This window comes from Aedes albopictus, chromosome 1 (assembly GCF_035046485.1).
Source record: "Aedes albopictus strain Foshan chromosome 1, AalbF5, whole genome shotgun sequence".
NCBI lineage: Eukaryota > Metazoa > Arthropoda > Insecta > Diptera > Culicidae > Aedes > Aedes albopictus.
Window position 1 is genome coordinate 140,169,938 of NC_085136.1, and position 60,828 is coordinate 140,230,765.

Consider the following 60,828-nt stretch of genomic DNA (forward strand, 5'->3'; position numbering starts at 1 on the left):
TATGTTGGTCCATCGGTGGGTCTTTTGTAGGAAGTCGGTGTGTTTGTGTTGTTGGCCCGTTTTGCGGCATGAGAGTGGACAAATTGTCTTTTGTTTTCCGGCGATTTTCATATCAAAGAGATCTAAATTTTTGCGCTTGTCGAAGGTTGTTGTGGTGGGTGTGTTGAATATTACTATGTTCCAGCAATTGTATTAATGGGATAACCGCAAGAGAGAGCTGTTTCGTTTAGAGGATTATGTCGTTTGTTTTTGTGATGTGATCAAACCAATCCTGCTCTGTTTGATTGAATTTTCATAACCAACTGAATAGAGTATCAATATATGTACATTTTTCAGGGCTTATCTACTATTTGGATGGTTTTACTTATCAATTAACCTACTCCCAATATTGATACCTATGTAATTGTAAAGTTAGCTTGTTTGGTCAGGCTAATAATGTATGCAGCATAATGAAAACTGTTTTTATTCCTGTTATTGTCTATAATCTTTTTATGAAGAAAATTTCCTGTGACCATATTAAACTAAGACATGCAAAAATTAACCATGTTATTCAAATGGAATTGACCTTTGATTGTGGGTTCCCAATAATTGTTGGTGTTGCAATGAACAAAGTATTTTATACCTTTTTTGTTGAATTTGTAACTCCACCTGAATCCAACTGGACACCCTTCCCCATCTCAAGAATGATTGGAAAGTTTCACACTTTTAAAATACTTCCTGTCTAATTTGCCCGCCCTTGTCACGCCCCGCGGTTCAGTTGCTTCTTCTCTCTGTATTTCACCTCACATAGTTCCACTACTGTCGCAACCAAGACAAAAGTGCCATGGGAAACCGCATTCATTTCGAAAATTAGTTAATTTTTCTTTTCACACATTTCCTTCGCTGCTCCTCCGGGGCAAACGGGCCGACCAACCGACCAATCAACGAGGGCGTACTACCTACAGCTACAAGATGATGCTGCTGCAGTTGCCGACCCTGACAGAACGATGCGAGGGTGAAAACCACTTTTCATTAGCGAACCAACCTATAGAGAACAATTGGAGAGGGGACTCTTCCCAGCAGGAAAGGGCAAACGGCAAAGTATCAAGTTGGAGAACTGCCTTTTCAGTTTTTAAAGAGGACTTTTTTTTGGTTTTTATTGTTTCTCGGACAAAATGCACTGAATGGTTAAAATATCAGGATAAATACTTACTTCACAAAGTTTTCAAAGTTTACTGGTCAATGAATTCGCAGCGCAATTGGAAGTTCAATGAATATCTACTAAGGTTGTTTTAGCAGTGCTCTATTTTTTGGTCCAAATTTAAACAAATTTAAAAATTTAGAACACCAAAAATAGACCAAATAGGTACCGCTCAGTTCCTCCGGTGTTCGTTTTAAATTCCAATTCACGAATGTGTAGTCAATAATATTATAAAAGCGTTAGAATTCGTACTCAGAAAGAAATTGAATTCAAGAAAACATCGGAATTCCTGAACATAACTCATGGTTATGCCGGGGTCCGTATCGTAGTGGCTACATGTTCACTACTATGGACAGGATTGAAAGTGACAGCAGCGCAAAGGCAACCAGTTCAATATAGTAGAATAAGTATAGAATACATTTAGGCGCTGTACAAAAGTGTAAGTGCAGCTGCCAATTGGAATTGCTCACGCAGTGCCCTAGTGGACAAAAGAGCTGTAAATTAGGTTAAGTGATTGAAGAATTTACGGATTCTGTAGAACACTATCAGTCCCAGGTGTATGATAATGTTCACGAGGTTCAAGAAAACGCTAGTGATTGCGGAAGCAAAGATAAATGTGTGAGAAATCTGTTTGAAATTTCTCTAAAAGTTTTTTGGAGGATTCCTCCAGAAGTTTCGTAAGGGATTCTTTCAAGAGTTCCACTGGCAGTTCCATTGTGAAATCCTCTCATCCAGAAGATTCGAACCTAGCAAATGCCACTGGGATTTCCACCGGGTACTTCTCTAGGAATTCGACAGGGAACTTTTCTAGGAGTTCCATAATGAATTTCTCTTAAAGTTCTCTCAAGGTTCTCTTCCAGGAGTTTTTCGCAAATTACTCCAGGAGTACTTCCGAGAATTGCTCCAGGAGTTCCTCCGGGAATCGCTGTTGGAGTTCCTTCGGAAATTACTCCAGTTCCAAGAGTTCCTCCGAAAACTGTTCAAAGAGTATCGCCAAGCATTGCTCCAGGATTTCCTTTGCGAGTTGTGCCAGGTGCTCCAAGAGGTTCTCTGCGAATTGCTCCAGGACTTCATCCCGGAATTGCTCCAGGAGTTTTTCTGGAGTTTGCTTCTGGAATTGCCCCAGGAGTTCCTTTGAAAATTGTTCCAGAAGTTCCTTCGAGAATCACTACAAGAGTTCCTCCTGAAATCGCTCCAGGAGTTCCTTCGGGAAATGCTCCAGCAGTTTTTTTTTTTCTAAAATTGTTGCTGGACTTCCTCTGGAAATTGCTTCAGGAGTTCCTTCGGGAATTGCTCCAGAAGTTCCTCCGAGAATTACTCTAGGAATTTATCCGGAAAATGCTTCAGGAGTTCCTCCGAAAATGGAGCAGATTTCCTCCGAGAATGGCTCCAGAAGTTTCTCCAGGAATATCTGACGAAGTTCCTCCGGGAATTGCTGCAGGAGTTCCTCCGGAAATACCTTCAAGAGTTCCTCCGGGAATTGATCCAAGAGGTTCTCCACGAATTGCTCCAGGACTTCATCCGGGAATTGCTCCAGGAGTTTTTCCAGATTTGCTTCTGGAATTGCTCCAGGAGTTCCTTTGGAAACTATTCCAGATGTTCCTTCAAGAATCGCTACAGGAGTTCCTCCTGAAATCGCTCCAGGAGTTCCTCCAGCAGATTTTTCGAAAATTGCTGCTGGACTTCCTCCGGGAATTGCTCCAGTAGTTCCTTGAGGAATTGCTCCAGGATTTCCTTCGGGAATTGCTCCAGAAGTTCCTCCGGGAGTTCCTCCGGAAATACCTTCAAGAGTTCCTCCGGAAATTGCTCCAAGAGGTTCGCCGCGAATTGCTCCAGGACTTCATCCAGGAATTGCTCCAGGAGTTTATCCGGAGTTAACTTCTGGAATTGCTCCAGGAGTTCCTTTGGGAATTATTCCAGAAGTTCCTTCGAGAATCGCTACAGGAGTTACTCCTGAAATCGCTCCAGGTGTTCCTCCAGCAGATTTTTCGAAAATTGCTGCCGGACTTCCTCCGGGAGCTGCTCCAGGAGTTCCTTCAGGAATTGCTTCAGGAGTTCTTCAAGAATTGCTCCAGAAGTTGCTCCGAGAATTACTCTAGGAATTAATCCAGAAAATGCTTTAGGAGTTCCTCCGGAAATACCTTCTCTGAGTTTCATCCGGGAATTGCTCCAGGAGTTTATCCGGAGTTTGCTTCTGGAATTGCTCCAGGAGTTCCTTTAGTAATTATTCCAGAAGTTCCTTCGAGAATCGCTACAGGAGTTCCTCCTGAAACCGCTCCAGGAGTTCCTCCAGCAGATCTTTCGAAAATTGCTGCTGAACTTCCTCCGGGAATTGCTCCAGGAACTGCTTCAGGAGTTCCTTCGGGAATTGCTCCTGAAGTTCCTCCGAGAATTACTCTAGGAATTTATCCAAAAAATCCTTCTGGAGTTCCTTCGGAAATACCTCCAAGAGTTCCTCCGGGAATGGCTCCAGGAGTTTCTCCAGGAATTGCTGAAGGTGTTCCTCCGGGAATTGTTGCAGAAGTTCTTCGAGAATTGCTGCAGGAGTTCCGAGACTAGCTCAAAGAATTCCTTAGGGAATTGCTTCAGCAGCTTTTTCTGAAATTGCTCAAGGAGTTCTTTCGTGCATTGATTCTAGAGTTCTTCAGAGAGTTGCTTTAGGAGGTCCTCCGAGAATTTCCTCCAGGAGTTCCTTCGGAAATTTTTCTACATTTTTTCTGGGACTTCCTGTAGTAGTTGCTACGCGACTTTCTTGGGAATTTCTCCGAGAGTTCGTCCAGTATTACATACGAGATTTCTTCCGGAAGCTCTTCTAGAGGAGTTCCTCCGGTACACGCTATGTCTGAACCAGCAGATTATTAAATTTGAATGTACATCGGGTTTCTTTGCATAAAATATCAGTATTCAAGCTATATTTTCATTTGCAGAAGGTTTCAAAATATTCTATCGGTGAAAATTTTTCCATGCATTTTCTATGGGAGAGAAATTGACCGAAAATGAGGATTTCAAGCAAATTTGTATGAAAAACGGTCAAAATTAGGTTATTTTAATAATTTCTTCTTCAAAGAGTTACTTCGAAAATTCCTCCAGGAGGTCCTCCGAAAATTTCTTCGCAATTTCCTCCAGGAATTTTTCCAGGCAAACCTACAGGAGTTCCTTCGGGAGTTTCTTGGAGTTCTTTAGGGAATTCTCCCAGCAGCTCCTTCGTGAATTTATCTGAGAGTTTCTACGAAAATTTTTCTAGTAGTTTTTCCGGGAATTCGTTTAGTAGTTCCAACTCAAATTTTTCTATGAGTTCCTCCGGGAGTTCCTCCGGAAGTTCCTCCAGGAGTTCTCCACATGTACCTCAACGAATTGCTCTAGACGTTCTTCCAGAAATGCCTTAATCCTTTAGAGCCGGATAATTTCGCCGCTGCTGCCGCAACCTCGCTGGCCTGGAATACGTTTGTTGTGCTCGGGGTTAAAAATTTCCTCCATGAGTTCCTTCGGGAATTGGTCCAGGAGTTTCCCCAGGAATTCTTCCGTGAGTTCATCCGGAAATTTCTGCAGTAGTTCCACTGGTAACTGCTTCAGGAGTTCCTCCAGGAATTTCTCCCTGTAGAAGTTCCTCCGGAAATTTCTCCAGGAGTCCCTCCGGTATTTGCTGTAGGAGTTGCTCAACAAATCCCTCCAAGAAACCCGGGAACTCCTCTCCAGGAGTTCCTGCGGTAATTCCTCCAGGTGTGACCTCGAGTACGTTTGTTACGCTCGGTTTCATCCTCCATGAGTTCCTTCGGGAATTCCCCATGAGTTCCTCCCGGAATTGCTCCAGGAGTTTCTCCAGGAATTCTTCCGCGAGCTCCTCCAGGAATTCCTCCAAAAATTCCTCCAGGAGCGCCTCAGGGATATCTTCCAGGAGTTTCTTCAGGGGCCCCTCCAGAAATTTATTCTGGAGTTCCCCGGGATTTTTCCTGCATTTTTAACTGGAAATTACTATAGTAGTTGCAACGTAAATTCCTCCAGAATTTCCTCCGTGAATTACTCAGGGAATTACTCTGAGAATTGCTCCAATAATTGCCCCAGGAGTTTCTCCGGAAATTAATCCAGGAGTTCCTCCGGGAATTTTTCTGCATTCCTATCTGGGAACTCCCATAGTAGTTGCAACGCAAAATCTCCCAGGAGCTCTTCCGGGAATTCCTTCAAGAGTTACTTCGTGAATTTCTCCAGGAGTTACTCCAACAATTTCTCTAACAATTCCTTCAGAAGTCTCTTCGAAAATTTCTCAAGGCGCATCTATGGGAGTTTTATCGCCAATTTCTCTCAAAGTTTTATCGGTAATGCCTCCAGGATATTTAGGAATGCTCTAGGAGTTTCACTATGAATAATTTAGGACTCCTTCTTCTTCTTCTTCTTTATGGCTCTACGTCCCCACTGGGACTTGGCCTGCCTCGCTTCAACTTAATGTTCTTTGAGCACTTCCACAGTTATTAATTTGAAGGGCTTTCTTTGCCTACAATTGCATGATTTTGTATATTGTGAGGCAAGTACAATGATACACTATGTCCAGAGAGTCAAGAAAATTTTCCCAACCGGAACGGGAATCGAACCCGCCGTCTCCGGATTGGCGATCCATAGATTTAACCACTAGGCTAACTGGAGACCCCAGTGCTTTAGGAGTTTCACCTGGAATTCTTCCTGGAGTTCGATCGGAAATTCCTCTTGAAAGTCCAGTTGCTATTCATGTGGGAGCTGTACTGGGAATTCCCCCAGAAATTTCAGTGGGAATGTGCCTTGTAGTTATATTGGGAATTATTTTCCTCTACGAATAGCTCCAAAAGTGTTCGTAGAGAATTTATTCCGAGAGAATTTGCCAGTCCTCCGGAAGTATTCTTCTGAGCTTCCTGCTATATATATCTCAGGAGTAATACTCCATAAATAATCTTTCGAGAATTCATGCAGAAACATTCATCTAGTCTAAAAGCTCACACAGTACGATTCATTGATGCACACGTATTCATGGAACAGGAGAGCTCCTCTAGGTTCTAGAAGATGCTTCAGGAGTGTTCTTCTTAGAGTTCCTCCACGAGTGTCCCTACAAAATTTCATCCTGAAGTGATCTTGCTCAGGTAGTTCCGGATAGTTTTAAATAAATTTTTCGAAAAGGTTTCTGAGAAAATTTCTAAAGGAAATACGAAAAGAATTCTCGAGAAGTTGGAGAAACAATATTCAAGGAAATCGTCATTGAATTTTTCAAAAAAGTGGCGAAAGAATTCGTTAAAGAAATTTGACAACAACTTGGCGAGACAGAGTTTTCCGGGACAGCTAGTTCCCAATAAATTTTCCAAAGATTTTTTTTTTACAGAAATTGCAGAAGAAATTGTTGTGAGAACTACCAAGAGAGTTCCTCATGTACTTATCAGAAAATCTTGTGCATATTTCAAAGGCAATCAGCTGAATGAGTACCTAAAGGAATTACCGAAGAAATTGTTGAGAGAATTGCCGAAAGAATTTCTGAAAGAGTTACCCAAGAAGTTGTTGGAGATATTCCAAAATAAATTGATGAAAGAATTCCCAAAGAAATTGCCCAATGAAACACCAACGAAACTGCCGAAGGGATACTTAGAGAATTTGTTTGACTTATGCCCAAAGGAGTTATTGTAGGAATTCTTAAAAGGAATTGTCAAAAGAATTCTAAAGGACCAACCAAGTTTGTCCAGACATGGTTGATTGTACTAGCACCAGTCGCTCCAGTATCTACAAAGAGATATTTACACAAGGTTGCTTCTGAGACAAATAAACATTATAAACTTTATTCCTATATCGTCGTGAAGATGATAATGATACGTGAATCAATCAAACTCTTTTTTTTTTATCATCGCAAAGCATTCTGACAGCACACTGGATTCCACGTAAAACTGTCGAAGAGAAATTATTTAATTTCACTGCAGCCACCGGAACCGTCTGCCATATTGATTAAGGGAGAACTGAAGCCCGAAATGTGGGTCCATAAATCATTCGAGAACGTGGCCGAGATCGTCTGGTTCCATCATACAGATCTGTCATAAGAAAATCGGAAATCACCTTCTTTGTTATCTGCAAGGCGACCGACGCATTTGGCGCTGGAAATTTATGCATTCTTTTTCCGTTGTGAGAGAAAAATGCAAAATATGCGAAAAAAACACATCTCGATCCCATCACGAGGAGGAAACATTAACGTACGGAGGCGGAACTTCTGTGCGCCCAGAACACATAGATGCCAAGCAAGTGTGACATTTATTTATGTAAACAAATCGCAAAAGTGTCACACAATTTGGAAAGTTGTGCCTGAGCGATTCCAAGCAACAGCATCAAAATTAAGGAAAATTTTTAATTCATGATTTTCTATTGAACTGAAACTTTGCACAGTTTTTCAGTTCCATCTAAATCGCCATTTTTCGATATCAAATTTTTATTTAGAGCCACGACTAACTTTTCAAAAGGGTGTATGTGAAAATGGTTCAAAAATATTCAAAAATATGCACAGCAAAAACGGATTGTTCGATTGTTATGAATTTTTCAGCAAAGTTAGATAGCTAAATGGTGATTTCTAAGAAAATATACACTGTGAAAAAAAATCTATTTTATCATTGAAAAACACCATTTTTGTCACAAAAACTCAAATATCTCAAAACCCTATCTTTTTACCAACTTCAATTTTTTAGGGAAAACGGTCCATTGTATTAGCAATCTACCATAAAAATTTGGTGATGGTAAACTAATAAACAAAAAAGTTATAACATTTCAAAAATTTCACAATTTTTACATTTAGTAAAAAAAATTTTTCTGTGTAAATTATTTCGGCCGGGAATCGCGATTTGATGCTGATTTTATTGTTCAGCAAAGTTAGATAACTAAATGGCGATTCCTAAGAAAATATACACTGTGAAAAAAATCTTTTTTAACATTAAAAAATATCATTTTTGTCACAAAAACTCAAATATCTCAAAACCCTATCTTTTTACCAACGTAATTTTTTAGAGAAAACGGTCCATTGTATTAGCAATCTACCATGAAAATAAACAAAAAAGTTATGACAATTCAAACATTTCACAATTTTCACATTTAGTAATAATTTTTTTTAGTGTAAATTATTTCGGCCGGAAATTGAAGTTTGATGCTGATTTTATTGTTAATGGCCTTGCGTGAGTAAAACAAGTTGTTTTTATTATATATTATATATACATATAATATACTATGTACAGTAATGTTCCGATTTTATCACGCCCTCCGCGCATTAGTCGTTTATTCATTAATTTGCTGTTACATTTGAGGACAAGTGTTTTTCCCTCTTCTTCAAGATGAATGTTGAAAGCGTGTTTTGCAACGTTGAAAATATTGAAATGGGTATAGATGTTGAAGAATATTACAGGGCATTTTTGAAAAGGGGCGTAATTAAATTGTTTAAACAGATGTCGCTGATGGCAATTTCTCAGTTGTTGTCGTTTTCGAACTTCCTGCGCCCTGCTTTACCTATGATATACAGATGGCTCGTTTGTCAAATTCTAGACGGCAGGACGTGCAATTGCGTAATTTTGTACACAATGTGGACATTTGGGCATAACCAGTCTCTTTCAGTTTATCTATGGTGCTTTCGGTGAGATTTCGTAACTCTTTTGAACATTTTTTTTCATCAAACGGTCTACAAGAGAGCGTTGAGTTGAAGACCTTTGAGAAAGCGACTGTTCATCTTGTTCGTTAGATTATAATAAACAAAATCACTTATTAATTTTAACTTACTTGTTTGGTGTTGGTGGCTGAAGAAAAAAATTACTATACAATTTTTAATATTCATAGCGGTAGTATTTTTTTGTTTTTTTCGGGAGCATTGTCAGGTATGTATACAGACAAACAAACGTAACACTGGCGAAATTTTCATTGACCACGCCTTCAACGATCATTTTGAATCTTGGTTGTGGCTTTCATAACAAGAAGAGCGCCCATCGTTTTTCTTTGCGTTTGACGTTTCACACTAGCGCCTTCTGATGACGATATTGCACAACGCAGTGTTTCGTGAAACATTTCCACCAGGTGGTGATAGTGTGAACTGGGCGATGAATTTTCACTAAAATTGTTCTAGGCGTTTCGTCTGTTTGTCTGTGGTATGTACCTCTTATGCATTTGTTGTTGTTGAAGTTACTCGCATTCTTCCGATCATAAAGTCTGTTCTCTACACACTTAATTTTGATTACCGAGTTCGGTAATTTTTTGACGAGATTAAAACTGCTGAGCACCGAACTCGTTCAGCAAAAATGCATTGTTTACCTTTTCCATACGATTTTGACAGTTGTTTTACTGAACCTCAGTAAAATCGATTACCGAAACTACCGAGATCGTACTGCTGTTATAATCTCGTCGAAAAAGTACCGAACAAGCAATTTAGAAATAGGTGTGTAAGAGGGATTTTTTTTGCGGATAAACTAGACGTATACGCGTTTATAAAACTTTTATTATACAGCTTTTATCTCAAAAATAAATTCAATTCCATTTTTCTTATAATCAACAGCTTTTCAACACTATCAAGGGATTTTTTCACCAGTCACGTACAATAAAAAGTATGACAATCTCAATATTTTTGATCACAACACTGGATCGCGTCTAAGTTTCAAATAGATACTATAGTAATTACGAATAATCAAACTAAAGTATCATGAAAACAACTTGTTTAATTCAGGCGGTAGCCTTAACAATAAAATCAGCATCAAAATATAATTCTCGAAATAATTTACACAGAAAAAAATTTTTTTTTTGTTACTAAATGTAAAAATTGTGAAATGTTTGAAATGTCATAACTTTTTTGTTCATCAGTTTACCATCACCAAAATTTTATGGTAGATAGCTGATATAATGGGCCATTTCCCCTAAAAAATTGAAGTTGGTAAAAAGATAGGGTTTTGAGATATTTGAGTTTTTGTGACAAAGATCATATTTTTTCAAAGTAGAAAAAGAAATTTTTTATAGTGTATATTTTCTAAGGAATCATCATTTAGTTATCTAACTTTGCTGAAAAATTTATAACAATCGAACAATCCGTTTTTGCAGTACAGCTTTTATAATATTTTAGAACTACTTTCGCATACACCCTTTTGAAAAGTTAGTCGTGAGTGAATATGAAGGTTTAATATCAAAAAATGGCGATTTATATGAAATTAAAAAACTGTGCAAAGTTTCAGATATTTTTGAAATGGTCGCTCAGGATCGACTGACATGACTCCGTGGAATTCCTCGCCTTTGTTTGCTGCACGGGTAAAAGCTGTACGCTTCCCCCGTCAGGAACTTTGCCGTTTTGGCTTCTCCGGTTTTTGGGTGCGTTCGAACTTTAGGGTTTCAAGGGTGGGTGGCACACGTAGGTACTTACCTATGTACAAAAGAAAAATAAAAAGTCTTCGGAATAAGACTGACGTCGTCGCCGGTCGGAAAAGCGCCGTTTCTCGTTTGATAAGATTGAAGGTTAGTAGCATTCCGTAAACAAGGGGTCGCTCGCTCGTGGGAAAGAATCCTCCTTGGTTGATGGAGCGTGTTTGACGGGGATGTGGATAAAAGCCAAAAAGCTTGCAGTTGCTTCTTGATAAAATGCGGAGGAAAACGCAGGAAAAGAACAAAGGATATGTATGGTGCAATTTATATTGAAATCAATCAGTTTGAAATTCAGTCATCTCACGTTCTAATGGGGGTGTGTGGTAAGGGATCAAGAGTGTTTAAAAAATGCTGGTTTGTTGTCTTATATGACATCCAACTGTATTCATTTGTTAGACTAGTTACCATTTTAAATGCGTTGCACTTAAGGAAAAACGTCTTGAAATCCCGCTTCAACAATGCATCGAAACTTCAGACGCACAAATCTCAAGAAGCAAGCTTCAAACAACAATGTATTTCATTATTCTGTTCTTGCTCACTTGTAATTAGCTTAAAATGAAAAGCTCAGGTGCACTGGTTTTGTTAACGAACAGATTTGAAATCGTGAGTAGGTACCAAAGTCGGCCATTATGGCGGCCATTTTGGGATTCTAACAAGTCTGTCCTTAATACGGCAACTCAGTGATACCATTTATTTTGGGAAATCGTAAGACACGTTGAAGAAAAGAGTACTACTCCAATCTGACAGTGCAACTAAGATATAATTATTATTATAGAATCTCCAGAGCTCCAGATCCAGACTCCAGCTTACAAGACTCTGAACTTTACAAGTTTATTTTACAAAATGTGGTACAAAAAACCAAGTCGTTTTGTTCCGGCAAGTCTCGTTGGATAAATGTACGACTTATGCTGTAATAATCATCATTATGCAACTCGTTGCATAAATAACTATACATATTGGCAAAATTCAAAAAAAAATAGGTAAAATCTGAGTTGTTGAGCAAAGGTTCTTGACAGTTTTTTGACAATTCAGTTTGAAATCAGTTTGCAGCTGCAGCTCTCCAACGTCGGTCACGCAAAAACGCTCGCCAGATTACGCTCTACTTGGTCCGCCAATCGTGCTCTCTGCGCTCCACGCCTTCTAGTACCAACCGGATGGTTAGCAAACACCAACTTTGCAGGGCTGTTATCCGGCATTCTTGAAACATGTCCTGTCCACCGTATCCTTCCGGCTTTGGCCACTTTCTGGATGCTGGGTTCGCCGTAAAGTGCAGCGAGCTCGTGGTTCATCCTTCGCCGCCACACACCGTTCTCCTGCACGCCGCCGAAGATCGTCCCTAGCACGCGTCGCTCGAAAACTCCGAGTGCTTGCAGGTCCTCCTCGAACATGGTCCATGTCTCGTGTCCGTAGAGGATTACCGGTCTTATTAGCGTCTTGTACACGGTACATTTGTTGCGGCGGTGAATCTTTTTTGACCGCAGTTTCTTCTGGAGCCCATAGTAGGCACGACTTCCACTGATGATGCTCCTTTGTATTTCACGGCCCACGTTATTGTCAGCCGTTAGCAAGGAACCGAGGTAGACAAATTCTTCTACCTCCTCGGAAGTATCCCTGTCTATCGTTACATTGATTGCTGCCAAGGCTTGTCCTATCTCACCAGAATGTACTCTGTCTTAGCCCCATTCACCACCAGTCCGTCCTTTGCTGCTTCACGTTTCAGGCGACAAATTGGCCGGATTCCGTGAAGATTGAACCCCGGCTGTTGAGCCTGGCTCGTCGTATAACACGTTGAATAGTAGGCAGGAAAGTCGTAGTCCCCGTCGAGATTCGAATGAACTGGATAGTTCACCCGAAATCCTTACGCTGTTCTGCACGCCGTCCATCGTTGCTCTTATCAGTCTTCCGCAGGTTGAACTTCCCGGAAAAGCTGTCCTCATCCATGATTTTCCATTGCTCTGTGCGGTCGATACTGTCGCATGCCGCCTTGAAGTCGATGAACAGGTAATGTGTTGGGACCACGACATTTCTGGAGGGTTTGCCGTCGATGAAACCGGCTTGGTAACTTGCCACGAACTCATTTACTTTAGGTGAAAGACGACAAAAGATGATCTGGGATAGCGGCATTCAAAATGGTGATCGCTCGAAAGTTCTCACACATTAACTTGTGGCCTTTATCAAGGATGGAAGAAAATCACTTCAAGCGATAAATGATACAGGATACGAATAATCCAAGGTAGCCTTGTTCTTGAAGTAGCATGATGCCGACGCCTCACACCGTGCTCGTATCACAGAGATAATCAAAGCATCTGATGCACGCTTTATCGCGTCATGACTCGTTATCGGATCATGTTACAAGTCGTGATAAATTTTATTCATTACACTGTATGTCACTTATGCACCCGTAAACCGATTTCATGATTCGAAATAATACATTCATAAGCATATCGGGAAGTTAAAGCAGCAAGAATGTTCAAAAAATGAATGAAATCACAAATTTATCATTTCGACTTCATGATAACGATCGCATCGCGCCCGCAAATGCCGAGCGAATCATTCTTCTCGGACCGTAGTTTGTTATGACGCTTGACGACAAAGTGTTATCGTTGTTGCTATGATCGCGCGATGCCGTTCAACCGCGATACATTCGAAATCTGATCATGATCACTAGATTTCCATCCTTGGCCTTTATAATAGATGAGCCTTTATTGTAGATAGGACAGATCGCTCCTCAGGTAGCTGTTCGGTTTCCTAGATCTTGACCACTAACCGTTGCAGACAGGTGGCCAACTTTTCTGGGCCCATCTTGATGAGTTCTGCTACCATACTGTCCTCATCAGCCGCTTTGTTGTTTTTGAGCTGGTGAATGGCATCCTTAACTTCTCTCAGCATGGGAGTTGGTTCGTTCCCGTCCTCTGCTGTACCAACATAGTCATTTCATCCGTTGCCTTGAGCCCCCGTGCCTACCCAGACAACCAATTTGCACTTATAATGAAGTTTATGTTCATGTTATACGTACTTTTATACGGTAAAATTACATAGCATAAGATGCAGTAAAAGTGCCTTATACGTACAAAAGTGGAGGCGCTATACGTGCATTGACGGAAAAATAATAACGCTATATGACTTGAAGCGATATCTTATGCGATGCATGGTCTACACACTATTGCAACGTAATATAGCAACTTATGCGACTTAATCATATTCGAAAAAAAAAACAATTCTTGTCACTTCAGTATCGAACTAACAACATTTGGATTATCGAACCACACTTCACTCTTAACACCAAACACTACTTATGAAACATACTGGCTAATTGTCATGACATTCTCACTGGCTAATTGTCATGACATGACTCAGTGTTTGTTGGAGTCAGTGCTGAAAATTTCATTTCGTCATATCTAAATTCAACCACCTACAGCTCATTTTAGAAGCTGAACCTGAGAATATGATATATGAAAAACTTGTGCGGCTAGACCAACTCTGCAAGAAAATCACGGAAAACCCGCTATTTTTCGAATATTTTTCGAAGGTAGTCCGTGACATTTACCTTAAATATTAAAAAAAGATAGCGGGTTTTCCGTGACTTTCTTGCAGAATTGGTCTAGTCACACAAGTTTTTCATATACCATATTCTCAGCTTCAGCTTTTAAAACGAGCTGTAGGTGATTGAATATAGATATGACGAAATGAATTTTTCAGCACTGGTTGGAATGCACTTGGTTTCCCTGCGTTGTACGTGTTTGGCAGGCTATCTGGATCTCAATATGACGAAGCGTGATTTCCCGCAAAACAAATCAAAAATTATGACTTTATAACATGTTTTGTCACCATAATGATGACTGCTCATTTTCTTGAAGCTTTTTGGCACTCCCAGAGCACCTCCTTCATTGTTATCACGTATCACATCTCAATATGCCAACGTTAACGATTCTAGCTTATGCGAGTTTGTATTCACATTTTAACGAGCTTATTTTTACTTTTATTTTTAAACTGTCATAATAAGAAAAGTACCAAGCAAAGTCGTGTAACCATCGCAGTATGCAATTTTGCGAATTCAATTGACACTTTGCGAATTCGCTCGGACGCTTTTGCGAATGAGCAAAGCTCGTCGCAATAAAACATCAGAATATCGTCTAATACGATGTGGTCGTACATGATGAAAATAGATTTGCACTCTTATATGATTTTATCAGATGAATCGCAATAAGTTCAAAAAATAACATCATATGCGATGAAAATTGACCCTCATCCGTACATATATGTGATAGTGACTTAAAATAATACGTTATACGATGTACATCGTGCATCCTTATGCGATTTCTGGTTGTCTGGGTACATTCTCTTCGCCATTCAGGTTCTCGTCGAAGTGCTGCTTCCACCTTTCGAATACATCACGTTTATCTTCTAGTAAATTTTTACAATTTTTAATTTAAAAAAATCAATAATGGGAGTCCGTAGGTATCCCAGAATACACATACAGGGGGTGGCTAAAATGTTCGGGATAGGCAACTTATTTTTCTCTCAGATCAAATCATCATAACTTTTTTCATAGCTTAGCTTAGCTTAGACTGACTGCACATATCTATGGTTGCTACTCCGTGATTGACCCGAACCAATGACAGTTGCACAATGAATCAACTGAATAATTGACTGGGAGTGGTCAACATTCTCACTGTGCACGCTTAAGAGGCTCTCTTTAACGGTACAATACAGTGACAAAACGGAACAAAAATCCAAGTCGACACTCATGGTGACGAACTATACAAAGTCAATGAAAAAATATTTCAAAAGAGAACCTTGTATTCATATGTTTAATACAAACTATCACCTATGGTTGAATTAATTGAATTAATATAATAATTGATACAGAATCCATAGAAAGAGAATAACAAGGAACAAACTCACCGGATAATCGCCTGCCATCAATCGAACTAAAATGCGAAAGGAAAAAAAAAAAATCGGAGTACCGAAGGCAACGCGCGTGCGAATCCTGTCTCCAGCTCCCGAGCCGTCACTACACACACTGACTGAAGCCGGGTCTTCTTCCTCTGCCATTAACTGAACCAAAATGCGCAAAAAGCGAACGAAAAAAAAAATGAATCGAAACACCGAAGGCAACGCGTGCGCAAATCCGGTCTCCAGCTGCCAAGCTGTCACTACAGACACTCTCAAATATCATCATAACTTTTTTCATAGTTAAAAAAAAAAAAAAACTATGTTTTCCAAGAATTTTCAAGCATCAATGCATTCTTGATAATCGCTCAAAATTTCATTCAATTTGGTTAACTGATCTCCGGACAGTTCAAAAATTGGTTGTCTAAAAAATAGTGTTTTACGAGAACGGTTCTGGCTTCACGAAAGATTTACCAATCAAGCTCAAATTTGTACCAATGATGCACATATAATAGGTTGACAAACAGTCAAAATTTGAGAATTTTTTATGCACTCTGTGGAAAGTGACAGCATGTTGAATTTGTTTTGTGAGAGAAAAAAAAAGTTGCCTATTCCAAACATTTTGGCCACCCTTTGTATCAGAAACTACTAAAATAAAAGAAAACTTCATGGCAGGATATTTTCATACACCTGATACTCTGGGGTATGATGGACCCCTGGTAAACACCTGAACACCGTAAAGCTTGAGTGTGGACTTCTGGCTCGCAGGGTCGGCTTACGTTGAGGGGCTAATCAAGGCTCAATGAATGGCAGGTATCAGGTATCAGAAAGCCGACTCCAAAAGCACGTTATCCTCTATTTGGGACGTTTGTGCCATCGCCAAAATAATAACCTATTTCATCATCTACCTGAGGGAAAAGGTCGGACATAAGGATAAGGATGGGGATAAGGACAGGTAGGTAAAAAGAAAGAAAATACCCTGGAAGAGGGTACTAACGCATAAGCGCCCTGGAAATGCCACTATAATAACGCATAAAGCGAAAGAGAGCCTGTAGCTCTTTGCTACAGCGGGTTAAGAACAATAGAATATTGGGTAACTCTCGCTGAGACCGGCCCAATATTTACACCTTGTCTTCAAAAATGTATAAGGTGCCGATTTTCTGAAAGTCCTCACTAAAAAGTAAGGAAAATAACTTTTGATAGGAAAAAAAAACATCTCTATTTTTTGATATGTTACGTATAGATGTCTCAGCTTTCAATTGATGCAAAAATTTTGAAAATCGGTGGTTGCCCTCATGGTGAAAACAAATGTTTTGGTATAAAAATCCAAGACGGCCAAATTCAATATGGCCGACCCAACTTTTTATTATTGTAAATAGTAGCTCTATCTTTCTTCTTTTCAACAACAATTTTTTTGAGGTGGTTTTTGGAGAAACTTTCGAGTTATAACGGTTTAAATGAGCCACCATTTGACCAAAATCGAGGGGTCTGCAAAAAATGTTGTGGCTCTAACTAACGGGGGGTCCATCAATTTGAGTAACCAAATGCATTTTTCTTACTTTTTTAGTGAGGACTTTCAGAAAAACGGCACCTTATACATTTTTGAAGGCAAGGTGTAAATAGTGGGCCGGTCTCAGCGAGAATTGCCCATTCTGAACATTCAGGTTTCTGAAGTCAGTTTAACTTAATGAGTGTTTACCGAATACTCGGAAACGCAGTTGCGCGAAACTGAATAGTTACATATCAAATGATACGAAGGTCCATAATCGGATTCACAGCCATCACATGCCAATGAATCAGCTTGCTGAATATTCGCCATGTGATAGCTGAGACGGCAGTGGCCAGTCAATGCTTTGACCAGAATGCTGCAATTCTGCTTTGACAGATTTGTAAGATACTTCGCCACCCTTGGAGATGGCTCAGTCAAATACAATTTGGTATGCCGAGATGACTCCAAACTATTCCAGTATTGTCTGTGTTGAGTGGCAGCCCAGGTGTGAATCTGAAGCTTTACCCAACACTTCGATATCGGAATATGCAGCTATCTAAGCCAATCGGGAAAGAAGTTAATATGGATGATCAATTTCATATGAGTCAGTAAAGCCGGCTAACGTCTTAAGTTATTACCGAGGATCATCTCCAAATCATCAGTTCTTTCATCCACCCAAATGAACTGTACGAATTTGTTCAACAAAATGTGAAATAAATACCAAAGTCGTTTTGTATCGGAAAGCCTCGTTGGATGAATGTACGACTCATGTTGTAAAAATCGTAAATAACTATATTGACAAAGTTAAAAACAAAATAGGTAGAATCTAAGTTGCCGAAAAAATTTCTTAACAATTTAGATGAGATTTTTTGACTTTGATACATAAATTATTCCGTTGGTTTGTTTTTACCAAATTATTTTTTCATTTGGCAACCCTCCCTCTGTTTTCTCAAAGTAAATTTTCGCCATTTTCAATTCAAAAAATTAATCACGGGATCCCGTAGGTATCCCTGAATACACATATCACAAACTACTTGAACAAAAGAAAACTTCATGGCTGAATCTTTTTATACATCATATAATTTCTAGTTTTTTCAATGATAAACAGCAACAGTTGCAACAGTTAGTGAATGCAATTTGATAGTGTGCTAGGCAAACAATCTGAATCATTCTCTCCTACGGCTATCTACTGCTGGGTTTACTTGAAGTTTTACGAATCATCATTCGAGAATATGCTAATGCATGAAGAGTTTTATCGAAAGTAATCCAGTTGAGGCCACTCGTATTATCTGATTTGCTCTTGTATAATCCATTGAGGTCGCTAAAAATATACATTTTATTAAATGAATCCTACAAAGCCATACGTTTAATTTTTCATACCTGTAATAACACTCCTTGTACCACCATGCACTCTTAAACAATTGAGCGCACCTTCTGGATGCATCATCGCTATAATTATCTTCAGTTGAAAATTTTCTGCCTTCGTGATACCTCAATGCATCGCCAGCGGTTCCATTGTATCTTCCCAGCTTCTTCAATTCATATTTCTGACATTCAGCCCCAATCTCAAACTCATCGTATCGAGCAAATTTATAGCTTCCATTGAAATCTTTCAGCTCCACAAGAAGCTGTTGGCCACCGCCTTTTGTGAGACGATGCAGTTTCTCCAGCCCTATCCAGAACTCTCCACCAAGATTTCCGAATCCGTTCTGGTAGTCAGTCCAGTTCCGGTGGAAGTTCACTGATCCATCAAGTCGTTGCTGCACAACAATCCAGCCTCCGTCAAATACTTTCTGTTCGCAATACACCTCCAAAGGTTCATCAAAACCCAATGGATGTATTTTGTACCTTCCTGATACATGTGAAGGAACTTCGGAGCAAGATTTGCATGCAAAACTGCCACAGCTTGGGTGTTGTTGCAAAATCGATGCAGAATGATGCAGCACGGTGCGTGAATGATGAACTACAGCTCGTTCTAATCTGGTCTGCATCAGCATCATCTCCTTGTGAGTATTACATCTTTCATCCAATTTGACTTCGAGAGCTTCCAGTTTAGCAATGAGAATTTCATAGCCAAAACCCCCGCATAAATTAGCGGGGCAGTTGGAGCAGACGTTGGACACTTTTGTTGCCTCATGGTAGCGAATTGCACAAAACACACATATAATAATTAAAATGATCACCTTCATTCTGGGACAGTTGAGAATCAATCGCCTCCGAAGAGTTATAGCAATAAACAACTGCAGCTGTTTGTGAGCCATGTCGTTTTATATCAAAATGTATGCCACGGCTGCAAACTTTCAATGATCCCTGCGGTTTGTACTGCATCACAAATGCTTCCTGCCACAACTTTATTAATTTGATTCTGGCGTTACTTCTCATCTGGAACAGAGCTTGCTTCTCAGATTCGAAGTTATTTCTCTGGCAGTCGTGAAGTTGGTCCCCGTCCTGCTGCTGCCACCTAAGCCATATGAACCCTTTTGCTCGAACTACATACATCATTATAAAAACGGATGTTATTAATACGTCTGATAACATCATTCAACGTTAGATCGCTCTACGGACGGTTTTTACGCTAACTCAATACAATAGTTGATACAGTCAACATATGTTGGATTGGCGGATAGGATTTCTTTATCAGCTGAAAAAAATACCGTCAGTAGGGGCGACATTGAACCAAACATTAATAGCTTCATCGCTTTAAAAGTCGTTACAATAATTTGCAAACGCTGAATAAACGTCAAATATGATAAACATGTTTATTTTTATGTAACCTATGACTAACCTCAATATTAAACTGAGTTAATAAAGTCGATTGTCGTTCCGGTTCCTCATCCGATGCGAGGTTGTGAATCCATTGGTCATAGAAAATTTCGAAAAGCTGCTCCAACAAAACCCTCAAACTCGTTTTAGTTGCTCTTCAACTCTCGCAGAGTTAACACGTTCCGATACGAAGCTCTTGCTTACGATCGAGTGTTTTACCTTTCTTACACCCATAAGAAGGGTATAAATACCGTTCGAAAAACCGACTTTCTATCCGAGGTCCGCAGGGCCGAGTCGCATATACCAATCAACTCAGCTCGACGAACTGAGCAAATGTCTGTGTGTATGTGTGTGTGTGTGTGTGTGTGTGTGTGTGTGTGTGTGTGTGTGTGTGTGTGTGTGTGTGTGTGTGTGTGTGTGTGTGTGTGTGTGTGTATGTGTGTGTGTGTGCTTATGTTACAAAAAAAAGTCACGCACGTTTCTCAGCCGTCTGACATCCGATTTGGATTTTCTTAGTTGCAAATGAAAGCTGCAACATCCTAGTAGAACCCTATTGAATTTTATTACGATCCGACATTTGGCTACCGAGATATCTTTGAAGAGTACTTTGAAGTAATATAGGTTAGCTTTTTGGGAGATTTTTGACCAAGTGTATCATAATTAATATCTTGGCCATCTGTCAACCGATTGGAGTTCTCTTGGCAGCAAATGAAAGCTACAACATCCTAGAAGATTGCTCAGATATTTTATTAGGATTGGACATTTAGTTACAGAGATATCTTTCGAAGAGTACTTTGGATTCATTCAACTAAACTTTTTGAGATTTTTGACCAAGTGTATCATAATAAATATCTCAACCGTCTGTCAACCGATTTCGGTTCTACTGGCACCAAATGAAAGCTATAACATCCTAGTAGAACTCTATACAATTTTATTAGGATTGGACATTTGGTTATCGAGATAGCTTTCAAAGAGTACTTGGGAGTAATACAGGTTAACCTTTTGAGAGATTTTTGACCAAGTGTATCATAATAAATATCTCAGCCGTCTGTCAACCGATTTGGGTTCTCTTAGCAAAAAATGAAAGCTACAGTATCCTTGTAAAAGGTTATTTCGATTGGACATTTGGTTACTGAGATATCTTTCGAAGAGTACTTATGAGTCATACATCTTTTTGACCAAGTGTATCAAAATAAATATTTTGGCCGTTTGTCAATCGATTTGGGTTCTCTTGGCACCAAATGAAAGCTACAGCATCCTAGTAGATCGCCAAGAAATTTTATTTTGATTGTACATTTGGTTACTGAGATATCTTTCGAAGGATTTATACAACTAAACCTTTTGAGATTTTTGACCAAGTGTATCATAATAAATATTCTGGCCGTCTGTCAACCGATTTCGGTTATCTTGGCACCAAATGAAAGCTACAACATTCTAGTAGAACCCTATACAATTTTATTAGGATTGGACATTTGGTTACCGAGATATCTTTCAAAGAGTACTTGGGAGTAAGGTTAACTTTTTGAGAGATTTTTGACCAAGGGTACCATAATAAATATCTCAGCTGTCTGTCAACCGATTTGGGTTCTCTAAGCACCAAATGAAAGCTACAATATCCTTGTATAAGGCCCTGAAATTTTATTTCGATTCAACATTTGATTACTGAGATATCTTACGAAGAGTATTTCAATAAATTCTTTTTTATTAATCTATTCACTTACTTGTTATCTTGCATTAGTTTTTGACCAGTCTATGGAAAATTATTTTTCAACAAATAATGCTGACAAAGTGTATTGTTGTTTTCAATAAAATTATAAATAGCAAATTACAAATACACAGGAATTTTATGAAAACTAACAATATGTTAAATGAAAGCTTTGAATTTATATATTGTGGGAAAAATGCAAGAACCGGACAGCGAAAATAACTAGCTAATGCCAAAACTGATTAACTTAGTAGATATATCATTTTTATCATTTTTTGTCACCATAACCATGAATACCAAGTACTTCGGAGCTAATTTAATCGACTGATTAAGAGATATTAGACAAAGTATATCTCGCTGATTTTCTTATCCATTTGCTATTCGATTCAAGATCTTTTGGCAGTTAACAAAAGATACAATATTCCAGAATATGTAAGCTATTTTTTTAAAATTTCACACAGGATTCTAGAGGGTGTCTGGCTTTTCTGGTAGTTTAGTCCATGGTCCATGATGCTATTTTGGAAACCTATTCACTAGATGCCAAATCCACAATATTTTCTAGAACTTTTGGTCCATCACACAAAATAAATATGTTAAATACAAATAATACAACAATAGTTTTAATAAATGTAAGAAGGGTTCTGTTCACCATAGGTGGATTAAATCGGGTTTTTATTATTATATTTGCTTGTAATCTTGCATGAGCTTTTGACCAGTCTATGGGAAATTTTTGTTCAATAAATAATGCTTTGATGCTGACCTCATATAAAGTGTATATTTACTAGCAGGTTATTGTTTTCAATAAAATTATAAATAACAAAATAATATAGTTTTGTGGGAAAAATGCAAGAACTGGATAGCAAAAATAACCAGCTAATTCCAAAACTGATTAACATAGTAGATATATAATTTTTTAACCTTTTTGCCAAGCTTTTTACACCATAACCATGAATACCAAGCACTTCAGAGCTTATTTATTCGACTGATTAAGAGATATTAGACAAAGTGTATCTCGCTGATTTTCTTATCCATTTGTTAATCGATTCAAGATCTTTTGGCAGTTTGGCTATCATACACACTTCGAAAAAATCTTGTAATTTTGTGTCATTTTACGCCGACATATGACAGCGAGCCAAATGACACAAAATTAAGTTTGATCCTATTTTTACACGATACTGATTCAAGCGGGTTTGTAATTTTACCGCAATCATCTATTGCCGTTACATAACCTCAATCCCTTCGTTTTTTTTACCAGAATTTCACTCCCCAGATTTTCTTTAGTATTAAATAAAATACAGACTAGACTTCTGATTTACATAAACTTTATTCAGTTTTTTTTATCACTAAACTAAACTAAACGTTTCGAACACTGCTTTCCATATTGGTAAATCACTCTGGAAGTTCTCTTTCCTTACTTCAACACAGTTTCTCACTGCCCTGCTGTTGTCCACTGTATCCGTAGAAACAGCATCGTGATGCATGCTGTCGTCCTCTTGGCCGTCCTTCTTCGATGTATCCATGATTTTCACTTTATTCACTACACAAATGGATATTCAGTTTTCTAATAAAAGACTAAAAACGTACCGCGGATGATGTTCCATAAATCACAAAGTAACTAGCACGACGGCGTTTGACGTTTCATTGTCAACAAACATAGCCCAAGTCGATTGCGTTATGTTTCATGTAAATTTATGGACCATGAAACTGAAAAATAAGTGTCGTGTTTAAATGCTGCTGGAACTCACTTAAAAACAAGTTCAAAATGCCTATAATGTATCTGAAAATGATTGATTCAGCATTCTTGTCTTCAAAGACGTAATAATAAATCATATTTCCGTTTGTGTCATGACTGATTACGTCAGTTTCTTCAATTAGGTCATCATTAAAATTGAGATTTTTTTAGTGTGTATCTATCATTTCATTATCCACTTTGATCTCTACTCCCTTATACTATGAGTAGAAAGATACCGATATAGCCACAAAATCATCAAGTTAATAATAGATTACGGTCGATAAGCAAGAATATGATATAAAAAGTTTGGCTCAAAAAGAAAAGTGTTCTATCCTATAGGATCGAAAAAGTTAATAGGAAGAACACGCCGCGATATAGACATACCTCTATGAACGGAGTGCGAATTCCGAAAAAGCTACCGATCGATAGAATTTGTGATGAAAGCAGGACAATACATAGGCAGTCGGGTGCTGAAATGGATGACCTCATATCTGTTTCGAAGGCTACCAAGATGTTCAGGGAGCTACTCAAACGAGAGTTCACGGATATGTTGCAGTGCTGCAGTACTACAACGAATGCTATGCAGAAGGATTTCAAAACACTGAAAGAGAAGCTACAGGACATCAAAACATCACAGCAGTTTCTCTCGGATTCTTTTGAAGACCTGAGACAACAACTGGCCTCACTGCGCGAAAAAATTGATCAATGTGGGAAGGCCAACAAAAACTCCGAAGATACCGCACTGAACTTGGTCCAGATCGAATCGAGGATGAATGTGTTGGAACAACGAGCGCTGGAAAACAACCTGATCATTTCTAATTTGCCTGAGCGGGTAGATGAGAATGTGGTTGATGTGGTCAAAAAAACGGTTGCGCACCATGGGCTTATGCTATCCGACACCGACATCGTGGCTTGTAACCGTATGCCTACTACAAACAAACGAGGAATCAAACCAATACTTGTGAAGTTTTCGGACCACACTTCTAAACGCAAAGCTATGAATGCTATCAACGGAAATATGTCACAAGCTCGTGTATCAACTGCTACGCTAAACAGAGGACCGAAGGTGTATGCTAATCAGCATCTCACGAAAAGGAACCAAAGCCTACTGAATGCTGTCAAGGAGTACAAAACGCGTCGTGGTTTCAACAATGTATGGTTCTACAAGGGAGCAGCGTACCTAAAACGAACGGCTACATCAGCACCATGAAGGATTGAAAACATCCAGGATTTGAAGAAGTTATAAATAAGCACACTGATAGGTACATTCCGATACAATATCTGTAAAATGACACACAATAGCATCATCATAACACACACCTCACTACACTTAACGGTTGGTTCAAAGTATTTATCATCGCAACACAAATTTCTCGCTACTATGATACATATGCCTTATGCCTGAATTTGATAGTATTCAACTCACTACTACATGCTCACGAAACTTTGATAATCTCTCTGTCACTTCTCTCAATATATTATACCTCAATATTAGAAGCTGCCGCAATAAGCTCGATTGCCTGGAATGATTCATACACAGCTTAAACCAATCGATACATGTGATAGTTTTGAGCGAAACTTGGCTCTACAGTTGGGAAATATTTAACATACATAATTATCGATCATACCATTGCACGCGCGACTCTGATCGTGGAGGTGGTGTGTCAATATTTGTACGTCAAGATGTTAGTTCGCAAATGATTCTCTCAACTCACAGAGATGTAAACGATTTTGTTGTGGTTGATTTGATTAACGAAAAAATCAAAATAATGGGATTATACAATCCTGGTAGAAATCAGTTGGAGTTTTTGAATGAATTGGAAAATGTTCTACACGACTATCCTAAGACAATAGTTTTAGGTGACTTTAACATCAATATGTTAGATACGCAACAAAGACTAGTATCTGATTATACAATCACAGTTGAAGGGAGTGGATTTCTATTCATTAATCCAATCAGTAGCGATTACGCTACGCGGGTATCTAACTCAATTGGCACCTTAATTGATCATGCATTTACCAACATTAGTGAATATAGCTATGATTTTCGAATGATGGACTCTGAACCACATGTGTCAGATCATCGAACGATTTTATTATCCGTCAACTGCAATTAACGAACAGTAAGAAATCGAAAAACAAAAACTGTAATTTCGTATAATAGAATAACTCCTGAAAGTTTAGCCCTAGAAAATGCAACATCTTTTGATGAGCTCATGAATTCCATCAGCTCTCAAATTCAACAAAATACTCGGGAAATCAACGTTAACATGAATAAAAGTCCACGAAAACCATACATAACCAATGAAATTTTATCAATGATTGGTATTAAAAATAGGCTATATCGAAATTCCCGCAGGGACTCTAGATATACCGCTGAATACATTCAGTATAGGAATAATTTAAATAACCATATCAAATGGACAAAAAAAAACTATTACAACAGTAAGCTTGGCGAAAACACTCATAATCCTAAACAATTCTGGAATACGCTAAATGAAATAATATATAACAATTCGAATCAACAATCGCATAGTTACGCGATTGATTGTCCAACTGGTCGTGTTACCGATGAACGTCAGCTTTGTGAAATGTTCAATGAATACTTCATCAATAGTGTAGAAACGATAATAACACACAGGCCGCCAAGTGTTTTTGTTCAAACAGATGTTGTTGGACAATCATTTAATTTTTCCACTGTAACTGAAAATGATGTTCTCCGTGCTTTTGATAACATCAACGTAAATGCGTCCACAGGGAACGATGGAGTTCCGAATAAATTTCTGAAAAACTTTAAACACATGCTCGTGCCGAAGTACACGGAAATGTTTAATCATTGCATTATTGCAAATCAGTTTCCTAGTTCTTTAAAAACAGCCAAAGTTATTCCGTTGTATAAAGCAGGGTCGAAGTCTGATATATGCAACTATAGACCCATTTCTGTATTGAATTCTGCATCAAAACTATTTGAACGATTGTTACATGATCAGATTAGGGTATTTCTTGATCAGCATAATGTTATAAACCAGAATCAATTTGGCTTCATTCCTAAGTCCAACACGCTTACAGCCTCTATTAATTTCGTTTGCAAAATCATAGACGGATTGGACAGATCTGAAAAAGTAGCAGCAATGTTTATTGACTTTAAAAAGGCTTTTGATTGCGTAGACCATAAAATATTGTTGCACAAATTAACGAAAATTGGATTTTCACCAGAAGCACAAAATTTAATGGAAAGTTACCTCACGAATAGATGTCAGGTAGTGAAAATAAATAACTCAGTTGGACAACCCCGCTACATTAAATATGGTGTTCCTCAAGGATCTATATTAGGACCATTATTGTTTATAATTTTTATTAATGATATATTTGCGCTACCACTGAAGGGTTACCTTCAGCTTTATGCAGATGATGCCACTTTATACTACGAAGCAGGAAATGAAGCAATCCTAGTAAGTAACATGGAACACGATATAAAACTAATTAATCAATGGTGCAAGCAGAATTGCTTAGCGCTAAATGTTGACAAAACATTAGTTATGACATTTAGCCTTCGTGGTCAGTCACCGATTATTAGAGTAGTATGTGATAATACATACTTAAAACAAATTGAACAAACCAAGTTTCTGGGCTTGATCATTGATTCCAATATTAAATGGACGTCTCATATAATCAATGTAGAAAACAAACTCAAAACTATGACTTTTGCATTGAAAAAACTGCGACCTTTAGTAACAGAAGATACTGCCTGGAAAGTATATTTCGCATTTGTACATCCACACATAATGTACATGAATTGCATTTGGGGCAGTACTAGTAACGTGCATTTGCTCAAGCTATCTCGTCTTCAAAATGGCATAATAAAAATAATTAAAAAAATACCCAGGTTGACTAGATCCTCTGATTTGTATAATGAAAAAGCTTTAAATAATTTAAATAAGTTTGAGATCATGATTTATTTGAATAAAGTACAACACGGTTTGATAAAATGTAATATTCCACTCATTAGGGTATCCACAGTACATACACAACGTACAAGGCAGCAAAACAATATTTACCAAGTGTTATCACGAACTTCTATGGCACAAAACAGTGTTTTTCAAAGAGGAATTAGGCTTTTTAACAATCTTACAATCGAGATAAAACTGGCAAGATCACTTTCAAGCTTTAAAAATCGTCTACGTTCACACCTATCACAATTAGCACATAACACTAGTTTACAAAATAAAACGAAAGTCGTGAACTTATGTCAACGACCAAAATTTTTGAAGCACAATTAAGCGCTGATTTGGAAACCGACCTTCAAAAAATTTTAAGTAGAACAGTTTTTGAGTTTTAGCTCAATATCGAGTTTTACAATTTTTCAAAATATGAAATTTACTAAAATTCAAATATATTGCGTTTTGTTCAACCAAATTTAAATCTTTTTCCATAAATAAGAAGTTGAATACAATACCATTCGATCATCTGAGTACAGGTTTTGCGTCAGATTGATGAAATTCAAGATATTGCCGTGTTTTAGGGACGAACTCCTTAAATTTTAGCAAAATTCCCAAACAAATTTGTAGTTTTGTATTTTTTTCAGTAAGAAAAAAACAATTTAAAAATTCTTTCTCGACGTTTATTTGACATATCATATGTAGGCGAGTTACAGTAAAAAATTCAGCCCAATCGGAGCATTGATTACGGAGAATGAGATGTTTGAAGTGAGCGACTTTGCTTAAAAATAGAACAAAAATCGATTTCAAATCATCAACCGTGTATGGAAAGTCGAAAAAATTTCCGCTCTACTGTAATTTTTTTCTTTCGCGTTTTCGAACTCAGGGCATGATTCTACACCAAAAATGATCATCAGCTTACCGAGTTCAAAAATGCTGTAAACTAGTGTAATCAGCAATAATTCACTAATTACGATTGTGAAACCACACTGTACGTAGCTGGTGTGACTAGCGTCGAATTACTTGAATTATTGCTTTTGGACTAAAAACAAACCTTAAGCTCACAGTGCTGGCTCCCTACGATAATCAGAAGTAACGCGACTGTAGGCGCGGGATCCGCTTCCAGGATCATTAACCTACTTGTATGGGCTCGTAGGGTTGAGAAGTTCCTGATGTACAGTCAGTACAGTTGGGGAAATGGCTTCCTTTCCTGCACTATAAAGATGTCCATCATGATTAGTTTCCATACTTTGAACCAACTTCAGCAGGTACCCTAGTATTTACACAAGATTTACAAACACACACACACACATACACTGAATGAATTACACTTTTGAAGTAGCTGTGCACAGTTTTCATTAACTTTTACAGTGGCAAATAAAATTAAAATAAAAAAAAAAAACTTCGCTTGTCGATTTAGTGCTGCGACGATAATAATGATAATAAATGTGATTACCATGTTTAGAATTACATTATTTTTTTGGTATGTATATCGCACAGTGGGAAAAAATATATATGAAACGCGAATAAATTCAATATCTCAGCTTGGAGTGGATGGATTCGAATGAATTTTTGACACAAACTATAAAAATCTCTATAGTTTCATATAAGGAGGGTGTAATTCGTCGCACGATGCTGAAAATAAGTGTATTGACCTCGTTATATTCCGCTCTCTCTTTCTCACACATTTTTGAGAAAATCCTCTTCTATTCCCACCTGGTGTTCAAAATAAATGCCTTGATTAACTCGTATTTGTGTAAAAACTTCCACAGCATCGGCAATTTGACCTAGGATTGATCCTGCGCTTATGGTTTGCGTTCCACTTCGGGCGGAGATGCATGTGATATTTTAAAGAAAAGGGGATGTCGGGGAAATTTGAAAATATTCAAATTTTTAAGGCCAAGCGGTGAGCTAAACCAGCTCCATTCGATACTACGGAAGTTTTTACACAAGCACTTATTTTCCAAGATTTTTCCAAAAAGGTGAAAATGAGAGAAAATGGGGTAAAACGGGCCCGATACATAGATTTCCAGCAACGTGCAGCGAATGACAACTACCTTATCTGAAACTGTAGGGATTTTTGCAGTTTGTATCAAAAATTCATTGGAATCCATCCACTCCGAGCAGAGATATTGAATTAATTCGCGTTTTATACATATTTTTTTCCATTGTGCATTGATTCAATTATGTTTTGATGTACACTAGAGTGCAAGAAGAGGAGGAGATGGTTGATGGAGAATGGATTGGCGCTCACTTCATGTTATTAGATGAAACTTAGTGCTTCCATGAGCTTGGGTTGGTTGGATAACACCAGCTTTGTGCCCATTTCCGTTCGAATGTTGGTAACTTAACGGCTGTTTGGTATGCTATACATTTTGAATCGTTCGAGGGATTTCAGGTTACATTGAGCAAACTAGCGGCTGCAACATGGCTGATGTAGGTTTTGATGTTGTATGTTTCGGAGCAAGGAAGGGGAAAATATGTATGTTTGTGCTTCTATATTCAAGGCTTGATTCTGCGTTACTATCCAGTTTCAAGAGGACAAAACATTGCAATGTAGGGACCGCTAAAAGTGCAACATAATACCTATGGCGTCCAAGAAGTTGCGTGATGATCATCCCATACATACAGGAACATTGCACTCAATAAATACTCTGATTTTTTATCGGTAGCAACATTACATTTACTGTCAATTATCCTCTATTTTTCCAGAGTTTCACTTTCAGCCTTCACTGCATTTGTGTTTCGATGATAAACAAAACCTCACCAGATGTGAACCCTGATTAGGACTAAATTGGTGGGTTGCACAGTGCCAACAAAACGGGAATCAGCATTTTTAGGAGGTGCTTTTGAATATTTCCGGTTGAAGGTACCTATACGCTGCTGTATCAGCCCTAACGTGTCCTCATCGTTTTGTCCGTCATCCTTTTCTATTCGCGCGGACATTTAGCTCATATGCAATAGGTACCAGCCCTAAATATACAAACAAGCCGGTCAAATTCCGCTTTGGTCGCTGGAATAAGAGGCATATCCGGTAGTGATGTTTATATTTTTCCTGATGGCGATACGATTTATTTCTTTTTAAAATACTCTCTCGCGTCCGCCCAGAGGTGTTCCGTTCCGACGATGGCATGGTAGATTCCTGAGAACAATCCGCCGCCGCCACCGAACCCAACCACACGAGGCGAGCGCGCGTGTTGGGGAAAATAAATTATTGAGTACATGTTTGCCGTTTGGTTCGCAAGCGGTTCAAATGTTATTTTTTGCTTCCCCTCGTAGCCGACATGAGATCTTGTAGTCTTTCGCGTGGCGAAGCGTACATTGCTGTTGGGAAAATTTTGGATACCTTTCGTAGCAATGCTCCGCCCTGTAAGGCGTAATGCGATGAGCCAATACAGCTGGTATGATTTTCACGAAATTCGGACGTTGCTGCCAGAACATTTGAAACAACATCGTGCATGTTGAAATACGAAGGCGCTCCATCAGTTTAAGTCGTTTGGAGTGTTTCAGCTATTAACTCTAGCCATGCATTGGATCAAGCCAAGCACGCTGATCTAGTACTATGTCAGCATGGTGAGCGTCAGCTATTGCACGAAAAAGGTGATGGACTTGACCATGTGAAAAAATGGTGTGTAAAGACAAAGGATGAACCACAATCTCACAGCAATCAACGGTAAACTCTCTTTTCTAAATAAAACGAAAGGAATGAATATATGAACGAGATGCATGAACAAACACATTAGAATGGCAACCTAAAACTGCTGAACCGCAGTGTGGGTACAGAGCCACCGACGACGACGGACTGGACCCGCTAACCGCCGGAAACCGATATGGGAAGAGTACCCCGTTTCGTCCAGTTGAAGCAACAACAGCAGCAGCAACATATAAAAAAATCTGCTAACCAAGAGCTCCACCACGCGATGCCTAGCGCGCGATTGTGGCGGCAAACGGTGCGATACACCCTCATCCGTCTATTGCAAATTTGATATACACTTCAATAACCGGAAAAGCTAAACTGAGCGAACGATTTCCTATGACGAGTGAACGAGGGCTCTGTCAAGCGTGGATTTGGATTTTTAATATCAATGTTATTAGCATCGTTCTGCTTCTGCTTCTGCTTCTGCTTCTGCTTCTGCTTCTGCTTCTGCTTCTGCTTCTGCTTCTGCTTCTGCTTCTGCTTCTGATTCTGATTCTGCTGACAAATTACTTAGCTCAAAAGCAACAAATCTACAAATTGTATGAATATTCAGTGACAAGGAACTTTTAACCTCATAAACGTTCATCCGGCGACCCCTCGAACTGTGTTTTCAAACCCAGCCCCGTTCATTTCGAACGTTGTAAGCCGCTAGTCTAAATGGCTCCAGCAATCGCCAGCCGGCAGCGTGACTCCTAGACACACAGGCAGTCAGTAGTGGTAGGAAGGTACACAATAGACTCTGCTGCGGTATGGAGAGGAACTTCGAAGTTCTTTTCCTCACTCTCTGATTGCCAGTCCGGCAAACCGATTGCCACCACGCGCCGCGCAGCTGTCGATGCCGAGAGAAACCGTTTTCATACATACATATTTCCTCAATAATAATACATTTGGGGGTTTGTGGTTTTATTTCCTTTGGCCTAGCGGCGCTTCCGAACTTTTTCAGACCTGGTTCTGGACTGCTGATGCTGATGGCTAGCAGTGCAAAGTGGCAACCAAGTTGGAAGTTGCTGGGTACCCGAGAGTGCAATCGAATGTAATATTTTTTCGTCCATTCAAGCCAAACCAAATATTTATTTCTGCACAAACTATTTCACAAAAAAGTGTATATCGCCACGTTGGCGGAACGGTCAGTTATAACCGTGGGGAATTGGAACCATGAAGAAGCACATTTTACACGCGATATCTCGGATGGAAGCAAGATGAGTTTTGGATTTTTTCCGCAATCTTAAACTATCTTGCCAGTTGTTTTATATTGCCTGATGTAGATGAAACTGCGCACAACACTTTCCATCCCCAACAATGTACGGTACTGACGGTCGCCTCAGATCGAACAAACCGGCAGATCCAGAAAAACCGGTGAAAGATCTTCTAGAAGTGTCTTGCCTCGAAGAGGTTTTGTTCATGACATTTGCTTCTTCAAGCTTGCTATTCAAAATTCTAATTGTCACATGTTCATTACAGTGCCCGTCTTCTCTTGACAACTGTCATTATACTTATCAGGCTCTTATTCACGGCTAACCAAGCAGCTGTCAATTTGGATGCAATTCTGCATGATGCATATGCAAGTGAAATGCATCATCTGAAGAGCCCTACTCATTTACGCTGTTTTACACTAGGCAAACTTTGGCAGCCTCTTTAGGTCTGTGGGCTCATGTGCTACTAACAGGTAAGACCATTATTAAAGTCGGTTCGGTTTTCACATCGGTTCAATCAAAGATGATATCCTTTATCCGAGGGGCTAACAACGTTCGACGTTCCCATTAGCTCAGAGACAGGCTCTGTTTCGGTTGAGATGTAATACCAAGAAGAACAAGAAACGTCGTGGAGCGTCCAGCACACACACTCAACCACCCTTTTTCCCAGGGAAAAGTTCATAATGCGTAATTGTATTATTAGATTGAGATGTGCCCACCGAAGGAGAAACAAATTGCTCACTCAGCTATGCAGGACGGACGTCGGTCGGTCGTTTGCTCGCACCAACTGCTGACCGCTGGCTCTCGTTTCGGTGACGACCACGTTGCGCGTTCTGCTGCTGGCTAGTTACACGTGTATGTCAGCTAAATTCCGACTCCCGGTGACGATGACAGCCGGCGGCGCGGCGCGGTGGTATAGTTCCGAGGCGGATGATTCCCGGATGGGATGACATCGCCTCGCCTCGCAGCGCAGCGACGTCGACGGCGGCCTTGTGGAAGACGGGGGCAGAACTTTTGCACACTCTTTATGCCCTCAATTTAATTTCGACTTCCTCCGGGCTCCCGTCAAACAGCAGGAGGCGGATTTGGGAGTGAGAGTGTGTGGTTTTTGGAATAGAGAGAAGAACATCTAGGAAATGTGACAGCTTTTGGCTCCAGCCGGCGTGGGTCACATGGGGATATGAATATCGGTCTGATGGTCAAAATTTCAATACACATATTGTTGGGTTTTGGTGACGAAGAAAGGGAGGTTTCCGAGATTTGCAATATTCGTATTTTAGTAGCTATTTTAATATCCTGCATGTAGGTTTAAGGTAATTCAATATTGTGTTTAAAGTACTTGTTTTCGTTACTTACGTTTAGTCAATCTTCGTCCTTTTGTCCTTCTCAAGTCGAACGTCCCTGACTAGCGATGTGAGGTCTGTTTACATTTAATCTATTTACCTTCGGGCTAACGTGTTTGTTTAGGTTAGCTTTAGTTTAAGTATTTGCCCAAAGTCGTTGTCGCATCAAACTATAGAAATTCATTTAGTATTAAGCATTTCTAGTTTTAAGATCAATTTCACTAGTTTACTTTCGCCGTTATATTAGATTTAAAAATTATTTGTAGTAATAATACAAGAATCTAAGCAAGGATAAATTCACTGCTTGCGTCTTCAATGGCTTTACGGTTTGTTGTCAACAAAGTGGAATTCCCTATCGCTCTCATTATTAGCCTACTATTCTTCTCCTGTCATCGCTCATCCATCGGCGCGCGACCATACCAGAGCATGGGGTACGGTCAGTTGAGTAGCTAGGAGCGACACAACACTGAGGGCTTGTAACACTCTCCCCCTACCTATTTTCGCTCTAGATATCAAGGACCGCCAACTTAACAGCTGGGCGCTCATATACTCCTTTGCTAGTTTGTACAGTTGCCCTACGTACCTGACTTCCTTTTTCTACTGTACCGATTACGCGGCACTTAGGCCAGCAGTTCCGTGGTAGAGTCCACGATCACGACAATATCACCCACGGCTAAGGGGTTAACCTCCTTGAACCACTTGTTTCGAGATTTCGGGTAAATAATTTCGAAGTCAACGTCTCCAAAAAAGATTCGCCATCATTTGGGACACCTGCCATCCCCGTCGCACAGCTTGAACGCTGTCATCGAAAAGCGTCAGGGCTCAGGGGTTTGGAGCCATCCGATGACCCCAATAAAAATGGTTGGGAGTCAGAGCTGGTTCCGACTCATTGTCCACGGGAACATCAGTAAGTGGGCGACTGTTGAGAACAGCTTCGATCTGTGTCAACGCACTGCGTAGTTCCTCGTCAGTTGGTCGCCTACACTTCAGCACTTCCATCAAGTTTTGTTTCACCGATTGGGTCAACCTCTCCCAGCTACCGCCCATGTGGGGGCTGGACGGCGGGTTGAACTGCCAAGACGTGGCTGGTGTTATGAACTCCTTCGACATTTCGTGCTTATCAATCGCATTCAGAGCGTCGCGTAGCTCTTTGGATGCGCCGACGAAATTCGTCCCTCTATCGGAGTAAAAGCACCTCGATGAGCGATGAAATTGTTCAACGTCATCATGCACGAGCTGGTGCTAAGGGAGTTAGCAACCTCAATATGAAGAGCCCGGACAGTTAGACACGCTAATAAGACCCCCAACGCTTCTCGATCCTTCGCCCCACTAAGACTTCAATAGGCTCAAAGAAATCTACGCCTACATGGGGAAATGGCCTGGTGAAGGCTGCCATTCTCGCCGAAGGAAGTTCTGCCATTTCTGATGGTGCAGGTTTCGTATCCCGGTTCCGACACCATTGACAACAACATCGCTTCTTGCGAAGTGTTTGACGAAGTCGTGGAATACAGTACCGTCTACGCATCTCGTTGGCTACAGTCGCATAATTGGGATGGTGGTACTGGTACCTCTCATTGAAGTCCACTAGGAGAGTTTTGGCAACCGGATGGTTTTCCGGAAGTATTATCGGGAATTTTTCTTCCGGAAACAGGAAAGAACACTCCGCAGCTCGGCTGTTCATTCGCAAAACTCCGTCTTCGTCCACGAATGGGATCATTTTGTAGATCTGGCTGCGACTGTATTGTTGCCATTGCTTCCGCACGTTCTCTCCATTTTTCGACCCCTCCTTCAGCACCAACATTTCTTCGTGATACACTTATTGTTGCGCCTGCCGAAATTGGTACAGCTGAGCCTGTCTCAATTCTTCACTAGACAATGGTCCTTGACGTGAAACTAATCCCTGCCGTTTCGCTTGTAGATTGTACACGAATCGCTGTACATATGCCGTAACTTTTAGCAGACGATTCCAGCTAGAGTAGTCACTAGCCACAACCACTGGATCCCGAACTTTCCTGTGCACCAGAGCACTGGTTCGAAGCTCTTCGGTCGTAGTTTCTTGGTTGTACAAGATAACAGGTCAATCTCGCTCCGCTTTCTGCAAAAATGCCCTAGGCAAAATGTCCGGCCCTAGGAACCAGCGATCGTCGGACTTCATCTGCACCTGCCCGGTCCATTTCGTGCCATCATCTGTGACGTTCCACTCCGATTTGACCCAGTTCCATTCGTTAACTTCCATAGTGTCTAGAATTTCACTCGTTCTCGCCGCAACATACTGGCTGTAACGACGGTGATCGGAACGTAACCAGCACAATACGTTACGTGAGTCGCACCAGAAAAAGCGCTGCGATACTGAAAGTGACAATGACTTCATAGTGCTGTTGGATAATCTAGCTCCGATGACAGCAGCCCAAAGTTCCGAACGTGGCGTTGACAGGTACTTCAATGGTGCAACCCGTGTTTTCGCCCCGACTAAAGCACATTCGATGGTTCCATTTTCTTCGAACCGTAGATACACGACTGCAGCCATCCCTTTATCTCCAGCGTCCACGAATGTGTGCATTTGAATCTGGGCTCCAGTTGTTGTGATCTGGCGGTAACATTGAGGTATTTGGAGTTCCTCCAGTGTCGGTAGCAATTTTGTCCACGTCTGCCAATCGTCGAGCTGCTTGCCTTCTATCTGGTCGTCCCATTTCGGTCCCTTACGCCATAATTCTTGGAGTGTAACCTTGAGAATCATTAGGAATTGCGAAATGAGTCCCAATTGATCAAAAATACTCATCAGGATCCGAAGAAGTTCTCGTTTGGTAGGTGCTCTGGTTCCGTCAAACAGTGCTGCTTCAAACCTGGTCCAGCAGATTTTAAAGTTAAAGCAGTCGGTTGAGGTGTTCCACCACATTCCCAAGACTTTCTCCGTCGTAATGTCGGCTGCTAGGTTTAAGGACTTCTCACTCGTCGGGCTTTCGTTCAGCGCATTCAAAACTTTGGCGGAATTATAAACCCAGTTTATAATATCAAAGCCGCCTTGAGCATGAACGTGTTTCACCGACTTTGCCAGGTCGATGGCTTCATCTTCCGTTTCGGTTCTGGCAAGCATGTCGTCCACATAGTGCCTTTTTTCAATGGCTTCAACTGCAACGAGGAGCTCGGCACGGAACCTCTGAGCATTCTGATTTTTAACGCATTGCGCTATAGTTGGCGATGACCGTGTCCGAAGACCATTACGGGGACAACGAACGTGCTAGGTTCTTCCTGGTTCACCGTGTCATTCCATAGAAACAGCTGGTAAAACTGGTCCTCTGGACGTATTCCGATCTGGAGAAACATTTCGCGAATGTCTCCACAAATACCGATGCGGCTTTCCCGAAATTGGTTCAGGATGGCAACTCACGAGCTCAACAAGTCCGGGCCAGTAAGCAGCATTGAGTTGAGACTTACTCCATGAGCGGTTGCTGCAGCATCCCATACAATACGGATTTTCCCTGGCTTGTTGGGATTTGTAACCGGAAACGTGGGAAGGTATCAAGAGTGACCTTTGTTTTGCTCTATTTCCTTCTGGGTTACCTTCCTAATGTATCCTTTCGTTTAGTATTCCGCTAGTTTCCCATCGTAGGCAAGCTTCAGATTGGCATTTTTGGCTAGACGCCTTTCTAGACACTGGAGCCGCTGCAAGGCCAATGGCCGGCTGTCCGGTAGGCGAATGTTATCGGAACGTCAGAGCAGTCCGGTTTGGTATCTATTACCGGTGACCTGCGTAAGCGAGATGAGAAACATCAAGGCCCTCTCGTCGTCTCTGGATACTGAGGCCGCAACTGGCATCATGATTCCCAGGCTATCCAGGCTGAAGTACTGCTTCACTGCCAGGTGCAGTTGTTCATCGTTCTGCAGGTTGCATGCACAAATGTGATAGATATGGCTACCGCTGTTGCTCGATTTTTGTTTCGACCAACCTCCGAAGATCGTCCAGCCCAGATGGGTCTTCCTTCTTGGCACCGTCTTACCAACGAAACATTGGCATGCTTGACTCCAATAAGGATCCTTGGTTGGACACAATTATACGATTCCACTGGGATACTGCGCAGATGCTTATACTTCTCCTGAAGTACCTCGACGTTTAAACTTTGACATGGTAGCTCAAACGCTTCAACCGTCCGCACTCCGCTTAGCTCAAACTTTCTGCCCGCCGATCCGGAAATTCCTATGTCCACACATCTTGACTTCTGGTGATGTTTAGGCGTTTTTGCGGGGAGTTTCGAAGGGTCTCATTTGCGTTACATGGGATCCGATGGGATTTTAAGGGGATTTCGAGGGCATTTCAGAAAGTTTCTGAGGATTTTAAACAGTCCCAAACCAACCTCATCTCCCCCTTGTTGCCTCCACCCTGAGCACGCCCTGAACTTCCCATAACTCCACTTGCAACCTAATTCTCTTAGGTAAGGACAAACGTCTTGAAATCCCGCTTCAACACTGCATCAGAACTTCAAACGCACAAATCTCAAGAAGCAAGCTTCACACAGCGGTGCATTTTATTGTTCTGTTCTTGCTCACTCACAATAAGCCTAAAATAAGAAGATCAGAAGCGTTGGTTTTGTTTACTAAGATATTTGTGCCCTCGAAATCGTGAGTAGGTGCCAAAGTCGGCCATTGTGGCGGCCATTTTGGGATTCTAACAAGTATGTCCACCAAACTTATCCCTAATCTAAAACACTCCAACTGCTCTATGCACAATCAGATTCCATTTAGGTAACGTTACCTAAATGAGGGGACCTAAATAGATTTTACCTAGATAGATTCGACCTAAATGAAGGTTTGAGTGCAGTAGTCTTTGTCATCGACTGATCCCTGGAAGCATGAGATAGGAACTTTTGAAGACCAGAGCCATTTTGGACGCGCCTTCCAGGTTGCTAACTCACTGTTTGCAGCCTCATTTGTTGCAATTATTGTGATAAAACTGCAAAATCGGATGCAGACATTACCAGATTCACTAGTGTTTTAGAAATTCTCAGCATGGATAATTAGTAGAGTTTGTCAGCAATTCCTACAATTTTCCCCATGTGCAGCGAGTGGTTGCACCTCTTCTGCACATCCGACGTATTAGGAATACGCCACACGGCATGGCACACGGATGACTACCGCAAAAAAGTTCCGGGGTAAAAAGTTTTCCCTGCTTCTGCCGTTGCTGCTACTGCTGGGTCTGCTAGTTTCTTACCACATTCACATACGCCAAGTTTTTTTTTTTTTTACTTAATCATTTATTTAAGGCTCATGCGCCAACAGGCATAACGGAGCCGAATCCAGTTAAAACTATTTACAATTTCATGTTTTTGTCTTATAAACTATGTTAGTTTTGGGAAACCGAAAAACTCGCGGTTTGGTCGAGGTTAGGGGGCACAAAAATATTTGAGGAAAGGATAGGGTGATGGGGCTTTTCATTGACACGTGGCAGCTTGGTGTGGCGTATTGCTGCTGGTCAAACGTAGAGTGGACATACAACCTGTAACGATACATACAGACGATTTTCGAAGGGACACGAGGTGGACAAGTGGAGCAACAAGACTGGGATATCAAATAAAGACACGAGGTGGACAAGTGGAACAACAAGACGGGGATATCAGACGAAGACTTCAGCTTGCTTCAAGAAGTCGTACACAAGCTTCATATACTCAAGATCAAGTTTACCCAACACATCTCTAATGTCTTCCTTTTCTGGTTTCCCTCGGGCCCTGAGGGATGCACATAAATCGGATCTGGCAATACCGTATTCGGGACATTCCCACACAACATGGTTGATATCTTGATAGCCTGCACCACAGCTACAACGATTGCTATCTGTGAGCCCTATTCGATAGAAATGCGAGCCCAGAGAGTAGTGATTGGACATAAGTCGACACATTATCTTGATAAAATCTCGACCCATATCCAACCCCTTGAACCACGCCGTCTTCGATACCTGTGGGAGAATTGAGTGTAACCACCTGCCCAACTCTCCTGCATCCCATTTTTGTTGCCAACTAACCAAGGCATGCTGACGAGCAATCGAAAAAAATTCATTGAAAGCGATATGACGGTCATAAATATCGCCTTCCATAGCGCCCACTTTGGCGAGTGAGTCCGCTTTCTCATTGCCCGGGATCGAGCAATGTGAAGGGACCCAAACCAAAGTGATGTTATATGCTTGATGCGATAAAGCACTCAGAATTGATCGAATTTCGCTCAGGAAATACGGGGAGTGCTTCACCGGCCTCATTGAGCGAATAGCCTCAATTGAGCTGAGACTATCCGTAAAAATGAAATATTGATCAGAGGGAAGAGAGGCAATTCGCTCTAATGCGTAGTGTATAGCCGCCAATTCTGCGATGTATACTGAGCAAGGACTTTGAAGTTTATGGGCGGCGCTATGAAGCTCATTAAATACACCAAATCCAGTGGAATCATTTGTTTTTGACCCGTCAGTGAAAAACCTTCTGTCGCAACTGACTTGGCCAAACTTGTTTGCAAACATTTTAGGGATGTGCTCCGATCGGAGCGGATCTGGAATTCCACGGATTTCTTGCAACATGGACAGATCAAAAACTATAGTGGAATTGGAGAAGTCTGGGAAGCAATCACGGTTGAGAACATTCGAAGAAGGATGAACCTCCAGAGTCATGTACGAGTAGTACACTGTCATAAACTTTGTTTGATGAATTCGTTCGATCAGCTTCTCAAAGTTTTCAATTACCAATGGATTCAGCACCTCACAGCGGATGAGGAACCTTAACGACAGTTCCACGAAACGATCTGATAAAGGGAGTACTGCTGCTAGTACCTCCAAACTCATTGTGTGCGTCGAGTTCATGCAGCCTAACGCGATCCGAAGACAGCGATACTGGATACGCTCTAGCTTCAGTATGTGTGTTTTCGCGGCGGACTGAAAGCAAAAGCTACCGTATTCGAGAACCGACAGTATCGTTGTACGATAAAGCTTTATCAGATCTTCCGGGTGGGCTCCCCACCATGTTCCGGTAAGTGTACGCATGAAGTTGATTCGTTGTTGGCACTTCTGATACAGATAATTAATGTGCTTTCCCCAGGTGCCTTTAGAGTCGAACCAGACCCCCAGATACATATGTGAAAGACTTTGAGTGAGTTCCCTACCCAAAAATTGAAGCTCTAGATCTGCTGGATCACGCTTCCTAGAAAAGACAACTAACTCAGTTTTCTCCGGAGAGAATTCGATACCCAGCTTTACAGCCCAAGCAGACAAATTGTCTAAGGTATCTTGCAGTGGTCCTTGCAGATCTTCCGCCTCTGGTCCGGTGATAGAGACCACGGCGTCGTCCGCAAGCTGTCGTAGCGTGCAATTTTCCACGAGACATTCGTCGATATCTCTGACGTAAAAATTGTAAAGAAGGGGGCTTAAGCATGAGCCCTGGGGGAGACCCATGTAACTAATTCGTGAAGTTGCCGAGGTTCCATGAGAGAAAAACATGTGCTTCTCAGACAACAAGTTGTACAAATAGTTGTTTAAAATCGGAGAAAGCCCACACTCGTGGAGTTTGTCTGAAAGGACATCAACGCAAACGGCATCAAAAGCCCCCTTAATATCCAAAAATACTGAGCCCATTTGCTCTTTTTGAGCGTAGGCCAGTTGAATTTCTGTAGAAAGCAGCGCCAGACAATCGCTCGTTCCCTTGCCTCTGCGGAAACCGAATTGAGTATCTGAAAGAAGGCCATTCGATTCAACCCATTTGTCAAGCCGATGGAGAATCATCTTCTCTAGCAGCTTCCGTAAGCACGACAACATCGCAATTGGTCGGTACGAGTTGTGATCCGACGCGGGCTTCCCGGGCTTTTGAATGGCAATAACCCTCACTCGTCTCCAGTCATCCGGAACAGTGTTGCTCTCCAAGAATAGATTGAATAAATTCAACAAGCGCCTCTTTGCGACGTCTGGGAGGTTTTTAAGCAAGTTGAACTTAATTCTATCCATTCCTGGGGCAGAGTTGTTACATGACAGAAGCGCGAGTGAGAATTCTAGCATCGAAAAGGGTGAATCCATTGCATTCCTTTCGGGTGGATAACGACGAAAATTCGGTTGTACTTGGACCGAATCCGGACAGACTTTCTTTGCGAAATCGAAAATCCATCGAGGCGAGCTTTCTCGATCCTCATTAACCGATACCGCGTTGCGCATTCTCCTTCCGACCGTCCAGAGAGTTCGCATTGACGTCTCCCGCGATAAACCGTTGACGAAATTCCTCCAATAACCACGTTTCTTCGCCTTCACGAGGTTCGCGAACTTATGGTCGAGAAAGGAATACCACTCGTAGTTCTCCCGTGTACCTCGCTTCCGATATGTTTTAAACGCGGCGGATCTTTCGCGATAGGCTCCGGTACATTCCTCATCCCACCACAATGTGGGGGTTCTTCGCCGTATCGAAGTTCCCGGAACCGGTCTACGCTGCGCTTGTAGAGCACTTTCGACGATTAACCCGGACAAGTATTGGTACTCTTCCTGCGGTGGAAGAACGTCAACCGACTGCTCGCCCTCTGAGACCAACTCAGCATATTTACCCCAGTCGATATGCTTCGTGAGGTCATACGCGACGTCAATCTGGCGAGCCTGACACGAATCATTGGTGATTGAAATTTTGATCGGCAGATGATCACTACCATGGGGATCCTGAATTACCTTCCACGTGCAATCCAATGATAGTGAATTCGAACATATTGAGAGGTCTAACATACTTGGAGGATCTGGAGGTTTAATTCGCGTTGCTTCCCCGGAGTTCAAAATTGTCAAATTGAAATAGTCACAGAGGTCATATATAAGGGTTGCGCGATTGTCGTCCTTCGGAGACCCCCAGGCTGTTCCGTGTGCATTAAAATCTCCTAGGATCAACCAAGGCGCAGGCATAGCACAGCATATTTCCGCAAGATCTCTGCGAGATACTCTTGTACTAGGCGGTATATAAACACTGGCTACGCTGAAACTTTTTCCTTGTATAGTAACATGACATGCAACTATTTCAGTGCCGTTCATCGGGGGGAAATCAATTCTATAAAAGGAATGGAGCTTATTGATCCCCAAGATCACCCCTCCATATCCATCCCCTCGATCACGACGAATAATATTAAAATCGTGGAAAGAAATGTCTTTATCGGAAGTTAACCATGTTTCACTAAGGGCAAATATGTCACAACGTGTACTGTGAACTAAAAATTTGAACGCATCCATATTTTTAATTAGGCTTCTACAATTCCACTGTAGGACTTCAATCATATCTCCGACCTCGCTGGACAAATTAGCCATCGAAAGATATGAAAGATTCAAGAATCGGCCATTGTGAAGCCAGTTGCTTCAGAAGAGGTGTCACAAAGGGAAGTGCCATGTTTATCAAACTTCTTATTACGGGTGAGATATTAAACGTTTCGAAGATGATATCCACTATCCCAGAGAGAGTCAATTTTCCGGAAAGACCGACTGGGTTTTGTCGACGTTCCTGTTGACTAGTCTTTTGGCTTTCTGGGCGAAAAACTGGGGCATCTGGGGTTTTAGATGCTCCCGGAAGTGACGGAAAATCTCCAGCTGAAAATTTGAAACCTGGAGGCGATACCTTTTTGGTGCTCCCGCCACTTCTTGATTTTATAAGAGGGGTTTGACGAGCTGGTTGAGCAACAGGAACGTTTTGAGAAGCTCGCTGTTCCATGTGCCGTTTTGCAACATCTCGCTTTCTTTTCGTCCCTGTCTCAATTATAGTGTACTCTACACCATCCTCAGAGTCAGAGCCTTGATCGTTATCTGGCAGGGTTGCAAAGATATTAGTGCTAGTAGAAGGTTGGGCAACTGGAACAGCAGTCGGGGCGATCTTTTTCAGCATTTCTGCATAAGATCGCCTTGACCGCTGTTTTAAGGAGTTTATGGAATGTTTCTCCCGCTCTACGTACTTCGGGCATGCACTGAGCTCGTGGGGCGGAGATTCACCACAAGTGGCACATTTTGGCTCCATATTGCAGGAGCCCTCCGCATGTTGTTCACCGCACATACCGCAACGTGGTTTATTGCTACAGTAAAGTGCGGTGTGTCCCAACTGCTGGCATTTTGCACAATGCATTACCTTCGGTTCGTAGAGGCGAACAGGTAATCGAAGAAGCCCAACCACGAGAACGCTCGGAAGAGCGGTGCCGGAAAAGGTCACCCGGAAAGAATTCGACGGTTGTTTTGAGCCATCAGTTTGTGCCTTGTTCATTTGGACTGCATCAAGTACTGGAACCAGTGGGACGGCACGATTTTTGAACCCACCAGCTCCAGACATGATTGCAGCACAGGTTAAATTATCTTCGGTGACCACTCCGTAGCACTCTATCTCGAGGCTAGGCAGATATGTTTTATATTCCCGCGTAAAGAGCTCAAAGTTAGCGATCTTTGTCGCCTGATCGGGGTCATTTACTGTGACACGCAGTTTGTCGCGGCTGGGTGAGTCTATCTCCAGAACTCCGCGAAACGATTTTGCCAGATCATTTGCGATTTGTAATTTGTTTAATTTTTTTCCATTCGGTTTGGGCCGAAAGAAAACCAGAAAGGGACCCTTAGATCCGGGTGGATAAACTTTCTGGCGGGGGCTCACCGGGTTAGAAGAAGATCCAGGGATAGAAGAGAATACAGCGGGCTGAGAAGAAATGCCAGGCTGAGAGAAATTTGTAGCCAAGGGAGTTTTTACCATGGGCTGGGACCGTGTTTCTTTCACCAAAGAACTAATTGGAACGATTCCGGAAGAAACAACACAACGTACATGGGGAACCCCTGGATCGTTTTCATTATCGCCAGTTTCCATGGCGTCAGAATTCTGAATTTGTTCTATTGAAATAGTTGACAGACCAGAGCCTGTCTCATCATCGGATGAAATTACGAGATCCGGTGAACTCCCACCAGTGTCATTCGTTTCCATGCAGGCCTATTTTATTATACCTTATGCCAGACAATGGCAATAAAAACCAATATAACCAACCAGATGTTCAATATAAAGTTAAACCGGGAGAACGGGAAAAAAACAACAATCCAAAAAAACCGTTTACCAACTTAAATATCTATAAAAAAAATATTGAAGGAGAAAAAAAAAGAAAAACAAAAAAAAAACAAAGAAAGAGAAGGATAGCAACTAAAAAAAAAGCACTAATTCGAAGACGTGGTCCCACCTGAATTCAACCAATAGTCCTACGTCGAGAAAAATAACCAAGTCAAAAAAGCAAAAATAAATCCAGAAAAAAGGGGTTTTGAACCACTGTGGTTAAAATGCGGCAGAGCAAAACGGTGTCAAACCAAAAAAAAATAGTCTCAACACCTGTTCTAATCCGAAGTAAAGTGATATCGGGAGAAAAGGGGCAAGAAAGAGGAAAAAAAAACTTATAGAAAAAGGATAGCAACTTAGAAAAAATCAATTCAATGTTTGTATCTACTTAAATACTAATATAATATGAGAAAATGTTGAAAAAAAAAAAAACAAAAGAAAATCAAAGAATAGAAAGGATAGCAACTCAAAAAAAAAAATTAAAACTAAAAAAAATAGTGTGGTGTCAATGGGCCGTGAACCGGGGGGAACTACTGTACCATCGAAACTCAAATCGAAATAATTTTTTTACTGCGAGCTAGACGGTGGACTGGGAAACAATAGAGCGGCGAAAAAGATGCAAAATACTCAACTGGTCTGTGCACAGCCTTTATATACCTATATGTAGGTAGGTAGCTTGTTGGTGGCGATGGCTTGGGCTGCTGCTGCTGTTGTACGCTGATGACCTTTATCGTCGACTTTTTCACTTCGTCGTTACCGGCGTCGTCGTCGTCGTCGTCGTCGTCGTCGTCGTCGTCGTGGTGCGTTGTTTATGATGGGCAGTTATGCTTGCCTCGAGATTAGAGCTGGACGATGTTGCTATGCAACTCGCTCCCCAACATCGGAGGGATTCGCCTTGCGGCACTACACTCCACACTAGTAGGATACTACCGATATAAAAAACCCTCAGCGCGAGGGAAAAAAAACTCTACTAACTACGAAGGCTACCGCGCGAAGAGAAACGGACATTCACATCCGACTCGTTCCAAACACCGATAGGGAATGATACGCCAAGTGCTGGCGACTGACTGCTAGCAAGGAAATCCAAAGTGATATTTAATAATGTTGAAGAAAATGAACATTACCTCAAAGCAGCGGCTGCTGCTGCTACTGCTGCCAAAGTGCCATCGGGGTTCAGTTCATGGCAGGACGAGTTACTTGTTCCAGCAATCCTACCGCCTGTCACCACCTTCCACATACAGTTGTCATAGTCAGTGCAGTGGTTTACGCTGGATCAGACGACCCCCAAGTAGAAACATGTGACACTGTCTACTGCCACCTCCCGAAAACCGGTGAAGGTAGAAGACGGAGAGGTCACTGTGGCCACAGGCTATTTTCATTTATGAAACCAAAAATTCTCCGTTTCGTCGTCGTCGTCGCCGTCATCAATGGTAAACTTCTTCCACAACTGTACTGTTGCCGCCAAAGCGGCATACTTTCCAAATTCGAACCATGTCCGGGCCGTTTTATTCTTAATTCTATTTGTTTTCATTATAACCACAATTTGACAACTCCAGAACCGTTGACTGCGGCTGTAGAGTTCTTGCCATAGTTGGTTTCTGCCATGTTACTTCCGTACCGTTAGTTCGGACATGGGTTGCAGTATTTTATAAGTTTTAGTATTTTTTATTTATTTTACAGCGAAGTAGATCGCATTATCAACATGATTTGGCAGAAATTATCAGATTGATTTATGGAGAAATTCTTTGAATAAATTCGTACGGTATATTTTACAGAATCATATAACAAATCCGTGAATCTTTGTAGGAATTGTTAGACAAATCTGACTTGTGTACCCATGGTGGTGACGCCCCGGTAAGCCACGCCACAGACACAGAGATTGCTTTCTGAGCGCCCAATACGGAAGGTATGTGCGTTTAACAAAAATAGTGGTTGGACATCAGCCGACACATTACACGAATGAAATCGCGGCTTAAATCCAACCCTTTGAACCATGGCTTCTTCGACACCTGTGGAATGATGGAGTGCAACTATCTACCCATCTCTCCATCTCTCTATTTGTGCTGCCAGTTGATCAAGGTTTCGGGCCAATGCAAAAGATTCGCTAGCGCCTATTTTAGCCAGAGAATCCGCTTTCTTATTGATCGGAATCGAGCAATGTGACGGGATCGAAGCTATGGTGATGGTATATGAGCGTTTGGACAAAGCACTCACGACTTGGCGTATTCCATTCAGGAAGTACGCTGAGTGCTTCATCAGTTTCATTGACCGAACAGCCTCCAGGGAGCTTAGACTGTCGGTAAAAATAAAGTAGTGCTCAGGTGAAAGAGTGCAGACGTACTCTACTTACTTACCTTACCGATCAGGCTAAGGCCGGGGTGGCCTCTGCTGTACATAGTAGCCGCCTCCATTCCACTCGGTCCATGGCTGTTCGTCTCTAGTTCCGCACTCTGCATAGGGTCCGCAGATCGTCCTCAACTTGGTCGACCCACCTAGCTCTGCCATTGTCTCAAATTTACAAGCAATAATATCAATATCATCGGCGAAACCAAGCAGCTGAACGGACTTCGTGAAAATCGTCCCACTCGTGTTTATCCCCGCTCTTCTTATTACACCCTCCAAAGCAATGTTGAACAGCAAGCACGAAAGACCAGAGAGTGTCCCTGATACTCGAACTACGCACATCACTCGATCCATCGTCGCCTTGATCAACCGTATCAGTTTATCCGGGAATCCATATTCGTGCTTAATCTGCCATAGCTGTTCTCGATCGATTGTATCATACGCCGATTTGAAATCGATGAACAAGTGATGTGTGGGAACGTTGTATTCGCGGCATTTCTGCAACACCTGGCGGATGGCGAACATCTGGTCCGTTGTAGCGCGTTCACCCATAAATCCAGCCTGATATTGCCCCACGAACTCTCTTGCAATCGGTGATAGACGGCGGCATAAAATTTGAGAGAGTATCTTGTAGGCAGCGCTCAGTAGTGTGATCGAGCGGTAGTTCCCGCAATCCAACTTGCAGCCGTTTTTGTAAAAGGAACACACGATACCTTCCATCCATTCCTCCGGTAATACTTCCTCCTCCCAAATCTTGGTAATGACCCAGTATAGTGTTCTCACCAGTGCTTCTCCACCGTATTTTAATAGCTCGCTTGGTAGTTGATCTACTCCAGCGGCTTTGTTGTTTTTCAACCAGCCAACCTCCTCCTCAATCTCTTGGAGGTCAGGGGCCGGAAGTCTTTCGTCCTGTGCACATACTCCTAGACCTGTTACCACGGCACCTTCGGTACTTGCAACGTCGCCATTGAGGTGCTCATCGTAATGCTGCCGCCACCTCTCGACCACCTCACGCTCGCTCGTGAGAATATTCCCGTGATTATCTCGGCACATGTCGGCTTGTGGCACAAAGCATCTGCGCGAGCGATTCACCTTCTCGTAGAACTATCGTGTGTCCTTAGCGCGGTACAGCTCTTCCATCGCTTCGTGATCTCGTTCTTCCTGCTGGCTCTTCTTCATCCGGAAGACTGAGTTCTGCCTGTTCCGCACCTGTCTGTAACGTGCCTGATTCGCTCTCGTACGGTGTTGCAGCATTCCCGCTCATGCTGTATTCTTCTCGCTTTTCAACTGTTCACATTCGCCGTCGTACCAGTCGTTTCTGTGATTCGGAGTTGCGAAGCCTAATGCTGTAGCCGAAGTACTACCTATGGCAGATCGGATGTCCCTCCAGCCATCTTCAAGTGTAGCTGCGCCAAGTTGCTCTTCCGTTGGTAGGGCCACTGCTAACTGCTGCGCGTAGTCTTGAGCCACTTCTACGTTACGAAGTTGCTCGATGTTGAGCCGCGGCGTTCAACTTCGACGCGTGGTGATAACTGTCGAAAGTTTTGAGCGCATGCATACAGCGACTAAGTAGTGATCCGAATCTATATTCGCACTGCGGTATGTGCGGACATTGATTATATCCGAGAAGAATTTATCGTCGATTAGAACGTGGTCGATTTGGTATTCTGTTTGATGGTCGGGTGATCTCCAGGTGGCTTTGTGGATATCTTTGCGGGGGACGAATGTACTTCGGACTACCATACAACGGGAGGCTGCAAAGTTTACGCATCGCTATTATTCGATACGGCGTGCAGGCTGTTTCGCTCGATTATCGATCTGTACATTTCCTCCCTTCCTGTCTGCGCGTTCAAGTCGCCGACAATGATTTTCACGTCACGCGGCGAGCAACCATCGTATGTTTGCTCTAACTGCGCGTAGCGTAGCGCTTCTTTCTCGTCATCGGGATGACGTCGTGTGGGCAGTGGACGTTGATGATGCTGTAGTTGAAGAAACGGCCCTTAACTCTCAACATGCACATCCTTGCGTTGATCGGCTGCCACCCGATCACACGTTGTCGCATCTGGCCCAATACTATAAATCCTGTTCCCAGTTCATTGGTGGTGCCACAGCTTTGGTAGAAGGTAGCCGCTCGAATCGATGCCCGCTTTTCCACACTTTCTGTCCAGTCCAACAAAGTTCCTGCAACGCCACGATGTCGAAGTTGCGGGGATGTAGTTCGTCGTAGATTATCCTGTCACATCCTGCGAAACCTAGTGACTTGCAATTCCATGTTCCAAGTTTCCAATCATAGTCCTTATTTCGTCGCGTGGGTTTTTGCCGATTGTATCGATTCGTATTTTCTCCTATGTTATTCGCAATGGGGATTTTTACGACAGGAGTGACTTATTGGGCCTACGCCAACACTCCTGTCTCGCCGGAGGGCCATCGTGCCAGTTCCGTTTAGCGTCCCAATCAACACTGGAACGACCACGCTAATGGGGCTACCACCTTGGACCTATCTGGGCGTGGTGCAGCGTTTCTTACTCAACCGCTGGATGTCAGAACAGACGCTGTTTAAGCCGCACCTCTTTGGTGAACAGATGCTCGGGTCGTACCTCCTCAATCTAGCTGAAGTCAGAAGGACAACAGTGCCCAGGCTGTACTATCAGCTAAGCACACAACTCTTAGCTGGTGGTCTTTGTGGAAGCATGAGGTAGCAAGAACACGTGAGACTCGTGAAGACTGAAGCTGCGGCCTGCGACCCTGTGAAAGGATACGGAGTCTACCCCGACGGAGTCCTTCGCTTTCGCAGGTAGTCCAAAAGGTGTGGTGGATGACATTGCTCGTGATAGGCATTCGCAAAAGTGGGCGAGGCAGCCGTCATATGGTGAGCTGTCTGGCAGTAGTGCCCGCAAGGCTTGGAAGATACTCTCTCTGAAGGTCGTCAGTAATGCAGACAAGTCGGACCTCAACCAGGTGTCCAGAAAACCTGGGAAGGGTGGCCCTGATAAGACTGGCCCGTCCCAGAAGAATGGGAACAGGGGGTTGCGGCCGTTGGTACACCCTCAGCAACCACAGAGTAGGGAGAACCAAGGTGAGGACCCCCCTTGGACGAAGGTCAAGTAGAGGAACAAGAACACAAAGCCGCAGGTCGAAGTTAGGGATGCAAAACCAAGGTGATAAGCGCGAAAATGGTGACGCGCTCTAGGACGCGTTCGTCATCAAGACCGAACAGTCGAAGTACTCGGACGTCTTGAAGGCGATGCTACTCGACGCCAAGCTCGTGGATCTGGGAGCCGACGTGCACAGTATCAGACGTACTCGTACGGGCGAGATGATCCTGGAGCTGAAGCGCGATATGAATCGCAAGGGCGCCGCCTACAAAAGTTTGTAGGCAGAGGTGCTTGGCGAAGGGGTAGAGGTGAGGACTCTCACACAACAGGCGACTCTGAAGGTAAAAAAGCCTAGACGAGGTTACCGAAGTGGAAAAGCTTGTCACGGCACTGCGGTAACAGTGAGATATGCAGGTTGCTGCCGCAGCCGTTAGGCTACGGAAGAGGCCGGCATGGACACAGGTAGCTTTGATTCAGCTACCAGTGGCGGACATAAAAAAAATTGTTTAAGTAGGGAGGATTGAAGTAGGCATGTGCGTATGTCATCTGACGTTTGGAGTCATGGAATTGCAAAAGCCTCGACAGGAGCAAACTGTGTAGGATATGCGGGGCCGAAGATCATAAGGCACAAGGCTGTACGAGTCCACCCATTTGTCTAATCTGTACCGCGTGGTCCAAGAAAGCTGCAGAGAACAAATCACAGTGCAGGTAACGCAGCTGAACCACTGTGACGCGGCTCAGCAACTGCTTTGTCAGGCGGTTTCTGAGTGGAGACGGATATCGCCATCATAGCGGACCCATACCGAGTACCCGCCGGCAACGGCAATTGGGTCGCGGATGGGCCCAGAAAAATGGCAGCGGTATGGACGATGGGTAAATACCCCATCCAGGAGTTGGTGTCTACTACCTATGAGGGCTTTGTGGTCGCCAAAGTAAACGGGGTCTTCTTCTGCAGCTGTTATGCGCCTCCGTGGTTGCCGATCGAGCAGTTCACGCAGATGCTGGACTGTATGACGACCGTGCTAACAGGGCGAAGGCCGGTAGTAATAGCAGGTGACTTTAATGCCTGGGCCGTGGAATGGGGAAGCCGTTTCAAAAACCAGCGGGTTCGGATCCTGCTAAAGATACTGGTCATACTAGATGTCGACCTGGCTAATGTTGGTACCAAGAGTGCTAATTACATTCTAAGCAGATTTGCTAATTTGATCACTCTTTCTTCGGCACGGGTCGCTTGACACCTTGATTAGGGTTAGTATAGTAGTCCTATTCTTAGCCGGCAACTTCACGCAAGGGCGTAGCCAGAGGGGGGCAGGGGGGGCCGTGCCCCCCCCCCCCCTGACCGAGCAACTATATTCTAACTTAACCGAAAAACTTAGATGATCAGAGCTGTTTTTGACTAGGGGATTCTGGGGTAATACGCACCACTTAAGGAAGATGCGTCCAAATGCATATAAAAAGGCAATAATTTATTAGTTTAATGCATGCATTTATTGCATATACTTTCATTCTAAGAGAAACCAAACAAAATTCCAGCCTTAATACAGTTCAGCTTTTGAAAATAACGTTTTTTGTAAAGACTAACATTACGGCTTCGTATGTTTATGCGGGGCAGTATGCACCCTTGCTCGGGGTAAAATGCACTACAACAATGGGGCAGGATGGACTCAAACAAAGGGGCAAGACGCACCACAACATTGAGGCAAGATGCACCGTCGAGTTTAGAAATCTTTTTACTTCTTAGACAAAATGCATGTTTTATAAGGTTTTAAGACAAGCAATAGTTCAATTCTGTTTGCGATTACTTACAGAGCACTCATAGATATTATTACAGCTTGTTTTCTATAGGTGCGTTTTGCCCCAACCAATGGAGTGCATATTGCCCCAATCAATAGCAAAAAATGAAATAGTTTAAAACATATAATTTACGTAGATTACTGTTTAAGTTATTTTTCCTATGCTTAGCATTGCCCTCAATGAACTGAATAAGCACAACAGCATTAGATGTTTGGTCGGTTTTCACCATCAAATCATTCGACAAACAATCGGGAAAATTACATCAGAATCGTGCTTTTCAATTTTATTCATTTTTCTCACTAATTACGTAACGCAAATATGTAAAATTTTCCAGATGTTCATTTATTAAGACGTTCTATTAGACTGATAAGGTTTCAAAGCTCTAAAACCGATAATCCCTAAAAAACAAAGGGGGTGCGTTTTGCCTCGACAGTGCGTATTACCCCAAATGCCCCTAATAAAAATAAAATTCTCCTGCATCCTCGTATTTATTTGAATGTATGCAGGAATTCCTTCGAAAATTCTTGGAGGAATATCTTCGAAAATTCCCGAGAGTATTCCTTCGGAAATACCTGGAGGAATTCCTTTGGAAATTCCTGGAGGAATTCCTTCGGAAAGTCCTGTAGGAATTTCTTCGGAAAGTCGTGGAGGATTTTTTTTCGGAAATACTTTTTGATTTTTTTTGGAAATTCTTGCAGGAATTCCTTCGGAAATTCCTAGCGGAATTCCTGGAGGAATTCCTTCGAAAATTTCAGGAGGAATTCTTTCGGAAATTCTTTGAGGAATTCTTTCCGAAATTTCGGGAGGAATTCCTTCGGAAGTTGCTGGAGGAATACCTTTGGAAATTCCAGGAGGAATTCCTTCGGAAATTCCTGCAATAATTTCTTCGGCAATTACTGGAGGAATTCCTTCGGAAATTGAAGGACGAATTCTTTTGGAAATTTCTGGAGGAATTCCTTCGGAAACTCCTGGAAGAATTCCTTCAGAAATTCCTGGAGGATTTTTTTCGGAAATTCTGTTTAGATTTTTTTTGAAATTCCTGGAGGAATACCGTCGGAAATTCCTAGCACAGTTCCTTCGGAAAATCCTGAAGGAATTCCTTCGGAAATTCCGGGAGGAATTCCTTCGGAAATTCCATTAGGAATTCCTTCAAAAAATTCCTGGAGGAATTCCTTCAAAAAATTCCTGGAGGAATTCTTTCAGAAATTTCGGGAGGAATTTCTTTCGGAAATTGCTGGACGAATTCCTTTGGAGATTCCCGGAGGAATTCGTTCGGAAATTCCAGGAGAAATTTCTTCGGAAAGTCGTGGAGGATTTTTTTCGGCAATACTTTTTGGATTTTTTGGAAATTCTTGCAGGAATTTCTTCGGAAATTCCTAGCGGAATACCTGGAGGAATTCCTTCGAAAATTCCAGGAGGAATTCCTTCGGAAATTCCTGGAGGAATTCTTTCAGAAATTTCGGGAGGAATTCCTTCGGAAATTCCATTAGGAATTGCTTCAAAAAATTCCTGGAGGAATCCCTTCAAAAAATTCCTGGAGGAATTCTTTCAGAAATTTCGGGAGGAATTTCTTTCGGAAATTGCTGGACGAATTCCTTTGGAGATTCCCGGAAGAATACCTTCGGAAATTTCTGGAGAAATTCCATCGGAAATTCCTGAAGGACTTCGTTCGGAAATTACTGGAGGAATTCCATCAAAAACTGCTTGGCGAGGTCTTTCGAAAAATCTTGGATGAATACATTCGGAAATTTCTGGAGGAATTCTTTCAGAAATTCCGGGAGGAATTCCTTCGGAAATTCCAAAAGGAATTTCTTTAGGAATACCTGGAGGAATTCTATCAGAAATTCCGGGAGGAATTGCTTCGGAAATTCCTGAAGCTATTCCTTCAAAAAATCCTGGAGGAATTCCTTAAAAAATTCCAAAAGGAATTCCTTCCAAAATTCTTGGAGGAATCCCTTCGCAAATTCGTGGAAGAATTCGTTCGGAAATTCCTGAAGGAATTCCTTCGGAAATTTCTGGAGGAATTCCTTCGGAAATTTCTGGAGGAATTCCTTCGGAAATTTCTGGAGGAATTTCTTCGGATATTCCTTGGGGAGTTCCCTCGAAAAATCTTGGATGAATACCTCCGGAAATTTCTGGAGGAATTCTTTCAGAAATTTATAGAGAAATTCCTGAGATTAATTACTGGATTAATTCCTTAGGACATTCCTGGAAAATAAAATCATTCTTCGGAAATTACTGGAAGAATTCTTTCGAAAATTCCTGGAGGTATTCTTTCGGAAATTCCTGGAGATTTTTTTTCGGAAAGTCTTGTTGGATTTTATTTTTGAGAATTCCAAGAGGAATTCCCTCGAAAATTCATGGAGGAATTTCTTTACAAATTCCGTTAGGAATTCCTTCAAAAATTCCTGGAGGAATTATTTCGGGAATCCCGGGATGAATTCCTTCGGAAATTGCTGGACGAATTCGTTTGAAGATTCATGGAGGAATTCCTTTGGAAATTCCTGCAGGAATTCTTTCGGATATTCTTACGGGAATTTATTCGGAAATTCCTAGGAAAATCCCTCCGGAATCTCTTGGGTGCATTCCTTCTGAAATTCGTGGAGCAATTATTTCGGAAATTCCTGGAGGAATTCCTTCGGAAATTCTTGGAGGAATTTCTTTAAAAATTCCCCTCAGGAATTCCATTGGAAATTCCTGGAGGAATTCCTTTGGAAATTCCTTCGGAAATTCCTTCGGAAATTCCTGGAGCAATTCTTTTGGAAATTTCGAAGGTTTTTTTTTTGAAATTCCAGGAAGAATTTCTTCAGAAATTCCAGGAGAAATTCTGTAGGAAATTCCTGGAGAAATTCCTTTGGAAATTTTCAAAGGAATTTCTCCATGAATTTGTAATTCCACCAGGAATTTTGCGAATTTGTTTTTCCTTCAGGATTTTCCGAATGAATTCCTCCACGTATTTCCGAGAGAATTCCTCCAGGAATTTCCGTGGGAATTCTTCCAGGAATTTCCGAGGGAAATCCTCCTGGAACTTCCGGAGGAATCCCTCCAGAAATTACTCTAGCAATTTCCGGAGGAATTCCTCCAGGAATTTCCGAAGGAATTCTTCCAGGAATTTTCAAGGGAATTCCTCTTGGAACTTTCAAAGGATTTCCTCCAGGAATTTCCGAAGGAATCCCTTCATGAATGTTCGAAGAAATCCCTCCATGAATTTTCGAAGGAATTCCTCCATGAATTGCCGAACAAATTCCTCCAGGAATTTTGCCAAGGAAATTCTTCTAGGAATTTTCAAAGGAATTCCTCTTGGAATTTTTAAAGGATGTCCTCCTGGAATTTCCGAAGGAATTCCTTCATGCCTGCCCGAAGGCATTCCTCCATAAATTTCCGAATGAATTCCTCCAGGAATTTTGCGAAGGAAATCCTGAAGCATTTTCCGAAGGAGTTCCTCCATGAATGTCCGAAGGAATTCCACCATGAATTTCCGAATGAATTCCTCCAGGAATTTTGCGAAGGTATTTCTGAAGAATTTTCCGAAGGAATTTCTACATGAATTTCCAAAGGAATTCCTCCAGAAATTTTCCGACGGAATCCCTCCACGAATTTCCAAAGCAATTCCTCGAGGAATTTCCGGAGACATTCCTCCATGAATGTCCGAAGGAATTCCTCCATGGATTCCCGAAGGAATTCCTTTAGGAATTTTGCAAAGGAAATCCTAAGGCATTTTCCGAAGGAGTTCCTACATGAAATTCCAAAAGAATTCATTCACGAATTTCTGAAGAAATTCCTCCACGAATTTTCAAAGGAATTCCTCCAGGAATTTCCTAAGAAATTCCTCCAGGAATTTCCGGTGGAATTCCTCCAGGGATTTTCAAAGGAATTTCACCGGGAATTTTCAAAGAATTTCCTCCAGAAGTTTCAGGAAGGAATTTCTCCAGGTATTTCCGAAGGAATTACTCCAGGAATTTCCGAAGAAATTCCTCCAGGAATTCCCGAAGGAAATCCTCCACGAATTCTCGAAGGAATTCCTCCAAGAATTTCCGAGGGAATTCCTCCAGGATTTTCCCGAAGAGTTCCTCCATGAGTTTCCGCAGGATTTTGTCCAGGAATTTCCGTAGGAGTTCCTCCCGGAATTTCCAAAGAAATTTTTTATGGATTTGCCTTGAAATACCTCCAAAAATTTCCGAATGAATTCCTCCAAAAATTATTGACAGTTTTTTAGGACCTTAGGATTTTCTCACATAATCCCCAAACGTATTTCTGAAGGAATGTTTGAAGAAGTTTCTCAAGTTTTCGTAGGAGTTCCGCAATACATTTTTGAAGGAATTTCTTGAGGAATTTCCGAAGAAACTTCTCAAGGATCTTTCGCTGGAATTCCTTGCGGAATTTCGTGAAGATTTATAAAAAAAACCGAAAAAAATCCTCAACGAACTTATCAAACAATTTCTCACGAAATTTCCGAAGGTATTCCATAAGACATTACAGACATATGTCAAAAAAAATTCCAAACGAACTCCTTTAACAATTTCCGAATTTTTCTTATCAAGGCATTTTTAAAAAAATTCTTCAAAGAATTTCCCAATAAGTCCCTCTAGGAAATAAAAAATCACAAAAAGCATTTCTTGAGGAATTTCCGAAATATTTTTTCAAGGAAGTTTTGAAAGAATTTTAAAGAAATTCCTTATGGAATTTCAGAATCTCATGAGACTTTTAGTGGAAGTTTTTCAATATTTTCGAAAGAATTGTTCCAGGAATTTGGGAAGGAATTCTCACAGAAATTTCCGGATGAATTCCTCCAAGAATTTTTGAAGGTATTCCTCAAGGAATTTTTGGAAGAATTCCTCACGAAAACTCCGAAGGAGTTCCTCAAGAAATATTCTAAATCTATTTCAAAGAAATGAAGGAATTCCTCAAGAAATTTCTGAAGAATTTGTCAAAGAATTTCCGGTGGAATTCCGCAAGGATTTTCTAAACAAATTCCTGAAATTATTTTTTAATTGATTCCTTTAAAAATTTCCGAATGCATTCCTCTAGCAACTTCCAAAGATATTCCTCCAGGAATTTCCGAAGGAATTCCTTTAGAAATTTTCAAAGATTTTTTTCCGGTAATTCCGAAGAAATTCATTAAAAGATTTTTCGAAGAAATTTCTCCAAATATTTCTTAGGGTATTCCTCAAGGAAAGGAATCTTAGTTTGATTTGAATTTTTGAAAGAATGAAATGGTGAAATTCTTAAAGTATTTTCTGGAGCTTCATTTCATTTTCATTTATTTAGTATTACATCAAATTCAAGATAAAACTGAATCAACAATATTTCTCCATAATACACGGTTCGTGGCTGCCGCTCTCCATCCTCGGTCGCGCCCGATGCTCGCCAAGTCACGCTCCACCTGGTCCGCCCATCGTGCTCTCTGCGCTCCACGCCTTCTTGTGCCAACCGGATCAGTTGCAAACACCAGCTTTGCAGGGTTGTTGTCCGGCATTCTTGCAACATGCCCTGCCCACCGTATCCTTCCGGCTTTGGCCACCTTCTGGATGCTGGGTTCGCCGTAAAGTGCAGCGAGCTCGTGGTTCATTCTTCTCCGCCACACACCGTTCTCCTGCACACCGCCGAAGATCGTTCTTAGCACGCGTCGCTCGAAAACTCCGAGTGCTTGCAGGTCCTCCTCGAGCATGGTCCATGTCTGCCCGTAGAGGATTACCGGTCTTATTAGCGTTTTGTACATGGTGCATTTGGTGCGTGGGTGAATCTTTTTCGACCGCAGTTTCTTCTGGAGCCCATAGTAGGCCCGACTTCCGCTGATGATGCGCCTCCTAATTTCACGGCTCACGTTGTTGTCAGCCGTTAGTAAGGATCCGAGGTAGACGAATTCCTCCACCACCTCGAAAGTATCCCCGTCTATCGTAACATTACTACCCAGACGGATCCGGTCGTGTTCGGTTCCGCTTGCCAGCATGTACTTTGTTTTTGAGGCATTCACCACCAGTCCGACCTTTGCTGCTTCGCGTTTCAGGCGGGTGTACAGTTCTGCCACCGTTCCAAATGTTCTAGCGATAATGTCCATGTCGTCCGCAAAGCACACAAATTGACCGGATTTTGTGAAAATCGTTCCCCAGCTGTTGAGCCCGGCTCGTCGCATCACACCTTCCAGCGCGATGTTGAAGAGTAGACATGAGAGTCCGTCACCTTGTCGCAGTCCCCGGCGAGAACCGAATGAACTGGATAGTTCACCCGAAACCCTTACGCAGTTTTGCACACCGTTCATCGTTGCTTTAATCAGTCTAGTCAGCTTCCCAGGAAAGCCGTTTTCGAAGTCGATGAACAGGCATTGCGTTGGGACCTGGTATTCACGGCATTTCTGGAGGATTTGCCGTACGGTAAAGATCTGGTCCGTTGTCGACCGGCCGTCGATGAAGCCGGCTTGATAACTTCCCACGAACTCATTTGTTTTAGGTGACAGACGACGGAAGATGATCTGGGATAGCACTTTGTAGGCAGCATTCAAAATAGTGATCGCCCTGAAGTTCTCACATTCCAAATGGTCGCCTTTCTTGTAAATGGGGCAGATTATCCCTTCCTTCCACTCCTCCGGTAGCTGTTCGGTTTCCCAGATCCTGACTATCAGCCGATGCAGACAGGTGGCCAACTTTTCTGGGCCCATCTTGATGAGTTCAGCTGCGATACCATCCTTACCAGCTGCTTTGTTGGTTTTGAGCTGGTGAATGGCATCCTTAACTTCCCTCAGCGTGATAGTTGGTTTATTTCCGTCCTCCGCTGCACTGGCGTCGTTGTTTCCTCCGTTGCCGTGGGCTCCCGTGCCTACGTTCTCCACGCCGTTCAGGTGCTGATCGAAGTGCTGCTTCCACCTTTCGATCATCTCACGTCCGACCGTCAAGAGGCCTCCGTCTTTATCCCTGCATATTTCGGCTCGCGGCACGAAGCCGTTGCGGGATGCGTTGAGCTTCTGATAGAACTTCCGTATTTCTTGGGAACGGCACAGCAGTTCCATTTCTTCACACTCCGCTTCTTCCAGGCAGCGCTTTTTCTCCCGAAAGAGGCGGGTCTGCTGTTTCCGCTTCTGTTTGTAACGTTTCACGTTCTGTCGAGTCCCTTGCTGCAACATTACCGCCCTCGTTGCGTTCTTCTCCTCCAAAACCGGTCTGCACTCTTCGTCGAACCATTCGTTCCGTCGATTCCGTTCCACGTATCCGAAGGTGCTCTCGGCTGCGTCGTTGATGGCTGCTTTCACTGTACTCCAGCAGTCCTCTAGAGGGGCCTCATCGAGCTCGCCCTCGTCTGGCAACGCGGCTTCGAGATTCTGCGCGTATGCTGAGGCGACATCCGGTTGCTTCAGTCGCTCTAGGTTGTACCGTGGCGGTCGCCGGTACCGTACATTGTTGATGACGGAGAGTTTTGGGCGCAGTTTGACCATCACCAGATAGTGGTCGGAGTCGATGTTGGCACCACGATAGGTCCTGACGTCGATAATGTCGGAGAAGTGCCGTTCGTCAATCAGAACGTGGTCGATTTGAGATTCCGTCTGCTGTGGTGATCTCCAGGTGTAACGATAAGGGAGGCTGTGTTGGAAAAAGTTGCTACGTATGGCCATATTTTTGGAGGCGGTGAAATCAATGAGTCGTAGGCCGTTTTCGTTCGTTTGCTGGTGGGCGCTAAACTTACCAATCGTCGGTCTGAATTCCTCCTCCTGGCCTACCTGAGCGTTCAAATCTCCTATGATGATCTTGACGTCGTGGCTTGGGCAGCGGTACTCGTTAACGCTGTGCACGTTTATTATGCTGAAGTTGAAGAATCGGCCTTGATCCTCAACCTGCACATTCTTTCGTCGATCGGCCACCAACCGATCACGCGCCTCTGCATATCACGCATCACGATGAAAGCTGTTCGCAGCTCGCGTGTGTTGCCGCAGCTCTGGTAGATGGTATGATTACCTCTAAACGTTCGCACCATGGATCCTGTCCAACACACCTCCTGCAGCGCTACGATGCCGAACCCGCGGTCCTTCAGTAGATCGGCGAGTATGCGGGTGCTCCCAATGAAGTTGAGAGATCGGCAGTTCCACGTACCGAGTTTCCAATCGCAAGTCCTTTTTGTTCGCTGGGGTCGTTGTCGTTGGTCTCGGTTCGTATTATTCTGTTGCTGATTTTCCGTTACAATGGTTTTTTACGGCTGGCTCGTAGGGCCTGACACCAACCCCCTACTTTCCGGAGGACCATAGTGCACAGTTGAGCTTAGAGTCCTTCCCTGGCACTCGGACGTAGATCAGCCGCCCCTAACATGGGGATCAGACGCTGTTGTGAGCCGCTCCTCCTGGAGAACAGACGCTCAGGTTTGCCGAAGCAAACCCCCCCTTCCCTGTCAGCCTCCGACCAAAGTTCCCACCGGGGTTGGTTACCCGATCTTCCCTAAGGTTGCTCATAGTTTCCGGCCGGTACCGCGTGGAGGTAGGGATAGGAGTTGCTGGGCAGAGTCTAGTGGATCACAATGGGATCTGAATTGCGCAGCATACCCAGCCTTTACCGTGCCAGAGCTTCTCAAACGGATTTCTGGTGGAATTAAGAATGATATTTGTAAAGAATTACTGGGGAAATTATCAAAAGAATGCATGGTGAAATTCGTAATAAAACTTCTGGAGGAATTATTGAAGAAATTTCTGAAGGCATTCCCTACGGAATTACTGCAAGTTTTCCGAAGGTAATTAATTTCTGCTGGAATATCTACATTAAAATAACCTGGAAAATATTAAAGAAATTTCTGGAGAAACTGCTGGATAAATTCAAATTCTTGATGGCATTTGTTAAGAAATTCCTGAAGCAATATCTTGAGGAATTCCTCAGGATTATTATAATATATGATTCTTCCATTGAACCATTCCTGTTAATCACCCATAGTTCATACTTCACTTTTATTTTTTTTTCAAATGATGAAGTAATTGAACTCCTTGTTACTGCAAAGTGGTTTTCAGTGTAAGGGTGCTCGCCCCCCCCCTGGCCGAAAAGCTGGCTACGCCCTTGACTTCACGCCTTCCTCGCAGAAGGGGGGAGGGGTCGTCAAGGTCCTGGAATACTGTCCCAGCTGCCCTTGCTGCATTTGAATGCTTGATAATTTTGATCCGTTTCTTATATGAGTGCCAGCCACCAAAGTGTATACTCTCTAAAGCAATCGGCAAACAATCGAAACCCTCAAAACATTAGCGGAAAAACTCTTATGAACACTAGCATTGAGCTTTTA

General features: G+C 42.1%; 3 protein-coding genes across 3 annotated transcripts; 1 reads left to right on the forward strand and 2 right to left on the reverse strand.

Annotated features, from left to right (window-relative positions):
• Positions 1-17,996: 17,996 nt before the first annotated feature.
• LOC109400932 (fibrinogen-like protein A) lies at positions 17,997-19,388 on the reverse strand. The gene is made up of 2 exons (XM_019673425.3): positions 18,315-19,388; positions 17,997-18,255 (listed from the first exon to the last, which is right to left on the reverse strand). The coding sequence occupies exons 1-2, from the start codon at positions 19,193-19,195 to the stop codon at positions 18,117-18,119; spliced, it is 1,020 nt and encodes a 339-aa protein (XP_019528970.2). The 5' UTR covers positions 19,196-19,388; the 3' UTR covers positions 17,997-18,116.
• Positions 19,389-23,609: 4,221 nt separating this feature from the next.
• LOC115260527 (uncharacterized) lies at positions 23,610-24,344 on the forward strand. Its single transcript, XM_029861441.1, has one exon. It carries the CDS (start codon positions 23,610-23,612, stop codon positions 24,342-24,344), a length of 735 nt encoding a protein of 244 aa, XP_029717301.1.
• An 11,038-nt stretch (positions 24,345-35,382) lies between these two features.
• On the reverse strand, positions 35,383-36,399 carry LOC134289567 (uncharacterized). The gene has a single exon (XM_062855556.1). The coding sequence runs from the start codon at positions 36,397-36,399 to the stop codon at positions 35,383-35,385; it is 1,017 nt and encodes a 338-aa protein (XP_062711540.1).
• Between the last annotated feature and the right edge of the window lie 24,429 nt (positions 36,400-60,828).

Excerpts from the sequence above, each read along its gene's own strand:
- LOC115260527 (XM_029861441.1), top strand. The coding sequence starts at position 23,610 with ATGGATGACCTCATATCTGTTTCGAAGGCTACCAAGATGTTCAGGGAG.
- LOC109400932 (XM_019673425.3), bottom strand. The coding sequence starts at position 19,195 with ATGGCTCACAAACAGCTGCAGTTGTTTATTGCTATAACTCTTCGGAGG. Across the intron at positions 18,256-18,314 it reads TACAAGGAGTGTTATTACAG|CGACCTCAATGGATTATACA; the intron begins GTATGAAAAATT and ends GTATATTTTTAG.
- LOC134289567 (XM_062855556.1), bottom strand. The coding sequence starts at position 36,399 with ATGCTTGCCAGAACCGAAACGGAAGATGAAGCCATCGACCTGGCAAAG.